The sequence below is a fragment of the Acipenser ruthenus genome, chromosome 37 (genome assembly GCF_902713425.1).
Source record: "Acipenser ruthenus chromosome 37, fAciRut3.2 maternal haplotype, whole genome shotgun sequence".
Classification (NCBI taxonomy): domain Eukaryota; kingdom Metazoa; phylum Chordata; class Actinopteri; order Acipenseriformes; family Acipenseridae; genus Acipenser; species Acipenser ruthenus.
In genome coordinates, this window is record NC_081225.1 from 4297771 (window position 1) to 4369859 (window position 72089).

Below are 72089 nucleotides of genomic sequence, written 5' to 3' on the forward strand. Positions count from 1 at the left end.
CACCAGCAGAGGAGTACCTGCTGTCCCCATCTCCACCAGCAGAGGGTGAGTACCTGCTGTCCCCATCTCCACCAGCAGAGGGTGAATGCCTGCTGGTTTTGCCTTCACAGCCCAAGCGGGAGGCAGAGACGGATAAAGAGGTGAAGGACAGGGAGGAGGAGTGCCGCCTAAGGGCCAGGCATCCACGGCGATGTAACAAGCCATCGCCGGGGTGCCTCCTCTGCAACCAGGATCACCTGTTCGCCCACTGTCCCTTCCGCAGCTATGGGGAGGAGCCTGAGCGTCCACAGCCCAAGCGGGAGGAGCCTGAGCGTCCACAGCCCAAATGGGAGGAGCCTGAACGTCCTACGCCTGAGTGGAAGGAGCCCGAACATCCTACGCCTGAGTGGGAGGAGCCCGAACATCCTACGCCTGAGTGGGAGGAGCCCGAACGTCCTACGCCTGAGTGGGAGGAGCCCGAACGTCCTACGCCCGAGTGGGGGGAGCCCGAACGTCCACAGCCCAAAAGGGAGGAGTCGGTGCGTCCACAGCCCAAAAGGGAGGAGTCTGTGCGTCCACAGCCCAAAAGGGAGGAGTTGGTGCGTCCACAGCCCAAAAGGGAGGAGTCGGTGTGTCCACAGCCCAAAGGGAGGCAAGTCGGGGCTTCCACAGCCCTGGACCCAAGCCACCAGCAGAGGGAAAATGCCTGCTGGTTCAGCCCCAAGAGCCGGAAGGGGAGGGGTTACAGGCTCAACCCCCTGAAAATTTTTTGGGGGGAGAAGGGCAGGATGCTGGTGTCCCCCAGCAGCCTCTCGCTATGCTGCTGAAGGCAGCACGGCGCGCACATGCCCAGCCGCCACAGCAGAGAGAGCCAGCACCGCCAGGAGCAGAGGAGCTGGAGCTGCCTCTGCCTCCACCACCACCAGGAGCAGAGGAGCTGGAGCTGCCTCTGCCTCCACCACCGCCAGGAGCAGAGGAGCTGGAGCTGCCTCTGCCTCCACCACCGCCAGGAGCAGAGGAGCTGGAGCTGCCTCTGCCTCCACCACCGCCAGGAGCAGAGGAGCTGGAGCTGCCTCTGCCTCCACCACCGCCAGGAGCAGAGGAGCTGGAGCTGCCTCTGCCACCGCCCGGAGCAGAGGAGCAGGAGCTGCCTCTGCTGCCCGTACCTCCGCAGGGAGTACGGTGGCCGGAGCCCCAGAAAGGGGAGCTGCCGGCCACGAAGAAGGGGGAGGAGGTCTGGAGACCACTTTCCCCAGCAGCAGTTTCGCTGCAGGAGTTCTTGTGGCCGGAGCCCCACAGGAGGGAGCTGCCGGCTACGAAGAAGGGGGAGGTCGGGGGACCACCCGCCCCCGCAGCTTTTTCGCTGCAGGACGGGACCAGCATGCTGTCAGCCGTGCCACTACCGGCAGGGGAGCTGACAGCATTGCCAGCCATGGGCCTACTGAAGCCTCCCTTCCCAGCCCGAGACTTTGTCCTGGACTGCTGGATTTTTAAGGGGGGAGGTGGCCGTTGAGGCCATGTGTGCTGCGCACAAGGGGGGGTATATGTGGCAAAGTGCCCCGCCCCTGTGTGCATTTGTGTGTTCTATGTTGTATGTATGCGTGCGTATGTTAATGTTGGTGTATAGATTGGTACACGGGATATAAACAGGTCTGTGTTTCACGTGTGTTTAAATTGTATATTTGTATTTAGGCACGGGATTGCACATCACGCACGTGCATTTAAAATATAATATGCGAGCACGGGGTTGCACAGAATTAATTCACATGCTGGGATTCAAGTGAATAATTAATTAGTAATTGAATCCCAGCACAATAGTATATATAGACGCACATTTCTTGCAGTCGGGGTTGGTGTTCGGTGAGTGGAGAACGGGTGTGGAGAGGTAAAAGTAATAACAAGAAGAAGAAGAATAATAATAATATTAGTTGGATCTGCTCACCGTGTTTTGTTTGTCTGTCCGTGCACCGTTTGTTTAGTGTTAGTCCGTTTTGTATGTCTGTTTATTTTGGCGCAAGTGCCGTGTCCTGTTTTTGTGCTGTTTACAACCCTTTTATTTGTTAATAAACGCTGAGTGCAGCCATTGCACTCAGCTCATCACCATCACCATCTGTCTGTGTTTGAATTCCTTCCTGCTTCCGGTCTGACGCCACCCACTCTGGCCGTCTTTGTGACACCATCTCAGTTCCTTCACAATGTAAGTTTAAATCCCGGATCCAACAGAATAGAGCCTTTGCAGTTACTTTTATCCACCTTCTTTCGCCTTCCCACACAGCCAACCAACACCCCACAATAATATGTGAGAGCGACAAACGCACTCCAATCCCTGCAGAACACACTTTTCCCACACCAGGCGACCAACCATCGCCACACATCTGCAAGCCCCAAACCTCAACCTGCAATGCACGCTGATGATTGGACTAAAGCCAGACCCAGTCTCTAACACAGTTCCAACACACAGACATAGACTGTTCTACACAAACGCATAGGCAACTGTTTACAATTATAAATATCCAAAGTCTCTGTCTTTTGACTGGGCCGCTATAATATTTTCTAGATTACAACAGAAATGTTTGTGTATATTAATCATGTTGATTATTAAAGGGTACCCATCCCATAAGCAATATGTGGAGTTGATAGCATCGCTAGTGACACATTTCCCATTTCTTCGAGAAAAAACTGGATCAGGCTATAAGTCAATTTATTTACTTTCCTACCCTTTTCCCACTGCCTTCAGAAGATGCTAACTAATGCATTTAAGTTAAATATTATTGCATAACATAACATTTGACAACAAGCGATCATCAATCAAAAGGATACGTATTAGAACATAAGAAAGTTTACAAACGAGAGGAGGCCATGCAGCCCATCTGGCTTGTTTGGTTGTTAGTAGCTTATTGATCCCAGAATCTCATCAAGCAGCTTCTTGAAGGATCCCAGAGTGTCAGCTTCAACAACATTACTGGGGAGTAGGTTCCAGACCCTCACAATTCTCTGTGTAAAAATGTGCCTCCTATTTTCTGTTCTGAATGCCCCTTTCATCTAATCTCCATTTGTGACCCCTGGTCCTTGTTTCTTTTTTTCAGGTCAAAGAAGTCCCCTTTGTTGACATTGTCTATACCTTTTAGGATTTTGAATGTTTGAATCAGATCGCCGCGTAGTCTTCTTTATTCAAGACTGAATAGATTCAATTCTTTTAGCCTGTCTGCATACGACATGCCTTTTAAACCAGGGATAATCGTGGTTGCTCTTCTTTGCACACTTTCTAGAGCAGCAATATCCTTTTTGTAACAAACTGACCAGAACTGACCACAATATTTGATTTAAATTCAACACTTTTCACAATATAGCCAAGCATCTTGTTGGCCTTTTTTTTTTTTATAACTTCCCCACATTGTCTAGTTGAAGACATTTCCGAATCAACATAAACTCCTAGGTCTTTTTCATAGTTCCCTTCTTCAATTTAATTATCTCCCATATGATCTTTATAATGCACATTTTTATTGCCTGCATGCAATACTTTACATTTTTCTCTATTAAATTTCATTTGCCATGTGTCTGCCCAGTTCTGAATGCTGTCTAGATCATTTTGAATGACCTTTGCTGCTGCAACAGTGTTTGCCACTCCTCTGTCGTCTACAAATTTAACGAGTTTGCTTACTATACCAGAATCTAAATCACTAATGTAGATTAAGAATAGCAGAGGACCTAATACTGATCCCTGTGATACACCACTGGTTACCTCGCTCCATTTTGAAGTTTCTCCTCTACTCAGTAATCAGTACCATGCTGACTGTCTCCTAGGATATTGTTACCATATAGGTAATTTTCCATTTTGGATCTTATTATAGTTTCCATAATTCTATATATAATAGAAGTCAGGCTTATTGGTCTGTAGTTACTTGGTTCTGCTTTGTCTCACTTTTTGTGGATCGGTATTACGTTTGCTATTTTCCAGTCTGTCGGTACAACCTCTGTGTCAAGAGACTGTTGCATGAACTTGGTTAGCGGTTTGTAAATAACTTCTTTCATTTCTTTGAGTACTATTGGGAGGATCTCATCAGGCCCAAGGGATTTGTTTATTTTAAGAGCTCCTAGTCCCTTTAACAATTCTGCCTCTGTTATGCTAAAGTTATTTAAAATTGGATAGGAACAGGTCAACATGCCGGGCATGTTGTCCGTGTCCTCCTTTGTAAAAACCTGTGAAAAGTAATCATTTAATATATTTGCTATTTTTTTTTTCTTCATCTATGATGTTGCCATTTGTGTCTCTTAGACATTTAACCTCCTCTTTAAATTTTCTCTTGCTGTTATAATATTGGAAAAACATTTTGGAATTGGTTTTAGCCCCTTTAGCAATATTGATTTCTATCTCTCTTTTGGCCTATCTAACTTATTTTTGACTTGTTTGCAGTTCCAAGTACTCTTTCTGTGTACTTTGTTTTTTGTCCCTTTTAAATGCCCTGTAATGTGCCTTTTTTCGCTGAATATTTTTTTAATTGATCTATTAAACCATTTTGGCCATTTTGTTTTAGATTTAGATTCGTCTACTTTTGGGATGTAATTGTTTTGTGCCTCTAGTACTTCATTTTTTTAAAAAAACAGCCATCCTTTTCTGTGGATGTTTTCTCTATTTTACTCCAATCTACGTCTGTTAGTCTCTGTTTCAGACCTTCATAGTTTGCTTTATTAAAATTGTAAACCTTAGCTTTAGTCATTACTTTTGGGGTTTTAAAAAATACTTCAGATTAGACCATGTTGTGGTCTGAGTTTGCCAATGGCGCTCTGACCTGTTTTAGTTTTTCTGTCTTCATCATTATTTGAAAAGGCTAAATCAAGGCATGCCTCCCCTCTAGTCGGTGCCTTGACAAATTGCGTTAGGAAGCAGTCATTTGTCATTTCCACCATTTCAATTTCATCCGTCGTGCCCCCCATCGGGTTTTCCCATTTTATATGGGGGAACTTGAAATCCCCTGTTAGGGTGTCAGCTTCAACAACATTACTGGGGAGTTGATTCCAGACCCTCAATTCTCTGTATAGAAAAGTGCATCCTATTTTCTGAACTGAATGCCCCTTTTATCTAATCTCCATTTGTAACCACTGGTCCTTGTTTCTTTTTGCAGGTCAGAAAAAGTCCCCTTGCTAGGTCATGTAGCATGACTCAAACACCAATCATGATAAAGTCGTTATATGTTTGACCGCCTTGCCATAGTAACCAAATGCACAGCGCTGATAAAAGTATGAATTCATAGTGTGAAGTATTGTAAGAAATAAAATGCCTATTTTTCACGGTAAATTTCAAGAAGCTGAAAGCAACTTTAATTCGCCAATGCCTGCCATTGCTGCAGTACACATTCAAAACACTCATTTTTCAGTTCCCAAAATATTTAAGATGGAAAACTGTCTACGGAACACTCCCAACCACTATATACCTCGCATGTAAACCGGTTAAATGTTTTAAGTATACAGAAAATAAATATACTTGCATATATTCGCAGTGAATGTATTTTAAAAAGTCAAATAGGCAGCGTCACCGAACCAGCGAGAACACAATCTTACATTTTAAGCATTACTAAATACAATGAAAGTCCGTCAGTTACTTACCATTGGCTACTTAGTATCCTCTCATCTCCTCTTCACCTTACACAGGATAAAGCGTCAGGGCTTGCAGTTATATAGTCAAGACACTCCAGAAACTCGCACGTCTCTTCAAACCACTACGATTTTAAACTATTGGTCAGCATTCGGCTAGCTGTCTTAATTCTGTTCACTCGAGCCTTTCTACTAAACTAAACTCTTAAACCTGTGTGCATATTTATTTTGCCATTTTGACCTAGGGTGACCAGATAGCAAGAGTGAAAAATCTGAACACTTTTTCAGTTGGTGAGGGGAGGAAAGTGTGAACTTCTGCACAACGCAAGCGACGCAAACTACGCATCTTTCGTTTGTAGATGGGCGTTTTTGTATTTCTAAGCACTTAGGCAAAAAAAACCTCAGTGAAATATCATTTTAAAAATAAATAATGCATACTCTAAAGCGGTTTTAATCAGCCTATCAGTGCGTCTGTACTGGCTTTTCTGTGACCTGCTGTACTGAGCGTAGCAGGTGGGAGAAAGTCAGTGCTGCATTGTTTTTGGTTGCTAAAATCTAGTTTTCAGCATTAGACATTAAATACCAGAAATGAACTACAAATCAAGCAAATTATGGTGAAGCACAGAGAGGTCTAGTAAAGCACAGGGAATCATTGTAAAGCACAGGGATACATTGTAAAGCACAGACAGGTATGGTAAAGCACCGGGAAGCATTTTAAAGCAGAGAGAGGTCAGGCAAAGCATTGGAAAGCACAACGAATTATGGTAAAGCACAGGGATACATTTTTGAGGATGCAACATCGACAATGGATAATTGCAAAGCATATGACATGGCTTATTTAGATTTCGAAAAAGTTTTTGACAAAGTTTTGCATAAGATTTCTCAAACTGAACACAGCAGGGATTCAAGGAAATGCATGCACATGGATTAGGGAGTGGTTAATATGTAGAAAACAAAGTACTGATTAGAGGAGAAACCTCAAAATGGAGCGGGGTAACCAGTGGTGTACCACAGGGATCAGTATTAGGTCCTCTGCTATTTCTAATTTACATTAATGATTTAGATTCTGGTATAGTAAGCAAACTTGTTTCATTTGCAGACGACACAACAATAGGAGGAGTGGCAAAGACTGCTGCAGCAGCAAAGGTCATTCAAAATGATCTAGAGGCTGTGTGGTCCAATGGTTAAAGAAAAGGGCTTGTAACCAGGAGGTCCCCGGTTCAAATCCCAACTCAACCACTGAGTCATTGTGTGACCCTGAGCAAGTCACTTAACCTCCTTGTGCTCCGTCTTTCGGGTGGGACGTAATTAAGTGACTCTGCAGCTGATGCATAGTTTACACACCCTAGTCTCTGTAAGTCGCCTTCGATAAAGGCGCCTGCTAAATAAATTAATAATAATAATGACAGCATTCAGAACTGGGCAGACACATGGCAAATTACAGTTAATGGAGAAAAGTGTAAGGTACTGCACACAGACAATAGAAATGTGCATTATAAATATCATATGACAGATACTGAAATTTGAAAAAGGAATCTATGAAAAAGAACTAAGAGTTTATGTTGACTTGGAAATGTCTTCATCAAGACAATGTGGGGAAGGTATATAAAAAAGGCCAAAAAGATGCTTGGCTATATTGTGAAGTGTTGAATTTAAATTAAATAGTGTGTTCAGTTCTGGTCACTTTGTTACAAAAAGGATATTGCTGCTGTAGAAAGAGTGCAAAGAAGAGCAACCAGAATTATCCCGGGTTTAAAAGGCATGTTGTATGCAGACAGGCTCAAAGAATTGAATCTGTTCAGTCTTGAACAAAGAAGACTGCGGTGTGATCTGATTCAAGTTCAGAATTCTAAAAGGTATTGACAAAGTTGACCCAGGGGACTTTTTCGACCTGAAAAAAAAACCAAGGTCCAGGGGTCACAAATGGAGATTAGATAACGGGGCATTCAGAACACGAAAGAGGAAGCACTTAAAAGCCGGAACGAGCCGGAATGGTACTTTAATGAATTCAATTGCTTTAAAAAAACAGCATAAAACGTGAGACATATGAGGAGAATATTTTAACAATCATAACCGATTAATAACGCGCTGTCATCAACCCGTTCTGGGCCAGAACCCTTTTTATCACCAAAAAACTTCCGGGAACACTGAGTTCCGAAGGTGCAAAGGCGACCAAAATTATACACACAATACAACTAAGTGGGAACAACATAACATTATTGAAAAAACCCACCAAACTGACCTTTAACTGCTCATTCCGTGCAATAAACAGATGAATAGACAAAACCGTCCTGAGCACGGGGTTCCGAAGCTGCAAAGAGTATGGCAATGATACACACAATACAACTAAGTGAGAACAACATAACACTATTGAAAGAACCCGCCTTTAACTGCCCATTCCGGATAATAAAACTATTTCTTTTGTTTTTATATTATCTATCTATTTAATATTATTTTAGCAGAACCATATTGGTTAACATACTTTTTCTCTTTTTCTTTATAGTGGAATATAGTGAGGCTTTCTTTCTACTTTGCAGGGAAGGAGGTGATAAAGTAACAGTATTTGCACAAGTAGAACCATTGCAAAGGTGTAGAATTGCTGGTAGCCCCTATCTGTAACAGTTAGTATATGTGTGTGTGTAACAGGGCGAGCAGCCCTGTACATTGATTTGTTTGTTTTATTTTAGAACAGGGTCCCCCTCCACCCCTGTGTTATTTTGTATTTGTTTATTATGATTTAGTATTTAAATGTATGACGCCGAGCGTCGTATGTTTGATTATTATGTTTAGATGACGCCGTGGCCGTTTTGTTTATTATTTGGTAACGTGGATGGGAAGCCCCATCCACATAGTAATTAATAAACTCGTGCAGAAGGTGGCCATCTCCCGAATTAAGTGATTAATTTTGTTGCTAATCGGGAGATGGTCACCTGAATATAAAAAGCCTGCAGCTCTCCAGCTCGGGGTGGGTGTTGGAAGGAGAGAGACGGCGATTGAAGAGCATAAACGAAACGAAACTTAAAACTCCAGGAACAGTGAAGGCATTTGCTCAGCCTGACCTGGGTTTTGTTATTTATGTTGTGTTCGTGATTTTGTTTTGTTTAACCCTTTTATTTTGCTCTGTGAGCACGTGTTCTTTTTGTTTAAATATTTATTTTATTTTTGTTTTGCAAATAAAAACGGCAGCCAGCCGATTCTTTACTTTACCTGCAGTACTCTCTGGTGTCAGTTTATTTTCCCTTCCTGCTTCTGCTGTGACGTCAGACCACTCATCCAGCCTGTCACAATGTGATTTAAAAAATAACACGTATATATAGCTGCAACAGTTTCACAACTTTTTTGCACAACGTCTTTGTTCTTGCTTACAATAATAAGGTTTAAATGTATTTAACATATTCATATAAACATATATTTCATACAAAATGGATACAATGCAATTTCAGTGCAAAGGCAAGCAAACACACAATTATGTAGTTTACAACAAGTAAGGAAAAAACGAGCAAAAAACAGATTAGATTTTAATATTATGCAGGATGACTTCAAATACAGAAACCTTGATGCATTTCCCATTTTCTTCAAAAAAATGAATTCATTTTTACATTGTGTGTCATATGCATAAATAAAATAAACAGAATAAACATTTTCATAAATCGTTTTTATGTCTAATTTGGGAACCTCCTGTCTTGTCTAGTTCTGTGTGTCTGAATACGAGAGAAATGAAACAATGTATTCTTGCTCTAAAGGAGATGCTGCTATAGTAAACTATGTAACAGTGTAATGCCTGAGAGAACGACTAAACCCCTGAAACAATGTATCGAATTGAAGTATTTGGCTGTAACTAACATACAGCACTAGTTTGTGCAATATGAGAATTGAAACGAAATTGTGTTTTAAATAAATTTGACTATTTTACATCTCTGCCATTTTTATTGTGTTTGTGTTGTATTTGGTCAAGACCTTATCCCCTGGCCCAAATAAAATAACCTGGTGATAACAACCTAAAATATTTAACTTAATTTTAAGGTAGTGCCTTCAGTGGCATAGGCGGATACCATAAATTATATTTTAAACTCAGTTTAGCCCTCACAGTGTGACCTTTAGTGCTAATAAGTAGCGGAATATTTAGTCACCAACGCGGTATTTACTGCTGAAGTCTAATTGAATAAATGGCTTTCAAATGTGGAGCCATGCACAAAATCTGTGTGTTTTAGTCAATTTGCATGGCTTTTTTAGTATTAGAAGGCTCTATAGATCAGAACCCCTGTGGGTTCTTTGGGTGTTTTAGGGTTTCTTATTAATCCTTCGAGATTCCAACGTTTATTTATGGTTGATTAGCCTGCTGTTTAAAAAGGTTCTTTGTATACTATTTGGAACCCTGAAATACGGTTTCTTGGAATACTTTTTCAATAGTGTAAGATTTTGAAACCTCACAAATGTTTTAGAATATTCCTGGAAGGTGTTAGTAATAAATCAGACACTTGATGTAAGTGTAGCCCATCAATCAAAAAAACCTTTATTTAACTTCCAGTACAGTACCAAACAATATTAAGCCATAGCAGTCAAAATGAATGGTTATTACCCATTCTCAATGGGAATTTGGGTGTGGTCTGGAGTTTCTGCATCAAGCAGTTTTGCCTCTTAATAATTCATTATTATTATTAATTAGTCATTTTAGCAGATGCTTCTATCCAAAGCGACTTCCAGAGACTAGGGGTAAACTATGCATCACAGTCACCTCCAATGGGACCTCTGTTTTACATCTCAAGGACGGAGCACAAGGAGACAAAGTGATTTGCTCTGGAAACAGGCCCTAATGCCTTGAAGGGGGTCCCTGATGAAGGGGGATTTTTTTTGAATATATATATATATATATATATTATATTTATCAATTAACTAAATGCAAAAATCTACATCAAATCCATATTTGGTGTGACCACCCTTTGCCTTCAAAACGGCATCAATTCTAGGTACACTTGCACAGTCAGGGATTTTGTAGGCATATAGTCAGGTGTATGATTAAACAATTATACAAAACAGGTGCTAATGATCATCAATTCAATATGTAGGTTGAAACACAATCATTAACTGAAACAGAAACAGCTGTGTAGGAGGAATAAAACTGGGTGAGGAACAGCCAAACTCAGCTAACAAGGTGAGGTTGCTGAAGACAGTTTACTGTCAAAAGTCATACACCATGGCAAGACTGAGCACAGCAACAAGACACAAGGTAGTTATACTGCATCAGCAAGGTTTCTCCCAGGCAGAAATTTCAAGGCAGACAGGGGTTTCCAGATGTGCTGTCCAAACTCATTTGATGAAGCACAAAGAAACAGGCAACGTTGAGGACCGTAGACGCAGTGGTTGGCCAAGGAAACTTACTGCAGCAGATGAAAGACAAATCATGCTTACTTCCCTTCGCAATCGGAAGATGTCCAGCAGTGCCATCAGCTCAGAATTGGCAGAAAACAGTGGGACCCTGGTACACCCATCTACTGTCCGGAGAAGTCTGGTCAGAAGTGGCCTTCATGGAAGACTTGCGGCCAAAAAGCCATACCTCCGACGTGGAAACAAGGCCAAGCGACTCAACTATGCACGAAAACACAGGAACTGGGGTGCAGAAAAATGGCAGCAGGTGCTCTGGACTGAGGAGTCAAAATTTGAAATATTTGGCTGTAGCAGAAGGCAGTTTGTTCGCCGAAGGGCTGGAGAGCGATACACAAATGAGTGTCTGCAGGCAACAGTGAAGCATGGTGGAGGTTCCTTGCAAGTTTGGGGCTGCATTTCTGCAAATGGAGTTGGGGATTTGGTCAGAATTAATGGTCTCCTTAATGCTGAGAGGTACAGGCAGATACTTATCTATCATGCAATACCATCAGGGAGGCATCTGATCGGCCCCAAATTTATTCTGCAGCATGACAATGACCCCAAACATACAGCGAAAGTCATTAAGAACGATCTTCAACATAAAGAAGAACAAGGAGTCCTGGAAGTGATGGTATGGCCCCCACAGAGCCCTGATCTCAACATCATCGAGTCTGTCTGGGATTACATGAAGAGAGAGAAGCAACTGAGGCTGCCTAAATCCACAGAAGAACTGTTGTTAGTTCTCCGATATGTTTGGGCCAACCTACCTGCCGAGTTCCTTCAAAAACTGTGTGCAAGTGTACATAGAAGAATTGATGCTGTTTTGAAGGCAAAGGGTGGTCACACCAAATATTGATTTGATGTAGATTTTTCTTCTGTTCACTCACTTTGCATTTTGTTAATTGATAAATATAAACTATTAACATGTCTATTTTTGAAAGCATTCTTACTTTACAGCATTTTTCACACATGCCTAAAACTTTTGCACAGTATATATATATATATATATATATATATATATATATATATATATATATATATATATTCCTATAAAATATTTTAAAACTAGCCCTGGGTTTGTTCCCACCACCTCATTAAAAAGAAAAACTGCCGTACTGTACACCGAGCCAATGTGCTTCTTTTGTGTAATGATTGTGTATCCAGGCACTGTCAAACACTTCCTTTCACACAATAATTTGAACTTTTGCATTTCATATTTTACTACACCAAAAAGCTGAAAAAAGGCATAGCAATATTGTGTTTTTTAAGACTTTGAAAAACTTTAAAAGAACCCTAAAGTTGAATTATTCTATTAAGATCTATAATTTGCGCAAAACAACGTGATGCAGTAGTTTGTTAGAAAAATGGTATTGTGTAAACTAAAGAACTTTCTTCAGCTGGTGGTAAACACAATTAGAGAATGATCTAGAGAATGTTTAAAATACAAATTTACCAATACAGGCTATTGGTTAAGAGCTGAGATGAGTGGTTTATTTTTGCACGGGATAAATAAAGCAGTGTATAGCAACACCATTAAAATGTAGTTTATGCTAAAAACGTATGTTATTTGATGTTAAGTAAGCTTCCGATTAGTGACTATTACACGTGGAGTTTGTACAAAAATATTTATTCACTTGCCTAAAAAAAAAAGTTTTAATACTGTAAATAACTTAAACAATTACTTTGAGAAAGTAAACTATCCTGCTGCAGATTTTAATTGAGATATTGAAACTTCTAGGCATCATTGACAGTTTCCTTCAAACCCTTTATCAAAATAATGTATCGGTTGGAATGATCTTCCTCAGACACTGCTAAGATTGCAAGTATCATTGCTTTGTTTAGAAGCTTGGTTTAGACTACAGTATACTACAAAGTCGGATGAATGTAGCACCATGGAGGGGGGGGGGCAGCGGGACATACCAATCCTTCCCCGTGGCCCATGACGGCTCTCGGCGGTCCTCGGAATGAAGCCTTTGTCTTTAACCACTGGGACCTTACCCAAGCTTCATCGAATACCTAGCTAATTCACATATTTAACTCTCGAATCTCGCTCTTTTCTTATGTCATTCTTAGCCAAGTGCATGACAGTTAGTCTAATAATTACACTATAGCCTATAATAATCTAACAGGAGGAGGAGGTGTTTTGGGCAGGGTTGTGTTGGGGGCTATTGTTGGTTGTTCAGCCAGGGAGGGAGTGAGCAATTACTGAATGGCTGGACATTGTGAGCAAGGGTGTGGAGAGTGATTGTGGGGTTATCTGGGGGGGTTTATTATTGGGCTTTGTCGTGGCCACCAGGGTTTACAAATAACTTCAGTCGTTTATTTGCTCTGAGTTCCCGTTACCTTTTTCTTATTAATTTAATAAACACTGGCTTGTATTGTAAAAAATAAATAAATAAATCATAAATGCTCTGCCTCATTCGTACCCACAGGGGTTGTATCTTACATTAAAGGCTAATGAAACCCCAATCTCATCATGCCCAACACATAGACCTACCACGTTAAAAATGAGATCCAGTTTAACAATCCGACCGACATCTCACTCATTTACATTGCAATCTTAATAGCACACATTTACTACTGCCGCTTTTGCATCTCACTCTAAAAACAGTCTCATCAACAACACCAGCTTGTTAAAGTGAACAATCAACAATTTATATGTGGTTACACTGTCAACATCTTTAAAAGTACACACACATGTTTCTTATGACTCTTAAAATATGTATATCTAGTAATATGGTCAAATTATCTCTCATTAGTGATGCATGGACCAAGAAGAAGCACATGGGAACCCAGGAGCAAGCTGATGTTCTCTAACCCCTATATTCTCATCATTCAGTCTACAACAACATCCAGTGTACCACAAACTTACCAACACAAGCTCGAATGGTTGTCAACGCTAAGCACATTCAGCAGAGAAATGAGTACAGACTTCCCAGCATACTGCATGGACTATTAAACTGATTGATTATTAAAAAGTACAAATACAGAATCTTACATGTGGTTTCAAACAGCACCAGATAAATGGTTCCACATCTAAGACATAGAACCGTTTTTGCTCCATTTTGTTTTCCTGAAAGTATACAGACGTGCTCAAATTTGTTGGTACCCCTCCACAAAAAACAAAGAATGCACCATTTTCTCTGAAATAACTTGAAACTGACAAAAGTAATTGGCATCCACCATTGTTTATTCCATATTTAATAGAAATCAGACTTTGCTTTTGATTTTTGATTCAACATAATATTGCAAATAATAAAACAAATGAAAATGGCATGGACAAAAATGATGGGACCGCTAACCTAATGTTTTGTTGCACAACCTTTAGAGGCAATCACTGCAATCAAACGTTTTCTGTAGCTCTCAATGAGACTTCTGCACCTGTTAACAGGTAGTTTAGCCCACTCTTCCTGAGCAAACTGCTCCAGCTGTCTCAGGTTTGATGGGTGCCTTCTCCAGACTCCAAGTTTCAGCTCTTTCCATAGATGTTCGATAGGATTCAGATCAGGACTCATAGAAGGCCACTTCAGAATAGTCCAATGTTTTGTTCTTATCCATTCTTGGGTGCTTTTCGTCTGTGAACATAGAGCTGATGTGACTTGCCAAAAAGCTCCAGTTTTGACTCATCTGTCCAAAGGATATTCTCCCAGAAGGATTGTGGCTTGTCAATATGCATTTTAGCAAATTCCAGTCTGGCTTTTTTATGTTTTTCTGTCAAAAGTGGAGTCCTCCTGGGTCTTCTTCCATGGAGCCCACTTTTGCTCAAAAAGCGACGGATGGTGCGATCAGAAACTGACGTACCTTCACCTTGGAGTTCAGCTTGTATCTCTTTGGCAGTTATCCTTGGTTCTTTTTCTACCATTCGCACTATCCTTCTGTTCAATCTGGGGTCGATTTTCCTCTTGCGGCCGCGCCCAGGGAGGTTGCCTACAGTTCCATGGACCTTAAACTTCTTAATAATATTTGCAACTGTTGTCACAGGAACATCAAGCTGCTTGGAGATGGTCTTGTAGCCTTTACCTTTACCATGCTTGTCTATTATTTTCTTTCTGATCTCCTCAGACAACTCTCTCCTTTGCTTTCTCTGGTCCATGTTCAGTGTGGTGCACACAATGATACCAAAGAGCACAGCGACTACTTTTCTCCATTTAAATAGGCTGAATGACTGATTACAAGATTGGAGACATGTGTGATACTAATTAAAGAAACTAATTAGTTTGAAATATCACTATAATCCAATTATTTATTATCTTTTCTAAGGGGTACCAACAAATGTGTCCAGGCCATTTTAGAATATCTTTGTAGAATAAGCAATAATTCATCTCTTTTCACAGCTTCTTTGCTTTATTCTATGACATACCAAAGGCATGCAAGTATACATGATAAAATAGCTTTTAATTTCATCACTTTTCAGGAGGAATGAAGCAAACACACTGTGTGCAATAACTGCAAAATCCGTTTCATTTGACAAAGTGCAAACAGAAACAAAAAAAAATCCCCAAACAAAACTGTATTGCTTTTTTTTTTTGCTGTATTGTAATCTCTTTCCTATATTGTGATAACTTGTTACCCAAGTCGCCCTGCATAAGGGCATCTGTCAAGCAAAAATTAAAAATCATGCTAAGCTCCTGCTGCCTTCAAACCAAAATTTAAAATCTTAGCTGTGCTGAGAATACCTTGTTTCCCGCTAAATATGGCTGCTTTTGTTTTCACTGCATTCTCTCAGGTACAGCTAAACAAAGATCATGCTGGCTGCAAAAAACGTAACAAGCAGACAAAAAGTTTTTTTTTTTTTTAAACAGCCTTAAGTGACACATTCAGCAACATTTTTCAAGTTTTATAAACCTTTTTAAATTGTTGACACGCTAATGAAAAGGACCGTGCATTTCCATATTTGCTGCCCTTTAAAATTAACTCTTACATATGGGAGAAGTTAACAGCAAACCTTACCTTCAAATTATTAATACATTGTAACATAATGCATGCCACTGACTTAAGAACATAAGAAAGTTTACAAACGAAAGGAGGCCATTCAGCCCATCTTGCTCGTTTGGTTGTTAGTAGCTTATTCATCTCAGAATCTCATCAAGCAGCTTCTTGAAGGATAGTAACCAAATGCACAGCGCTGATAAAAGTATGAATTCATAGTGTGAAATACGGTAAGAAATAATATGTCTATTTTTTTCACGGTAAATTGCAAGAAGCTGAAAGCAACTTTAATTTGCCAATGCCTGCCATTGCTGCAGTACACATTCAAAACACTCATTTTTCAGTTCCCAAAATAATTAAGATGGAAAACATAAGAACATAAGAAAGTTTACAAACGAGAGGAGGCCATTCAGCCCATCTTGCTCGTTTCGTTATTAGTAGCTTATTGATCCCAGAATCTCATCAAGCAGCTTCTTGAAGGATCCCAGGGTGTCAGCTTCAACAACATTACTGGGAAGTTGGTTCCAGACCCTCACAATTCTTTGTGTAAAAAAGTGCCTCCTATTTTCTGTTCTGAATGCTCCTTTATCTAATCTCCATTTGTGACCCCTGGTCCTTCTTTACTTTTTCAGGTCAAAGAAGTCCCCTGGGTTGACAATGTCTATACCTTTTAGGATTTTGAATGTTTGAAACAGATCACCGCGTAGTCTTCTTTGTTCAAGACTGAATAGATTCAGTTCTTTTAGCCTGTCTGCATACAACATGCCTTTTAAACCTGGGATAATTCTGGTTGCTCTTCTTTGCACTCTTTCTAGAACAGCAATATCCTTTTTGTAACGAGGTGACCAGAACTGAACACAGTATTCTAGGTGAGGTCTTACTAATGCATTGTAGAGTTTTAACATTACTTCCCTAGATTTAAATTCAACACTTCTCACAATGTATCCGAGCATCTTGTTAGCTTTTTTTTTATACCTTCCCCACATTGTCTAGATGAAGACATTTCCGAGTCAACATAAACTCCTAGTTCTTTTTCATAGATTCCTTCTTCAAATTTCAGTATCTGCCATATGATATTTATAATGCACATTTCTATTAACTGTGTACTTTTCACCATTAAATGTAATTTGCCATGTGTCTGCCCAGTTTTGAATGAAGTCATTATTATTATTTGTTTATTTAGCAGGCGCCTTTATCCAAGGCGACTTACAGAGACTAGGGTTTGTGAACTATGCATCAGCTGCAGAGTCACAAAATTACATCCCACTCAAAGACGGAGCACAAGGAGGTTAAGTGACTTGCTCAGGGTCACACAATGAGTCAGTGGTTGAGGTGGGATTTGAACAAGGGACCTCCTGGTTACAATCCCTTTTCTTTAACCACTGGACCACACAGCCTCTAGATCAGTGCTTTACCAGACCTCTCTGTGCTTCACCATAATTTGCTTGATTTGTCGTCCATTTCTGGTATTTTATATCTAACGTTGAAAACTAGATTTTAGCAACTCAAAACAATGCAGCACTGACTTTGTCCCATCTGCTACGCTCAGTACAGCAGGTCACAGAAAAGCCAGTACAGACGCACTGATAGGCTGATTAAAACCGCTTTAGAGTATGCATTATATATTTTTAAAATTATATTTCACTGAGGGTTTTTTTTTGCCTAAGTGCTTAGAAATACAAAAACGCCCATCTACAAACGAAAGATGCGTAGTTTGCGTTGCTTGCGTTGTGCAGAAGTTCACAAGGTTTCTTCCCCCCCCTCACCAACTGAAAAAATGTCCCGATTTTTCACTCTTGCTATCTGGTCACCCTAGGTCAAAATGGCAAAATAAATATGCACACAGGTTTAAGAGTTTAGTTTAGTAGAAAGGCTCGAGTGAACAGAATTAAGACAGCTAGCCGAATGCTGACACATAGCTTAAAATCGTAGTGGTCTGAAGAGACATGTGAAAGTTTCTGGAGTGTCATGACTATATAACTGCAAGCCCCGACGCTTTTATCCTGTGTAAGGTGAAGAGGAGATGAGAGGATACTAAGTAGCCAATTGTAAGTCACTGACGGACTTTCATTGTATTTAGTAATGCGTAAAATGTAAGATTGTGTTCTCGCTGGTTCGGTGACGCTGCCTATTTGACTTTTAAAAATACATTCACAGCGAATATATGCAAGTATATTTATTTTCTGTATACTTAAAACATTTAAACAGTTTACATGCAAGGTATATAGTGGTTGGGAGTGTTCCGTAGACAGTTTTCCATCTTAAATATTTTGGGAACTGAAAAATGAGTGTTTTGAATGTGTACTGTAGCAATGGCGGGCATTGGCGAATTAAAGTTGCTTTCAGCTTCTTGCAATTTACAGTGAAAAAAATAGGCATTTTATTTCTTACAGTACTTCACACTATGAATTCATACTTTTATCAGCGCTGTGCATTTGGTTACTATGACAAGGCAGTCAAACATATAACGACTTTATCATGATTGGTGTTCGAGTCATGCTACATGACCTAGCAAGGGGACTTTTTTTGACCTGCAAAAAGAAACAAGGACCAGTGTTACAAATGGAGATTAGATAAAGGGCATTCAGAACAGAAAATAGGATGCACTTTTTTACACAGAGAATTGTGAGGGTCTGGAACCAACTCCCCAGTAATGTTGTCGAAGCTGACACCCTGGGATCCTTCAAGAAGCTGCTTGATGAGATTCTGGGATCAATAAGCTACAAACAATCAAACAAGCAAGATGGGCTGAATAGCCTCCTTTCGTTTGTAAACTTTCTTATGTTCTTAAGTCAGTGGCATGTATCATGTTACAATGTATTAATAATTTGAAGGTAAGGTTTGCTGTTAACTTCTCCCGTATATGAGATTTAATTTTAAAGGGCAGCAAATATGGAAATTACACGTTCCTTTTCATTAGCGTGTCAACAATTTAAAAAGGTTTATAAAACTTGAAAAATGTTGCTGAATGTGTCACTTAAGGTTGTTTTTAAAAAAAATCTTTTTGTCTGCTTGTTACGTTTTTTGCAGCCAGCACAATCTTTGTTTAGCTGTACCTGAGAGAATGCAGTGAAAACGAAAGCAGCCATATTTAGCGGGAAACAAGGTATTCTCAGCACAGCTAAGATTTTAATTTTGGTGTGAAGGCAGCAGGAGCTTAGCATGATTAATTTTTGCTTGACAGACGCCCTCATGCAGGGCGACTTGGGTAACAAGTTATCACAATATAGCAAAGATTACAATACAGCAAAGAAAAACAAACAATACAGTTTTGTTTTGCACAGTGTGTTTGTTTTTGTAGGTTGTATGCATGTGTGCTTTGTATTTGTAGTGTATATGTGCAACTACTGTTACAAATTGCAAAAGATATTCGCCTTGCTTCACTCGGCACCATACATTTTCAGTCTTGGCTACTTTGCTCTGTTTTAATAGTTTTAATTCATTTAAATCATGTTTGTAATGTAAACTATTTCCAGTGACGTCAGACCTAAGATACCTCTTGACTGTAATAAACAAATACATTCTCAACTTCACAATGTGTCCAGAAGTGTTCAACAGTCCAGACCTACAGTTTCCAGTCGCAAGCAAGCAAAGAAAATAAGTGACAATACATAAACGTATCCAGTGTTTAAATGTTCTGCACGTCCATGGCATTCTAATGTTCAGTTAATACACTAAATATTTGTGTAGTATAATATACTTACAGCTCTCCTGCAAGTTCTCTTCAGAGTTGCTGGTTCTTGGATTGTCAATTTCCCCTTTCACTCTGATCCTGACACAATCTTTCTTTTATTCTTTGGACTTCAGAGACTCATGCAGTGCATCCTACAAGGAAGGAACAAATACGTCAAATGCAATAGAGTATAAAACCAGTATGTTCAGATGTGCAAATAATAGAACTTTATAGGAGGTATGCTACTCAAAATTGAAAAGTATGCATTGTGACAATGCATTTCTGATAAAAATGTTGTTCTTCATTTCTGTTTAAAAACTTTTATGAACTGAATTGAAATAGAAATGTATTGCAAATGAAGTACCTGTGGCACAATAACCCTCTCTGGCCTGGGCGATTTTGAACGTATCACAGTCTGCTGCAAACAGATTATCTAGGTCCAAGGAGATGACAAAACAAAAAATAGGAGTGGAGTTCGACTCCTACCCCCACCCTCCAGGCCAGATAGGGGTTAAGATATTGCTCTACCCCATTTTTTGGAAGAAATCTGCATAATTTGAATAGGTTTTGGAGAGGTGTTGACTAGAAATTAGGATATCAGTGTTTTATTTTTAAATAACTGACTATAACCGATAGGTGTTACAGAAACTTGGTTGTCTAAGAGTGATGGAGACGAATATAATATTAGTGGGTACACACTGTATAGGAAAGACAAGCAGGACAGAAGAGGCGGAGGGATAGCGCCATATATAAGAAATAGCCTTGAAGCCCAGGAGTTAAATCAGGACAAAGATAATGCAGAATCAATATGGGTCAGAATAATGGACACAAATTCAAAGGGCAGAATAATAATACGAGCATGCTATAGACCGCCAAATTCAGACGCTGAGAAAAATAATCTGTTATACAATGACATTCGAAATGCGTGTAGAAAAGGAGAAACCATACTAACGGGATTTCAAGTTCCCCCATATAAAATGGGAAAACCCGATGGGGGGCACAACGGACGAAATTGAAATGGTGGGAATGACAAATGACTGCTTCCTAACGCAATTTGTCAAGGCACCGACTAGAGGGGAGGCATGCCTTGATTTAGTCTTTTCAAATAATGATGAAGACAGAAAAACTAAAACAGAGGTCAGAGCGCCATTGGCAAACTCAGACCACAACATGGTCTCATTTGAAGTATTTTTTAAAACCCCAAAAGTAATGACTAAAGCTAAGGTTTACAATTTTAGAAAAGCAAACTATGAAGGTATGAAACAGATACTAACAGATGTAGATTGAAGTAAAATAGAGAAAACATCCACAGAAAAAGGATGGCTGTTTTTTTTAAAAATGAAGTACTAGAGGCGCAAAACAATTACATCCCAAAAGTAGACGAACCTAAATCTAAAACAGAATGGCCAAAATGGTTTAATAGATCAATTAAAAAAAATATTCAGCGAAAAAAGGCACATTACAGAGCGTTTAAAAGGGACCAAAAACAAAGTACACAGAAAGAGTACTTGGAACTGCAAACACAAGTCAGAAATAAGTTAAAAAGGCCAAAAGAGCGATAGAAATCAATATTTCTAAAGGGGCTAAAACCAATTCCAAAATGTTTTTCCAATATTATAACAGCAAGAGAACATTCAAAGAGGAGGTTAAATGTCTAAGAGACAAATGGCAAAATCATAGATGAAGAAAAAAAAAATAGCAAATATATTAAATGATTACTTTTCACAGGTTTTTACAAAGGAGGACACGGACAACATGCCCGGCATGTTGACCTGTTCCTATCCAATTTTAAATAACTTTAGCATAACAGAGGTAGAAGTGTTAAAGGGACTAGGAGCTCTTAAAATAAACAAATCCCTTGGGCCTGATGAGATCCTCCCAATAGTACTCAAAGAAATAAAATAATGTATTTACAAACCGCTAACCAAGTTCATGCAACAGTCTCTTGACACAGAGGTTGTACTGACAGAGTGGAAAATAGCAAACGTAATACCGATCCACAAAAAGGGAGACAAAGCCGAACCAGGTAACTACAGACCAATAAGCCTGACTTCTATTATATATAGAATTATGGAAACTATAATAAGATCCAAAATGGAAAATTACCTATATGGTAACAATATCCTAGGAGACAGTCAGCATGGTACGGATTACTGATTAGAGGAGAAACCTCAAAATGGAGCGAGGTAACTAGTGGTGTACCACAGGGATCAGTATTAGGTCCTCTGCTATTCCTAATCTACATTAATGATTTAGATTCTGGTATAGTAAGCAAACTTGTTAAATTTGCAGACGACAGAGGAGTGGCAAACACTGTTGCAGCAGCAAAGGTCATTCAAAATGATCTAGACAGCATTCAGAACTGGGCAGACACATGACAAATGAAATTTAATAGAGAAAAATGTAAAGTATTGCATGCAGGCAATAAAAATGTGCATTATAAATATCATATGGGAGATAATTAAATTGAAGAAGGGAACTATGAAAAAGACCTAGGAGTTTATGTTGACTCGGAAATGTCTTCATCTAGACAATGTGGGGAAGCTATAAAAAAAAAAAAAAAAAAAAAAAAAAAAAAGGCCAACAAGATGCTTGGCTATATTGTGAAAAGTGTTGAATTTAAATCAAATATTGTGTTAAGTTCTGGTCACTTTGTTACAAAAAGGATATTGCTGCTCTAGAAAGAGTGCAAAGAAGAGCAACCAGAATTATCCCGGGTTTAAAAGGCATGTCATATGCAGACAGGCTAAAAGAATTGAATCTATTCAGTCTTGAATAAAGAAGACTACGCAGCGATCTGATTCAAACATTCAAAATCCTAAAAGGTATAGACAATGTCAACCAAGGGGACTTCTTTGACTTGAAAAAAAGAAACAAGGCCAAGGGGTCACAAATGGAGATTAGATAAAGGGGCATTCAGAACAGAAAATAGGAGGCACATTTTTACACAGAGAATTGTGAGGGTCTGGAACCAACTCCCCAGTAATGTTGTTGAAGCTGACACCCTGGGATCCTTCAAGAAGCTGCTTGATGAGATTCTGGGATCAATAAGCTACTAACAACCAAACAAGCCAGATGGGCTGCATGGCCTCCTCTCATTTGTAAACTTTCTTATGTTCCAATACGTATCATTTTGATTGATGATCGCTTGTTGTCAAACGTTATGTTATGCAATAATATTTAACTTAAATGCATTAGTTAGCATCTTCTGAAGGCAGTGGGAAAAGGGTAGGAAAGTAAATAAATTGACTTATAGCCTGATCCAGTTTTTTCTCGAAGAAATGGGAAATGTGACACTAGCGATGCTAACAACTACACATATTGCTTATGGGATGGGTACCCTTTAATAATCAACATGATTAATATACACAAACATTTCTGTTGTAATCTAGAAAATATTATAGCGGCCCAGTCAAAAGACAGAGACTTTGGATATTTATAACTGTAAACAGTTGCCTATGCGTTTTTGTAGAACAGTCTATGTCTGTGTGTTGGAACTGTGTTAGAGACTGGGTCTGGCTTTAGTCCAATCATCAGCGTGCATTGCAGGTTGAGGTTTGGGGCTTGCAGATGTGTGGCGATGGTTGGTCGCCTGGTGTGGGAAAAGTGTGTTCTGCAGGGATTGGAGTGCGTTTTGCAGGGATTGGAGTGCGTTTGTCGCTCTCACATATTATTGTGGGGTGTTGGTTGGCTGTGTGGGAGGGTGAAAGAGGGTGGATAAAAGTAACTGCAAAAGCTCTATTCTGTTGGATCCGGGATTTAAACTTACATTGTGAAGGAACTGAGATGGTCAAACAGCACTTGGAGCAAGGCTGTTTATCTTTGTCCTTTTTGCAGATTTAAGTTATCATGCTGATTTTGCAGGGCTGTCCTCATCATAGGTGGAAACATGGGCAAAGCTCCTACAACTCAAGACTGCAAGACAAAAAAAAAGAATAAATAAATGGAGTCACAAATTTTATAAATGTATAATAACTAAAGCATTTAAAATGTGTCAGAAATGGGTTTGATTACATTGTTTCAAAGTCACACTTAAAATGTGTACCACAACAAAATGCATAGGTCACAATAAATTGTTAAAAAGGAGAGGAGAAAAGTCATTGAAAACCAAAAGCACCAATTAAAATGTATTTACAGGTCAATGTGTGACGCGTTTGGCTTTTAACTTATTTTAATTAGCGGTTCTCATAACGGGGGCACGGAATGTAGGCTATGGGTGGACATGAAAAGCTTCAGGAAAAAATAGTCAAACATATTATGTACTGTAACTGTATATACGAATGGCTGTGTTTGAATGAAATCCTTACAGTTCTTATTTAAGGAGTTTAACTTAGTTTTTGGTACTTGGGGGTGGGTGTTGTGACGTAATTACCCAGACACCATAAATTGAGTCGCGCCCAAATATCCTTCCCTCTTTGCAGTCACCCTCCTTTCAAAAGCACATTCTGTCGCTCTCCACTCCAGAGCTGCGGACTCCGTCCACTTGTCACCCGTTGGCGCCTCGATCACCGTTATGTGGGCGACGTCACTCGCACACAGACACTCACGTAGGCAGGCAGGCAAGTCTGCCAGTGAAACATACATTCATTCACGCACGCAGCAGTACACGAAACAGGTTCGATTGATATGGTGTCAGACACGCGTAACTTACTGTTTCATTTCGTACAGTCATATATATATATATATATATATATATATATATATATATATATATATATATATATATATATATATATTGTTTTTGCTCACATAATCAATTACTAAATCCTATAAACACTTGTATCTGCCTCATAGGCAGTAACCTGATGTTATCGAGTTTCGTATTAACTTGAAGGGAGGGAAGGCGGTCAGAATTCTCAATTTGAAAATCACAACATTCTTCTCAGGCGCCGCTTGATTTTCTTGGCCCGCTAAACTCCACCTATGACGTTTTTTCGATTTTTTCATCTGCGCTTTAGGGCTTTTAGTGTCAATCTTACCTTTTCTGATTTGCGTGAACTATTTACACTTATTCAATTTAAATATATTTGCTAGCAATTCTTTCGAATATACAATATTCAATTTTTGTTTTTATATAGCGGCTAAACATGAAGTTTCCTCAAAGCGCTGTACAGGAGAACAATAAATACAAATAAAACAGAATCTTAATTCTTAAAAGGAACACAAGAAATGAATACATTGGTATAAATACATTAATAAAGAGTGGAAAAACTTAGGCTAACAATAGGTAACGTTATTATTTCTAGCAGCAAATTAAAATATTGGCTATATATAAAGTGTAAAGGGATTTAATTACCAACCGCTTTCCTCCAAGTCTGGAACGCCTCTGACAATTATATTGAGATTTTCTCGAGGCAGAGACTCACGAGACATGAACTGCCTGTTTTAAAATGGTTCTTTAAAAGAACCCTTTGACTTGACAATGAAAACGGTTCTATGTGAAACCATTGAATGCTGTAAAGAACCCTTAAAGGGAGCAAAGAACCATTTTCTCTATGGTGAAGCTACGCCCCTGGACTGATGATAGGTGTACCGACGCAAAAAAAAAAAAAACCCACACACCACAGCTGAAGAGAAGCAGACTTAATTACAGTAATACAGTATTAGGGGATGAGGTAAAAGCCGGAACGAGGCGGAACGGTACTTTAATGAATTCAATTGCTTAAAAAAAACAGCATAAAACGTTAGACATATGATGAGAATATTTTAACAAATCAGAACCGATTAATAACGCGCTGTTATTTATCACCAAAAAGCTCCCGTAACACTGGGTTCTCAAGGTGCAAAGACGACGAAAATTACACACACAATACAACTAAGTGGGAACAACATAACACTTGAAAAAACCCACCGAACCGACCTTTAACTGCTGCCCATTCCGTGCAATAAACAGCCGTATAGACAAAACCGTCCTGAACACGGGGTTCCGAAGGAATACAGAGCATGAAAATGATACACACAATACAACTAGGACATCATAACACGATTGAAAAAAAAAAAAAACATCTTTCATTTCCCATTGCGTGCAATAAACAGCTTGATTAATAAAGACAAAAATAAGATGCACATAATACAGTGAGTAACATACTTACAAAAACTGTCCGAAGTGTTAACCGACCTTTAATTGCCGATTCACTGCATGAAATGGGTTAATATGACATGATCTACTGCAAATTCAAATAATGGGTACTCAGCGAAAAATGGCACTTTACAGAGCGTTTAAAAGGGACTAAAAACAAAGTACACAGAAAGAGTACTTGGAACTGCAAACACAAGTCAAAAAGGAAGTTAGAAAGGCCAAGAGAGAGATAGAAATCAATATTGCTAACGGGGCTAAAACCAATTCGAAAATGTTTTTCCAATATTATAACAGCAAGAGAACATTCAAAGAGGAGGTTAAATGTCTAAGAAACACAAATGGCAAAATCATAGATGAAGAAAAAAAAATAAAAATTTTCAGGTTTTTACAAAGGAGGACACGGACAACATGCCCGGCATGTTGACCTGTTCCTATCCAATTTTAAATAACTTTAGCATAACAGAGGAAGAAGTGTTAAAGGGACTAGGAGCTCTTAAAATAAACAAATCCCTTGGGCCTGATGAGATCCTCCCAATAGTACTCAAAGAAATGAAAAGTTATTTACAAACCGCTAACCAAGTTCATGCAACAGTCTCTTGACACAGAGGTTGTACCGACAGACTGGAAAATAGCAAACGTAATACCGATCCACAAAAAGGAGACAAAACCAAACCAGGTAACTACAGACCAATAAGCCTGACTTCTATTATATGTAAACTTATGGAAACTATAATAAGCTATAAAATGGAAAATTACCTATATGGTAACAATATCCTGGGAGACAGTCAGCATGGTTTTAGTTAAGGGAGATTGTGTCTAACTAACCTACTTGACTTTTTTGAGGATGCAACATTGAAAATGGATAATTGATGGTTTATTTAGATTTCCAGAAAGCTTTTGACAAAGTCCCGCATAAAAGATTAATTCTCAAACTGAACGCAGTACGGATTCAAGGAAATGCATGCACATGGATTAGGGAGTGGTTAACAAGTAGAAAACAGAAAGTATTGATAAGAGGAGAAACCTCAAAATGTACCACAGGGATCAGTATTAGGTCCTCTGCTATCCCTAATCTACATTAATGATTTTGATTCTGGTATAGCAAGCAAACTTGTTAAATTTGCAGACGACACAAAAATAGGAGGAGTGGCAAACACTGTTGCGCAGCAAAGGTCATTTAAAATGATGTAGACAGCATTCAGAACTGGGCAGACACATGGCAAATGAAATTTAATAGATTAAAGTGCAAAGTATTGCATGTAGGAAATAAAAAATGTGCATTATAAATATCATATGGGAGATAATGAAATTGAAGAAGGGAACTATGAAAAAGACCTAGGAGTTTATGTTGACTCAGAAATGTCTTCTCTAGACAATGTGGGGAAGCTATAAAAAAGGCCAACAAGATGCTCGGATATATTGTGAAAAGTGTTGAATTTAAATCAAGGGAAGTAATGTTAAAACTCTACAATGCATTAGTAAGACCTCACCTAGAATATTGTGTTCAGTTCTGGTCACCTCGTTACATAAAGGATATTGTTGCTCTAGAAAGAGTGCAAAGAAGAGCAACCAGAATTATCCCGGGCTTAAAAGGCATGTCGTATGCAGACAGGCTAAAACAATTGAATCTATTCAGTCTTTAACAAAGACGACTACTCGCTGATCTGATTCAAACAGTCAAAATTCTAAAAGGTATACAGAATGTCGACCCAGGGGACTTCTTTGACCTGAAAAAAATAGACATTTCATTTCTTACAGTATTTCACACTATGAATTCATACTTTTATCAGCGCTGTTCATTTGGTTACTATGGCAACGCGGTCAAAAATATAACGTCTTCATCATGATTGGTGTTCCGAGTCATAATACAAATGACTTTTTTTGACCTGCAAAAAGAAACAAGGACCAGGGGTCACAAATGGAGATTAGATTAAAGAGGCATTCAGAACAGAAAATAGGAGGCACTTTTTTTACACAGAGAATTGTGAGGGTCTGGAACCAACTCCCCAGTAATGTTGTTGAAGCTGACACCCTGGGATCCTTCAAGAAGCTGCTCAATAAGCTACTAACAACCAAACGAGCAAGATGGGCTGAATGGCCTCCACTCGTTTGTAAACTTTATGTTCTTATGCTAGTTGATTACAAACTGTACTTTTCAGCCTTGATAGAACACCTGCAAAGAGCCACTGATTAGTATGTTAATATTGTACTGGATCATAACACTACATTTGCCTACAAATTCAGTGACAACAGAGAATATCATGTTATTGACCAGATCTTGTTTTTAGTAATTAAGCACTAGAAGCAAATTTCAGCTATGCGTTATACTTTCAGGAAAACAAAATGGAGCAAAAACTGTTCTATGTCTTAGATGTGGAACCGTTTATCTGGTGCTGTTTGAAACCACATGTAAGATTCTGTATTTGTACTTTTTAATAATCAATCAGTTTAATAGTCCATGCAGTATGCTGGGAACTCTGTACTCATTTCTCTGCTGAATGTGCTTAGCGTTGACAATCATTCAAGCTTGTGTTGGTAAGTTTGTGGTACAATGGATGTTGTTGTAGACTGAATGATGAGAATATATGGGTTAGAGAACATCAGCTTGCTCCTCAGTTCCCATGTGCTTCTTCTTGGTCCATGCATCACTAATGATAGAGAATTTGTCCATATTACTAGATGTACATATTTTAAAAGAGTCATAAGAAACATGTGTGTGTACTTTTAAAAATGTTGACGGTGTAACCACATATAAATTGTTGATTGTTCACTTTAACAAGCTATTGTTGATGAGACTGTTTTTAGAGTGAGATGCAAAAGCAGCAGTAAATGTGTGCTATTAAGATTGCAATGTAAACAAGTGAAATGTCGGTCGGATTGTTAAACTGGATCTCATTTTTAACGTGGTAGGCCTATGTGTTGGGCATGATGAGATTGGGGTTTCATTAGCCTTTAATGTAAGATACAACCCCTGTGGGTACGAATGAGCCAGAGCATTTATGATTTATTTATTTTTTACAACACAACACAAGCCAGTGTTTATTAAATTAATAAGAATAAGGTAACGGGAACTCGGAGCAAATAAAAGACTGAAGTTATTTGTAAATTCCAGCGGCCATGACAAAGCCCAATAATAAACCCCCCCAGATAACCCCACAATCACTCTCCACACCCTTGCTCAATGTCCAGCAATTCAGTAAATTCCCCTTCATCAGGGACCCGCTTCGAGGCGTTGGACCCCGGGGAAATTTCCCTATCCTCTCGGTGGGCCTGTTCATACCAGGTGGTTCCTGGTTCAAATCCCAACTCGCACTGTGTGTGACCCAGAGCAAATCACTTTGTCTCCTTGTGCTCCGTCCTTGAGACGTAAAACCGAGGTCCTATTGGAGGCGACTGTGATGCATAGTTTACCCCTAGTCTCTGGAAATCGCTTTGGATACAAGCGTCTGCTAAAATGACTAATTAATAATAATAATAATAATAATAATAATAATAATAATAATAATAATAATGAATTATTAAGAGGCAAAACTGCTTGATGCAGAAACTCCAGACCGCACCCAAATTCCCATTGAGAATGGGTAATAACCATTTGTTTTGACTGCTATGGCTTAATATTGTTTGGTACTGTACTGGGAGTTAAATAAAGGTTTTGTTGATTGATGGGCTACACTTGCATCAGGTGTCTGATTTATTACTAACACCTTCCAGGAATATTCTAAAACATTTGTGAGGTTTAAAAATCTTACACTCTTGAAAAAGTATTCCAAGAAACCGTATTTCAGGGGTTCCAAATAGTATACAAATAACCTTTTTAAACAGCAGGCTAATCAACCATAAATAAAACGTTGAACTCTTGAAGGATTAATAAGAAACCCTAAAACACCCAAAGAACCCACAGGGGTTCTGATCTATAGAACCTTCTAATACTAAAAAAGCCATGCAAATTGACTAAAACGCACAGATTTTGTGCATGGCTGCACATTTGAAAGCCATATATTCAATTAGACTTCAGCAGTAAATACCGCGTTGGTGACTAAACATTCCGCTACTTATTAGCAATAGAGGTCACACTGTAGCGAGGGCTAAACCGAGTTTAAAATATAATTTATGGTAGCCGCCTATGCCACTGAAGGCACTACCTTAAAATTAAGTTAAATATTTTAGGTTGTTATCACCAGGTTATTTTATTTGGGCCAGGGGATAAGGTCTTGACCAAATACAACACAAACACAATAAAAATGGCAGGGATGTAAAATAGTCAAATTTATTTAAAACACAATTTCGTTTCAATTCTCATATTGCACAAACTAGTGCTGTCTATTAGTTACAGCCAAATACTTCAATTCGATACATTGTTTCAGGGGTTCAGTCGTTCTCTCTGGCATTACACTGTTACATAGTTTACTATAGCAGCAACTCATTTAGAGCAAGAATACATTGTTTCATTTCTCTCGTATTCAGACACACACAACTAGACAAGGCAGGAGGTTCCCAAATTAGACATAAAAACGGTTTATGAAAATGTTTGTGTTTATTTTATTTATGCATATGACACACAATGTAAAAACAAATTCATTTTTTGAATTAAATGGGAAATGCATCAAGGTTTCTGTATTTGAAGTCATCCTGCATAATATTAAAATCTAAACTGTTTCTTTGTTTGCTCGTTTTTCCTTACATGTTGTAAACTACATAATTGTGTGTTTGCTTGCCTTTGCACTGAAATTGCATTGTATACATTTTGTATGAAATATATGTATATATGAATATGTTAAATACATTTAAACTATCATTGTAAGCAAGAACAAAAACGTTGTGAAATTGTTGCAGCTATATATACATGTTATTTTTTAAATCACATATATACTAACTGTTACAGTTAGGGGCTACCAGCAATTCTAGACCTTTGCAATAAAGAAAAAGATAGAAACTATGTTAATCAATATGGTTCTGCTAAAATAATATTAAATAGATAGATAATATAAAAACAAAATAAACAGTTTTATTACCCGGAATGGGCAGTTAAAGGCGGGTTCTTTCAATAGTGTTATGTTGTTCTCACTTAGTTGTATTATGTGTATCATTGTCATACTCTTTGCAGCTTCGGAACCCCGTGCTCAGGACGGTTTTGTCTATTCATCTGTTTATTGCACGGAATGAGCAGTTAACGGTCGGTTCGGTGGGTTTTTTCCAATAATGTTATGTTGTTCCCACTTAGTTGTATTGTGTGTATATTGTTCGTCGTCTTTGCACCTTCGGAACCCAGTGTTCCCAGGACCTTTTTGGTGATAAAAAGGGTTTTGGCCCAGAACAGGAGGCTGTGTGGTCCAGTGGTTAAGAAAAGGACTTGAAACCAGGACGTTCCCGGTTCAACTCCCACCTCAGCCACTGACTCATTGTGTGACCCTGAGCAAGTCACTTAACCTCCTTGTGCTCCGACTTTCAGGTGAGACGTAATTGTATGTGACTCCGCAGCTGATGCATTGTTCACACACCCTAGTCTCTGTAAGTCGCCTTGGATAAAGGCGTCTGCTAAATAAACAAATAATGTAATGAGGTTAAATGACAGTGCGTTATTAATCGGTTCTGATTGTTAAAATATTCTCCCCATATGTCTAACTTTTTATGCTGTTTTTAAAAGCAATTGAATTCATTCAAGTTCCGTTCAGGCTTTTACCCCATCCCCAGTATTAGACTTGAGTCGAAAACAAAATAATCGGTTATAAATGAGTACTATCATTTTCCATAAACGACCAGCTTACATTTTCGTCCTCACTGTCAGACTGAATATTACCAAAGGTGTTTTCAATCATTGTGTTTCTCACTGATGACTTCCATTTTCAAACCATTTTAGGTTGTTGAAAAACTAAAAGAAAAAAAATGCTCTGAAGCACCTAAGGAGATTCCTTGGACGCTCTTTCAGTGTCAGATTGAGTTTATGAACACACCCTATATCTTTCTAGGAAATTTGAATCAAAGGATTCTTTTCCTTTTTGTGAAAATAATTCTGTAAACGTGCCTGTAACAGGGAGAGATCTGGACTGGCCGTCTGACGCAGGCACGATGCTGCAGGGAGGGGGCGGCAGTCCCGTGGGGTCGGCCTGTCAGTCATGGCGGTGAACTGTGTGGCATCCATGATTTACTTCGGGGGTTGATTTATTTTGTGCACTGCCTTTATGGGCAATGCCAGTGAATCCCACTTCTGACACCACGTGTGGGAGGGGGTGGGTGATTCACTGACACACACGAAACAGCAGGTGTATTTGAAGCACCGCACAGGTGCCCAGTTTTATTGTGCTGGGTGTACTTTCGATGTTTAGCCCGCAGAGGGCGCTGTTCACCGTGGTCTGCGTACCAACTATGGTAACACAGAACCACGGGACATACCAGTACGGTACGGATCAAGTGCGGGCGCACTTACAAGTGCTCAAACAATATTTCCAAAACCAAAGGTGAAAGAAAACAGGAAAATAAAACACAATAACAAAACTACAAAAGAAAAGGTGCTGCACCTCGGCAGCGTTACCCCAGCCGTCGCTAGCCGCACGGCCCGGGTCTCCGTCCTACTCTGGCCGTCTCCTCAGTCTACCCTCACACTACACAAGGGGTCTGCCCACGGGTTCCCCACTACAGTTAGGTTTTTCCGTTCTTTATCTTTCTTTTCTTTGTTTTCCTCGTTTTCTTTTTGGTCCCGGTTCTCTCTCGGTCCCGGCTCCCGTACTTCCCAGTACGTCTTTTGGTTTTTTTCTTTAAAAGGGCAGACCTGAGGAAACAGCAGAGTTATTTTTATAGGGCACACAATCCCATTAGAGCCCGCCTACCAGCCACTCAGAGAGGGGGAAAGCGCACACACCCTCCTCCCCACCTCTCCGTGTCACCGCCATGACTGACAGGCCGACCCCACGGGACTGCCGCCCCCTCCCTGCAGCATCGTGCCTGCGTCAGATGGCCAGTCCAGATCTCTCCCTGTTACAGTGCCTGAGAAGTAATTAGGCTATTGTATTTAGCTGTATCAATTTACTGTAAAAGAACTGCTTCATTGACACTTCAATAGAAAAAGCGGGCATTCCAGGTTTCCCAGGATGCTTAGAACACATTAATGTGATCTGGCAAGAAATTCAAATCGGCTAAAAAGGAGAGGAAGGAGCTCCATGTGACATTCCTGGATTTGGCTAATGCACCATTTCTCCACTGGCTTTTACCATGGCAATGGAAGTAATCATTAGGGCATCAAATTGGGTAAAGGTGAGGCAATACCAACAATGTCTGAGAAGCCAGTGAAGAGTCTTGGGAGATGGTACGACGAGGATCTAAAGGACACAGTTTGTGTGGGAGAAGTTAGACAACAAGCAGTGGAAGGGTTGAAGAGCATAGACAGCAGTGCTTAACCAGGCAAACTAAAACTCTGGTGCTTTCAGTTTGGTCTACTGTCGAGGTTGCTGTGGCCACTGACTGTGTACGAGGTTTCTTTGACAACAATAGAGAAGCTGGAAGCTTTAATCAGTTCATACATCAGGAAATGGTTGGGAGTTCCACGCTGCCTCAGCAGAGTGGGACTTTATGGTAAAAGAATACTGCAGCTACCAGTCTCCGCTCTAACCGAGGAGTTTAAGTGCGCCAAGGTCAGACTGGAAATGACATTAGTAGATCACGCGACAAATGCGTAAGGGAGGCAGCACCTGTGTTGAAAACTGGAAGAAAGTTGACAGCAAAGAAAGCTGTGGAGGATGTAAAGGCTGCCCTTCGAATTGGTGATATCATGGGGCAAGTTCAGCATGGAAGAGGGGGTCTTGGTCTCAGTTCAGCTCCTTGGCCAAGAGTTGCGTCGCACAGTGAAGAACTTATCTGAAGTTATCTGACTGGCACAGAGGATGGAAGGTGCCCACTTGAAGACCCCAGAGATGTACCCTACTTAGCTCAATCCAGACGGTTGTCGTCATGCTGATGTGCTGGGGAGACCGCACTGCGGTTGATCCCCGGAACCAGCATCGCAGCCGTTGTGTGTGCTGATGCGCTAGGGAGGCAATAAGCCGGTCCCTGGAGCCAGCATTACACTTCAGCCATCAACACCAGACAGAAGGATATCTACATCATCATATGGAAGGAAGCGCAAATGGATGGAGACACAGATGGATAACATTAGTTTACTGTAAAGCTACGTCTTAGTTGGTGCTTATCTTGGCGAGAGCCGAGTTCAAATCAGCATGAAGTTTTAACATCTACTCTCGTGTAATGGAACTCATGTGTTTAAGCAACTTTTTAAAATTGACGTGTTGCAACCATTAAAAGGTAAAGTTGCTTATCTGAAAACCGGTTTTATTTCTTTCTTTCTTTTTGCTTTGAACACCTTTTTAATAATGAAAATTTCAAATCAAAACATTTTGATGGCAGAGGCGCTTAACATAAAGTTAAAAATATCAATAAAACGGTACAAGCCATAGAAACAGCAGAATAGTAAGACTCACATAAGAATGGAAACGATAGATCATAAATTCATTTTCAATAGAGCCAGGGACAGCGTTCCACAGTACAAGGGCCCTACAACTGAATGCTCTACCTGTGTTTTACTTCAAAGCCCTTGGGAACGTAAGGGCCCTTCAGGGCTTCATAGGTTAGCAGCAGGACCTTGAAACCACTTGTAGACCACACCGGGAACCCATTTAGGGCTGTTAGCACAGGGGAGATATGTTGACGTGTTTTTGTTCTGTTGGAACCCTGGCCGCAGATAAATAAACATGGATATTAACTTGTGATATGGTTGGTAGAGTAATTAACAAAACAGAGTTATTTTTTTTAAAAAAAGGTCAGGTTCTCTATTTTATTCAACATAGCAACATCTGATGCATTTAAATCATTTGTTTCAGATATGGGATAGTTTACAGAGTGTCTCGGATTGAAGTTTTTTTTAACAAGTTGTTACTACCTAGGCAACTGCCTAAACTTGTGCAAAACTACAATTGGGGTAAGAAATAGCAATAGTGGCCAAACTGGGGGAAAACAAGCAACACACAAAATCAGTATAAATATACACTATCAAAACCAAACACAAATGAAACACAGCCACATTATCAACACCAAGCAAATCAAATTATATTGTAACAAGAAAGCACAAGCAGCATGCAACAAACATATTCCTTAATCTAATTCATAGCACACAGTTTTAAAAAGATTTAAAACCTTTTCAAACAGTTAAAGCACATGGCTTACCTGAGGTATCCTTCCAAACAAAGCTTCCCCAATGCCACAGGTGTTCTCAGTTTATACAAATAAAATCCAGGGTGCGTCCACCAGAGGGAACTCTAACTTAACCCATTTTCTGCCAAACTGGCCACATGAGTTTGAACTTTTAGTTTCCTTTTTGGATTCTTGGCTCACCTCTTATTCTCATTTGTTTCATTTCATTTTTTATAATGATCAAAAAGATGACATACCAAAATGTTATAGTGTCTTATGAACACCTCCTGTGTCTGCTGGCTTTCATTCCAGCTTAACTCCCAGTTAACTAGACCCTTCATTTCACGGATCATTTTTAATAGCCAGTTTAACATGCCCTTCATTTCACAGATCATTTTTAATTGCCAGTTTATACTTGTTTTCAGCTTTAAAGTAGGAGATTTCAAGTTAGTTATAACATTTTATCAGTCCACTACCTTTAACTCTGCAACTGTTTAGAGCTGAAAAACAATTTAAGGGTCTAATTAAGCCAATTATCAGGTCAGTTGTTAATATTAAAGGTTTTCTGACCATCGGGGATCGCTTTTGTGGCGGGATTTTAACTTTCCGACTTGTTCTGAGCAAAAATCCCTGATTCACACAGTATGAAGGGTGTTATGCAAATTAAGCGGGTACCTAATTAACATTTGCTCTCAAATGTAATTATTTACGGTTTATCTTCTCTATTTGATTTTGCTGTTACTACTAACTTTATTGTAATTTTAACTGCTTTTATATGTAATGTGATATTTTGTAACAACTGTAAGCCGCCCTGGCTAAGGGCATCTAAGAAATACATTTTTTAAAAAGGCTACAGTAAAATAGGAGCTCTCTAAAAATTTACTTTTTTTCCTCTTTGTCCTGATGTACTTGATTTATTATTAAATGTCTCCTCTCTGCATCTCCTGAAACACGCGTCTGTTTTATTTTTCTCCGCCTTAATTATTATTATTATGATTTATTTCTTAGCAGACGCCCTTAAGGCACCGACGAGAGTGGAGGTATGCCTTGATTTAGTCTTTTCAAATAACGAAGACAGAATAACTAAAACAGAGGTCAGAGAGCCATTGGCAAACTCAGACCACAACATGGTCTCATTTGAAGTGTTTTTTAAAACCCCAAAAGTAATGACTAAAGCGAAGGTTTACAATTTTAGAAAAGCAAACTATGAAGGTATGAAACAGAGACTACCAGACGTAGATTGGAGTAAAATAGAGAATAGGGATAGGGATCATTCAAGAAGCTGCTTGATGAGTTTCTGAGATCAATAAGCTATTAACAACCAAACGAGCAAGATGGGCTGAATGGCCTCTTCTTCTTATGTTCTTATCCAGGGCGACTTACAGTTGTATACAAAAAATACATCAATCGTGATAGTGCAAATCAGACCTGTCCATTGATTGAAATCCTGAAATGAAGAATAAACTGTAATTTGAATGACCTTTGCTGCTGCAGCAGCAGTCTTTGCCACTCCTCCTATTTTTGTGTCGTCTGCAAATTTAACAAGTTTGCTTACTATACCAGAATCGAAATCATTAACCACTGGTTACCTCGCTCCATTTTGAGGCTTCTCCTCTAATCAGTACTTTGTTTTCTACATATTAACCACTCCCTAATCCATGTGCATGCATTTCCTTGAATCCCTGCTGCATTCAGTTTGAGAATTAATCTTATGCAAAACTTTGTCAAAAGCTTTTTGGAAATCTAAATAAGCAATGTCATATGCTTTGCAATTATCCATTGTCGATGTTGCATCCTCAAAAATGTATCCCTCTGCTTTACCATAATTTGTTGTGCTTTCCAAAGCTTTACTTGACCTCTCTGTGCTTTAAAATGCTTCCAGGTGCTTTACCATACCTGCCTGTGCTTTACAATGTATCTCTGTGCTTTATAATGTTTCCCTGTGCTTTGCCAGACCTCTCTGTGCTTCACCATAATTTGCTTGATTTGTCGTCCATTTCTGGTATTATATGTCTAATGCTGAAAACTAGATTTTAGCAACTCAAAACAATGCAGCACTGACTTTGTCCCATCTGCTTCGCTCAGTACAGCAGGTCACAGAAAAGCCAGTACAGATGCACCGATAGGCTGATTAAAACCGCTTTAGAATATGTATTTTTTTTTTTTTTTTGCATGCAGGCAGGCAATAAAAATGTGCATTATAAATATCATATGGGAGATTGTGAAATTGAAGAAGGGAACTGTGAAAAAGACCTAGGAGTTTATGTTGACTCTGAAATGTCTTCATCTAGACAATGTGGGGAAGGTATAAAAAAAGCTAACAAGATGCTCGGATACATTGTGAGAAGTGTTGAATTTAAATCAAGGGAAGTAATGTTAAAACTCTACAATGCATTAGTAAGACCTCACCTAGAATATTGTGTTCAGTTCTGGTCACCTCGTTACAAAAAGGATATTGCTGCTCTAGAAAGAGTGCAAAGATGAGCAACCAGAATTATCCCAGGTTCAAAAGGCATGTTGTATGCAGACAGGCTAAAAGAACTGAATCTATTCAGTCTTGAACAAAGAAGACTACGCGGTGATCTGTTTCATACATTAAAAATCCTAAAAGGTATAGACATTGTCAACCCAGGGGACTTCTTTGACCTGAAAAAGTAAAGAAGGACCAGGGGTCACAAATGGAGATTAGATAAAGGGACATTCAGAACAGAAAATAGGAGGCACTTTTTTACACAAAGAATTGTGAGGGTCTGGAACTCCCCAGTAATGTTGTTGAAGCTGACACCCTGGGATCCTTCAAGAAGCTGCTTGATGAGATTCTAGGATCAATAAGCTACTAATAACCAAACGAGCAAGATGGGCTGAATAGCCTCCTCTTGTTTGTAAACTTTCTTATGTTCTTAAGTCAGTGGCATGCATCATGTTACAATGTATTAATAATTTGAAGGTAAGGTTTGCTGTTAACTTCTCCCATATGTAAGAGTTAATTTTAAAGGGCAGCAAATATGGAAATGCACTTCATTAGTGTGTCAACAATTTAAAATGATTTATAAAAATTGAAAAATGTTGCTGAATGTGTCATTTAAGGTTGTTTTTTTTTTAAAAAAACTTTTTGTCTGCTTGTTACGTTTTTTGCAGCCAGCATGATCTTTGTTTAGCTGTACCTGAGAGAATGTAGTGAAAACAAAAGCAAAACATATTTAGCGGAATACAAGGTATTCTCAGCGCAGCTAAGATTTTAAATTTTGGTTTGAAGGCAGCAGGAGCTGATTTTTAAGTTTTGCTTGACAGATGCCCTTATGCAGGGCGACTTGGGTAACAAGTTATCACAATATAGGAAAGAGATTACAATACAGCAAAGAGAAAAAAAAGCAATACAGTTTTGTTTGGGGATTTTTTTTGTTTCTGTTTGCACTTTGTCAAATGAAACGGTTTTTGCAGTTATTGTACAGTGTGTTTGTTTTTGTAGGTTGTATGCATGTGTACTTTGTATTTGTAGTGTATATGTGCAACTACTGTTACAAACTGCAAAAGATATTTGTCTTGCTTCACTCAGCACCATACATTTTCAGTCTTGGCTACTTTGCTCTGTTTTAATAGTTTTAATTGATTTAAATCATGTTTGTAATGTAAACTATTTCCTGTGACGTCAGACCTTAGGTACCTCTTGACTGTAATAAACGAATACATTCTCAACTTCACAATGTGTCCACAAGTGTTCAACAGTCCAGACCTACAGTTTCCAGTCGCAAGCAAGCAAAGAAAATAAGTGACACTACATAAACGTATCCAGTGTTTAAACGTTCTGCACGTCCATGGCATTCTAATGTTCAGTTAATAAACTGTAAATATTTGTGTAGTATAATATACTTACAGCTGTCCTGCAAGTTCTCTTCAGAGTTGCTGGTTCTTGGATTGGCAATTTCCCCTTTCACCCTGATCCTGACACAATCTTTCTTTTATTCTTTGGACTTCAGAGACTTATGCAGTGCATCCTACAAGGAAGGAACAAATACGTCAAATGCAATAGAGTATAAAACCAGTATGTTCAGATGTGCAAATATTAGAACTTTATAGGAGGTATGCTACTCAAAATTGAAAAGTATTCATTGTCACAATGCATTTCTGATAAAAAATGTTGTTCTTCATTTCTGTTTAAAAACTTTTATGAACTGAATTGAAATAGAAATGTATTGCAAATGAAGTACCTGTGGCACAATAACCCTCTCTGGCCTGGGCGATTTTGAACGTATCACAGTCTGAGGCAAACAGATTATCTAGGTCCAAGGAGATGACAAAACAAAAAATAGGAGTGGAGTTCGACTCCTACCCCCACCCTTCAGGCCAGATAGGGGTTAAGATATTGCTCTACCCCATTTTTTGGAAGAAATCTGCATAATTTGAATAGGTTTTGGAGAGGTGTTGACTAGAAATTAGGATATCAGAGTTTTATTTTTAAATAACTGACTATAACTGATAGGTGTTACAGAAACTTGGTTGTCTAAGAGTGATGGAGACGAATATAATATTCGTGGGTACAAACTGTTAATGAAAGACACGCAGGACAGAAGAGGCAGAGGGGTAGCGCCATATATAAGAAATAGCCTTGAAGCCCAGGAGTTAAATCAGGACAAAGAAAACAATGCAGAATCAATATGGGTCAGAATAATGGACACAAATTCAAAGGGCAGAATAATAATACGAGTATGCTATAGACCACCAAATTCCGACACTGAGAAAAATAATCTGTTATACAATGACATTCGAAATGCGTGTAGAAAAGGAGAAGCCATACTAACGGGGGATTTCAAGTTCCCCCATATAAAATGGGAAAACCCGATGGGGGGGCACGACGGACGAAATTGAAATGGTGGAAATGACAAATGACTGCTTCCTAACGCAATTTGTCAAGGCACCGACTAGAGGGGAGGCATGCCTTGATTTAGTCTTTTCAAAAAATGATGAAGACAGAAAAACTAAAACAGAGGTCAGAGCGCCATTGGCAAACTCAGACCACAACATGGTCTCATTTGAAGTATTTTTTAAAACCCCAAAAGTAATGACTAAAGCTAAGGTTTACAATTTTAGAAAAGGAAACTATGAAGGTATGAAACAGAGACTAACAGACGTAGATTGGAGTAAAACAGAGAAAACATCCACAGAAAAAGGATGGCTGTTTTTTAAAAATGAAGTACTAGAGGCGCAAAACAATTACATCCCAAAAGTAGACGAATCTAAATCTAAAACAAAATGGCCAAAATGGTTTAATAGATCAATTAAAAAAAAAAAGGGACCAAAAACAAAGTACACAGAGAGAGTACTTGGAACTGCAAACACAAGTCAAAAATAAGTTAGAAAGGCCAAAAGAGAGATAAAAATCAATATTGCTAAAGGGGCTAAAACCAATTCCAAAATGTTTTTCCAATATTATAACAGCAAGAGAACATTCAAAGAGGAGGTTAAATGTCTAAGGAGACACAAATGGCAAAATCATAGATGAAGAGAAAAAAAAATAGCAAATATATTAAATGATTACTTTTCACAGGTTTTTACAAAGGAGGACACGGACAACATGCCCGGCATGTTGACCTGTTCCTATCCAGTTTTAAATAACTTTAGCATAACAGAGGCAGAAGTGTTAAAGGGACTAAAAGCTCTTAAAATAAACAAATCCCTTGGGCCTGATGAGATCCTCCCAATAGTACTCAAAGAAATGAAAAGTTATTTACAAACCGCTAACCAAGTTCATGCAACAGTCTCTTGACACAGAGGTTGTACCGACAGACTGGAAAATAGCAAACGTAATACCGATCCACAAAAAGGGAGACAAAGCCGAACCAGGTAACTACAGACCAATAAGCCTGACTTCTATTATATATAGAATTATGGAAACTATAATAAGATCCAAAATGGAAAATTACCTATATGGTAACAATATCCTAGGAGACAGTCAGCATGGTACTGATTACTGATTAGAGGAGAAACCTCAAAATGGAGCGAGGTAACCAGTGGTGTATCACAGGGATCAGTATTAGGTCCTCTGCTATTCCTAATCTACATTAATGATTTAGATTCTGGTATAGTAAGCAAACTTGTTAAATTTGCAGACGACAGAGGAGTGGCAAACACTGTTGCAGCAGCAAAGGTCATTCAAAATGATCTAGACAGCATTCAGAACTGGGCAGACACATGGCAAATGAAATTTAATAGAGAAAAATGTAAAGTATTGCATGCAGGCAATAAAATGTGCATTATAAATATCATATGGGAGATAATTAAATTGAAGAAGGGAACTATGAAAAAGACCTAGGAGTTTATGTTGACTCGGAAATGTCTTCAACTAGACAATGTGGGGAAGTTATATAAAAAAAAAAAAAAAAAAAAAAAAAGCCCAACAAGATGCTTGGCTATATTGTGAAAAGTGTTGAATTTAAATCAAATATTGTGTTCAGTTCTGGTCACTTTGTTACAAAAAGGATATTGCTGCTCTAGAAAGAGTGCAAAGAAGAGCAACCAGAATTATCCCGGGTTTAAAAGGCATGTCATATGCAGACAGGCTAAAAGAATTGAATCTATTCAGTCTTGAATAAAGAAGACTACGCAGCGATCTGATTCAAACATTCAAAATCCTAAAAGGTATAGACAATGTCAACCAAGGGGACTTCTTTGACTTGAAAAAAAGAAACAAGGATCATGGGTCACAAATGGAGATTAGATAAAGGGGCATTCAGAACAGAAAATAGGAGGCGCTTTTTTACGCAGAGAATTGTGAGGGTCTGGAACCAACTCCCCAGTAATGTTGTTGAAGCTGACACCCTGGGATCCTTCAAGAAGCTGCTTGATGAGATTCTGGGATCAATAAGCTACTAACAACCAAACAAGCAAGCCAGATGGGCTGCATGGCCTCCTCTCATTTGCAAACTTTCTTATGTTCTAATACGTATCCTTTTGATTGATGATCGCTTGTTGTCAAACGTTATGTTATGCAATAATATTTAACTTAAATGCATTAGTTAGCATCTTCTGAAGGCAGTGGGAAAAGGGTAGGAAAGTAAATAAATTGACTTATAGCCTGATCCAGTTTTTTCTCGAAAGAAATGGGAAATGTGTCACTAGCGATGCTAACTACACATATTGCTTATGGGATGGGTACCCTTTAATCAACATGATTAATATACACAAACATTTATGTTGTAATCTAGAAAATATTATAGCGGCCCAGTCAAAAGACAGAGACTTTGGATATTTATAACTGTAAACAGTTGCCTATGCGTTTGTGTAGAACAGTCTATGTCTGTGTATTGGAACTGTGTTAGAGACTGGGTCTGGCTTTAGTCCAATCATCAGCGTGCATTGCAGGTTGAGGTTTGGGGCTTGCAGATGTGTGGCGATGGTTGGTCGCCTGGTGTGGGAAAAGTGTGTTCTGCAGGGATTGGAGTGCGTTTTGCAGGGATTGGAGTGCGTTTGTCGCTCTCACATATTATTGTGGGGTGTTGGTTGGCTGTGTGGGAGGGTGAAAGAGGGTGGATAAAAATAACTGCAAAAGCTCTATTCTGTTGGATCCGGGATTTAAACTTACATTGTGAAGGAACTGAGATGGTCAAACAGCACTTGGAGCAAGGCTGTTTATCTTTGTCCTTTTTGCAGATTTAAGTTATCATGCTGATTTTGCAGGGCTGTCCTCATCATAGGTGGAAACATGGGCAAAGCTCCTACAACTCAAGACTGCAAGACTCTGAAAAAAAGAATAAATAAATGGAGTCACAAATTTTATAAATGTATAATAACTAAAGCATTTAAAATGTGTCAGAAATGGGTTTGATTACATTGTTTCAAAGTCACACTTAAAATGTGTACCACAACAAAATGCATAGGTCACAATAAATTGTTAAAAAGGAGAGGAGAAAAGTCGTTGAAAACCAAAAGCACCAATTAAAATGTATTTACAGGTCAATGTGTGACGCGTTTGGCTTTTAACTTATTTTAATTAGCGGTTCTCATAACGGGGGCACGGAATGTAGGCTATGGGTGGACATGAAAAGCTTCAGGAAAAAATAGTCAAACATATTATGTACTGTAACTGTATATACGAATGGCTGTGTTTGAATGAAATCCTTACAGTTCGTATTTAAGGAGTTTAACTTAGTTTTTGGTACTTGGGGGTAGGTGTTGTGACGTAATTACCCAGACACCATAAATTGAGTCCCGCCCAAATATCCTTCCCTCTTTGCAGTCACCCTCCTTTCAAAAGCACATTCTGTCGCTCTCCACTCCAGAGCTGCGGACTCCGTCCACTTGTCACCCGTTGGCGCCTCGATCACCGTTATGTGGGTGACGTCACTCGCACACAGACACTCACGTAGGCAGGCAGGCAAGTCTGCCAGTGAAACATACATTCATTCACGCACGCAGCAGTACACGAAACAGGTTCGATTGATATGGTGTCAGACACGCGTAACTTACTGTTTCATTTCGTACAGTCATATATATATATATATATATATATATATATATATATATATATATATATATATTGTTTTTGCTCACATAATCAATTACTAAATCCTATAAACACTTGTATCTGCCTCATAGGCAGTAACCTGATGTTATCGAGTTTCGTATTAACTTGAAGGGAGGGAAGGCGGTCAGAATTCTCAATTTGAAAATCACAACATTCTTCTCAGGCGCCGCTTGATTTTCTTGGCCCGCTAAACTCCACCTATGACGTTTTTTCGATTTTTTCATCTGCGCTTTAGGGCTTTTAGTGTCAATCTTACCTTTTCTGATTTGCGTGAACTATTTACACTTATTCAATTTAAATATATTTGCTAGCAATTCTTTCGAATATACAATATTCAATTTTTGTTTTTATATAGCGGCTAAACATTAAGTTTCCTCAAAGCGCTGTACAGGAGAACAATAAATACAAATAAAACAGAATCTTAATTCTTAAAAGGAACACAAGAAATGAATACATTGGTATAAATACATTAATAAAGAGTGGTAAAAACTTAGGCTAACAATAGGTAACGTTATTATTTCTAGCAGCAAATTAAAATATTGGCTATATATAAAGTGTAAAGGGATTTAATTACCAACCGCTTTCCTCCAAGTCTGGAACGCCTCTGACAATTATATTGAGATTTTCTCGAGGCAGAGACTCACGAGACATGAACTGCCTGTTTTAAAATGGTTCTTTAAAAGAACCCTTTGACTTGACAATGAAAACGGTTCTATATGAAACCATTGAATGCTGTAAAGAACCCTTAAAGGGTGCAAAGAACCATTTTCTCTATGGTGAAGCTACGCCCCTGGACTGATGATAGGTGTACCGACGCAAAAAAAAAAAAACCCCACACACCACAGCTGAAGAGAAGCAGACTTAATTACAGTAATACAGTATTAGGGGATGAGGTAAAAGCCGGAACGAGGCGGAACGGTACTTTAATGAATTCAATTGCTTAAAAAAAACAGCATAAAACGTTAGACATATGATGAGAATATTTTAACAAATCAGAACCGATTAATAACGCGCTGTTATTTATCACCAAAAAGCTCCCGTAACACTGGGTTCTCAAGGTGCAAAGACGACGAAAATTACACACACAATACAACTAAGTGGGAACAACATAACACTTGAAAAAACCCACCGAACCGACCTTTAACTGCTGCCCATTCCGTGCAATAAACAGCCGTATAGACAAAACCGTCCGGAACACGGGGTTCCGAAGGAATACAGAGCATGAAAATGATACACACAATACAACTAGGACATCATAACACGATTGAAAAAAAAAAACATCTTTCATTTCCCATTGCGTGCAATAAACAGCTTGATTAATAAAGACAAAAATAAGATGCACATAATACAGTGAGTAACATACTTACAAAAACTGTACGAAGTGTTAACCGACCTTTAATTGCCGATTCACTGCATGAAATGGGTTAATATGACATGATCTACTGCAAATTCAAATAATGGGTATTCAGCGAAAAATGGCACTTTACAGAGCGTTTAAAAGGGACTAAAAACAAAGTACACAGAAAGAGTACTTGGAACTGCAAACACAAGTCAAAAAGGAAGTTAGAAAGGCCAAGAGAGAGATAGAAATCAATATTGCTAACAGGGCTAAAACCAATTCCAAAATGTTTTTCCAATATTATAACAGCAAGAGAACATTCAAAGAGGAGGTTAAATGTCTAAGAAACACAAATGGCAAAATCATAGATGAAGAAAAAAAAAAAAAAAAATTCAGGTTTTTACAAAGGAGGACACGGACAACATGCCCGGCATGTTGACCTGTTCCTATCCAATTTTAAATAACTTTAGCATAACAGAGGAAGAAGTGTTAAAGGGACTAGGAGCTCTTAAAATAAACAAATCCCTTGGGCCTGATGAGATCCTCCCAATAGTACTCAAAGAAATGAAAAGTTATTTACAAACCGCTAACCAAGTTCATGCAACAGTCTCTTGACACAGAGGTTGTACCGACAGACTGGAAAATAGCAAACGTAATACCGATCCACAAAAAGGGAGACAAAACCGAACCAGGTAACTACAGACCAATAAGCCTGACTTCTATTATATATAGAATTATGGAAACTATAATAAGCTATAAAATGGAAAATTACCTATATGGTAACAATATCCTGGGAGACAGTCAGCATGGTTTTAGTTAAGGGAGATCATGTCTAACTAACCTGCTTGACTTTTTTGAGGATGCAACATTGAAAATGGATAATTGATGGTTTATTTAGATTTCCAGAAAGCTTTTGACAAAGTCCCGCATAAAAGGTTAATTCTCAAACTGAACGCAGTAGGGATTCAAGGAAATGCATGCACATGGATTAGGGAGTGGTTAACAAGTAGAAAACAGAAAGTATTGATTAGAGGAGAAACCTCAAAATGTACCACAGGGATCAGTATTAGGTCCTCTGCTATTCCTAATCTACATTAATGATTTTGATTCTGGTATAAGAACATAAGAAAGTTTACAAACGAGAGGAGGCCATTCAGCCCATCTTGCTCGTTTGTTTTTTAGTAGCTTATTGATCCCAGAATCTCATCAAGCACTTCTTGAAGGATCCCAGGGTGTCAGCTTCAACAACATTACTGGGGAGTTGGTTCCAGACCCTCACAATTCTCTGTGTAAAAAAAGTGCCTCCTATTTTCTGTTCTGAATGCCCCTTTATCTAATCTCCATTTATGACCCCTGGTCCTTTTTTCTTTTTTCAAGTCAAAGAAGTCCCCCGGGTTGACATTGTCTATACCTTTTAGGATTTTGAATGTTTGAATCAGATCGCCGCGTAGTCTTCTTTGTTTAAGACTGAATAGATTCAATTCTTTTAGCCTGTCTGCATACGACATGCCTTTTAAACCCGGGATAATTCTGGTTGCTCTTCTTTGCACTCTTTCTAGAGCAGCAATATCCTTTTTGTAACGAGGTGACCAGAACTGAACACAATATTCTAGGTGAGGTCTTACTAATGCATTGTAGAGTTTTAACATTACTTCCCTTGATTTAAATTCAACACTTCTCACAATATATCCAAGCATCTTGTTAGCCTTTTTTATAGCTTCCCCACATTGTCTAGATGAAGACATTTCTGAGTCAACATAAACTCCTAGGTCTTTTTCATAGTTCCCTTCTTCAATTTCAGTATATCCCATATGATATTTATAATGCACATTTTTATTGCCCGCATGCAATACTTTAAACTTTTCTCTATTAAATTTCATTTGCCATGTGTCTGCCCAATTTTGAATGCGGTCTAGATCATTTTGAATGACCTTTGCTGCTTCAACAGTGTCTGCCACTCCTCCTATTTTTGTGTCGTCTGCAAATTTAACGAGTTTGCTTACTATATCAGAGTCTAAATCATTGATGTAGATTAGGAATAGCAGAGGACCTAATACTGATCCCTGTGGTACACCACTGGTTACCTCACTCCATTTCGAGGTTTCTCCTCTAATCAGTACTTTCTGTTTTCTACATGTTAACCACTCCCTAATCCATGTGCATGCATTTCCTTGAATCCCTACTGCATTCAGTTTGAGAATTAATCTTTTATGCGGGACTTTGTCAAAAGCTTTCTGGAAATCTAAACAGACCATGTCGTATGCTTTGCAGTTGTCCATTTTCAATGTTGCATCCTCAAAAAAGTCAAGTAGGTTAGTTAGACATGATCTCCCTTTCCTAAAACCATGCTGGCTGTCTCCCAGGATATTGTTACCATATAGGTAATTTTCCATTTTGGATCTTATTATAGTTTCCATAAGTTTACATATAATGAGTACACAGAAAGAGTACTTGGAACTGCAAACACGAGTCAAAAAGGAAGTTAGAAAGGCCAAGAGAGAGATAGAAATCAATATTGCTAAGGGGGTTAAAACCAATTCCAAAATGTTTTTCCAATATTATAACAGCAAGAGAACATTCAAAGAGGAGGTTAAATGTCTAAGAGACACAAATGGCAAAATCATAGATCAAGAAAAAAAAATAGCAAATATATTAAATGATTACTTTTCACAGGTTTTTACAAAGGAGGACACGGACAACATGCCCCACATGTCGACCTGTTCCTATCCAGTTTTAAATAACTTTAGCATAACAGAGGCAGAAGTGTTAAAGGGACTAGGAGCTCTTAAAATAAACAAATCCCCTGGGCCGGATGAGATCCTCCCAATAGTACTCAAAGAAATGAAAGAAGTTACAGTGCCTTGCAAAAGTATTCGGCCCCCTTGAACTTTGCGACCTTTTGCCACATTTCAGGCTTCAAACATAAAGATATGAAACTGTAATTTTTTGTGAAGAATCAACAACAAGTGGGACACAATCATGAAGTGGAACGAAATTTATTGGATATGTCAAACTTTTTTAACAAATAAAAAACTGAAAAATTGGGCGTGCAAAATTATTCAGCCCCTTTACTTTCAGTGCAGCAAACTCTCTCCAGAAGTTCAGTGAGGATCTCTGAATGATCCAATGTTGACCTAAATGACTAATGATGATAAATAGAATCCACCTGTGTGTAATCAAGTCTCCGTATAAATGCACCTGCACTGTGATAGTCTCAGAGGTCCGTTTAAAGCGCAGAGAGCATCATGAAGAACAAGGAACACACCAGGCAGGTCCGAGATACTGTTGTGGAGAAGTTTAAAGCCGGATTTGGATACAAAAAGATTTCCCAAGCTTTAAACATCCCAAGGAGCACTGTGCAAGCGATAATATTGAAATGGAAGGAGTATCAGACCACTACAAATCTACCAAGACCTGGCCGTCCCTCTAAACTTTCAGCTCATACAAGGAGAAGACTGATCAGAGATGCAGCCAAGAGGCCCATGATCACTCTGGATGAACTGCAGAGATCTACAGCTGAGGTGGGAGACTCTGTCCATAGGACAACAATCAGTCGTATACTGCACAAATCTGGCCTTTATGGAAGAGTGGCAAGAAGAAAGCCATTTCTTAAAGATATCCATAAAAAGTGTCGTTTACAGTTTGCCACAAGCCACCTGGGAGACACACCAAACATGTGGAAGAAGGTGCTCTGGTCAGATGAAACCAAAATCGAACTTTTTGGCAACAATGCAAAACGTTATGTTTGGCGTAAAAGCAACACAGCTCATCACCCTGAACACACCATCCCCACTGTCAAACATGGTGGTGGCAGCATCATGGTTTGAGCCTGCTTTTCTTCAGCAGGGACAGGGAAGATGGTTAAAATTGATGGGAAGATGGATGGAGCCAAATACAGGACCATTCTGGAAGAAAACCTGATGGAGTCTGCAAAAGACCTGAGACTGAGACGGAGATTTGTCTTCCAACAAGACAATGATCCAAAACATAAAGCAAAATCTACAATGGAATGGTTCACAAATAAACATATCCAGGTGTTAGAATGGCCAAGTCAAAGTCCAGACCTGAATCCAATCGAGAATCTGTGGAAAGAACTGAAAACTGCTGTTCACAAATGCTCTCCATCCAACCTCACTGAGCTCGAGCTGTTTTGCAAGGAGGAATGGGCAAAAATTTCAGTCTCTCGATGTGCAAAACTGATAGAGACATACCCCAAGCGACTTACAGCTGTAATCGCAGCAAAAGGTGGCGCTACAAAGTATTAACTTAAGGGGGCTGAATAATTTTGCACGCCCAATTTTTCAGTTTTTTATTTGTTAAAAAAGTTTGAAATATCCAATAAATTTCATTCCACTTCATGATTGTGTCCCACTTGTTGTTGATTCTTCACAAAAAATTACAGTTTCATATCTTTATGTTTGAAGCCTGAAATGTGGCAAAAGGTCGCAAAGTTCAAGGGGGCCGAATACTTTCGCAAGGCACTGTATTTACAAGCCGCTAACCAAGATCATGCAACAGTCTCTTGACACAGCGGTTGTACCGACAGACTGGAAAATAGCAAACGTAATACCGATCCACAAAAAGGGAAACAAAACTGAACCAGGTAACTACAGACCAATAAGCCTGACTTCTATTATATGTAAACTTATGGAAACTATAATAAGCTATAAAATGGAAAATTACCTTTATGGTAACAATATCCTGGGAGACAGTCAGCATGGTTTTAGGAAAGGGAGATCGTGTCTAACTAACCTACTTGACTTTTTTGAGGATGCAACATTGACAATGGATAAGCATACGACGTGGCTTATTTAGATTTCCAGAAAGCTTTGGACAAAGTCCCGCATAAAAGATTAATTCTCAAACTGAAAGCAGTAGGGATTCAAGGAAATGCATGCACATGGATTAGGGAGTGGTTAACATGTAGAAAACAGAAAGTACTGATTAGAGGAGAAACCTCAGAATGGAGCGAGGTAACCAGTGGTGTACCACAGGGATCAGTATTAGTTCCTCTGCTATTCCTAATCTACATCAATGATTTAGATTCTGGTATAGGAAGCAAACTTGTTAAATTTGCAGATGACACAAAAATTGGAGCAGTGGCAAAAACACTGTTGCGCAGCAAAGGCCATTCAAAATGATGTAGCAGCATTCAGAACTGGGCAGACACATGGCAAATGAAATTTAATAGAGAAAAGTGTAAAGTATTGCATGCAGGCAATAACAATGTGCCTTATAAATATCATATGGGATATACTGAAATTGAAGAAGGGAACTATGAAAAATACCTAGGAGTTTATGTTGACTCAGAAATGTCTTCATCTAGACAATGTCGGGATGCTACAAAAAAGGCTAACAAGATGCTTGGATATATTGTGAGAAGTGTTGAATTTAAATCAAGGGAAGTAATGTTAAAACTTTACAGTGCATTAGTAAGACCTCACCTAGAATATTGTGTTCAGTTCTGGTCACCTCGTTACAAAAAAGGATTTTGCTGCTCTAGAAAGAGTACAAAGAAGAGCAACAAGAATTATTCTGGGTTTAAAAGGCATGTCGTATGCAGACAGGCTAAAATAATTTAATCTATTCAATCTTGAATAAAGAAGACTACGAGGTGATCTGATTCAACCATTCAGAATCCTAAAGTATAGACAATGTCGATCCTGGTGACTTTTTTGACTAGAAAAAAGAAACAAGGACCATGGGTCAGAAATGGAGATTAGATAAAGGGGCATTCAGAATAGAAAATAGGAGGCACTTTTTTACACCGAGAATTGTGAGGGTCTGGAACCAACTTCCCAGTGATGTTGTTGACGCTGACACCCTGGGATCCTTCAAGAAGCTGCTTGATGAGATTCTGGGATCAATAAGCTATTAACAACCAAATGAGCAAGATGGAAACAACGTTCACAATAAGAGTTTCGGAATGTCGGATGACACTGTTGATATTCAGAGACAGTGGGTCCCCAGGACCAGGGTTGGGAATCATTACATAGTATAGAATAAAATAGTTTCTTTTAGTAACCTGGGTAAAATTTCAGAACAAGAAATGCGACACTGCTTCCCTTTTCTGCCACTAGAGGGCAGTAAAGTCAAAGAAAAAAAGACAGACTTGTCCATAAAATGAGTGTTTATTTTTTATATCCAAAAGCATATGTACGTTTGTGTCTCCAGAAAGCACTCCTTGTTGACAGTTCATTTAGAAGTAGGTACACAAACACGCAATGGCTGAAAATAAAACTAATACATTAATTGAACATTTCTTTTGCATTAATTAATACAGAAATGGTCCAATCTTATGTGGTGCTCATTTTAGTTATTTGGGGGAAGGGGTGGGGGTTAAATTTAAAACCTTGTTTAACTAATTGATATTAAACAGTGCTTTAAAAAAAATGAGTTGAAAAAGTTAAATTGCCCAAGTAATGCCTTGCTATAAGGAGGGCAATTTGATTGTGATTTTATGACATCCATGGAAATGTCTTCTTTCTTGCAATAGTATTTTCACTCACATTATATTACAAATAAGCCATGATATTTTTTTGTCTGTTTTGTACACTGCCGAGCAACTTCCAGGACCGGTATCTAACAACAGACTGGGCTCAGATGACATGACACACACTCCACAAGGTTCTGTAAGGTGTCTCCAGGGATATTCATTCTTTCAGTTACTGGTCTTTGCCTCCTGGCTGTCACTAAGCCACAGCTGCCTCTCTTTGGGCTTCCCTTGATTTTGCTGATCCATTTGGATGCCTCTTGGAGCAGCCTGATCAACAGCACTGTCCTCTCTACTGTGCGCACCCACTATCATACACTGTGGTTTAATATGCTTTACCATACCTCTGTGCTTTACAATGCTTCCCTGTGCTTTAAAATGCATCCCTGTGTTTTACCATACCGCTCTGCTTTACAAGCTTTCCTGTGCTTAACAATAACAGCAAGAGAACATTCAAAGAGGAGGTTAAATGTCTAAGAGACACAAATGGCAAAATCATAGATGAAGAAAAAAAAATAGCAAATATATTAAATGATTACTTTTCACAGGTTTTTACAAAGGAGGACACGGACAACATGCCCCACATGTCGACCTGTTCCTATCCAGTTTTAAATAACTTTAGCATAACAGAGGCAGAAGTGTTAAAGGGACTAGGAGCTCTTAAAATAAACAAATCCCCTGGGCCGGATGAGATCCTCCCAATAGTACTCAAAGAAATGAAAGAAGTTATTTACAAACCGCTAACCAAGATCATGCAACAGTCTCTTGACACAGGGGTTGTACCAACAGACTGGAAAATAGCAAATGTAATACCGATCCACAAAAAGGGAGACAAAACCGAACCAGGTAACTACAGACCAATAAGCCTGACTTCTATTATATGTAAACTTATGGAAACTATAATAAGATCCAAAATGGAAAATTACTTATATGGTAACAATATCCTGGGAGACAGCCAGCATGGTTTTAGGAAAGGGAGATCATGTCTAACTAACCTACTTGACTTTTTTGAGGATGCAACATTGAAAATGGATAACTGCAAAGCATACGACATGGTTTATTTAGATTTCCAGAAAGCTTTTGACAAAGTCCCGCATAAAAGATTAATTCTCAAACTGAATGCAGTAGGGATTCAAGGAAATGCATGCACATGGATTAGGGAGTGGTTAACAGGTAGAAAACAGAAAGTACTGATTAGAGGAGAAACCTCAAAATGGAGTGAGGTAACCAGTGGTGTACCACAGGGATCAGTATTAGGTCCTCTGCTATTCCTAATCTACATTAATGATTTAGACTCTGATATATTAAGCAAACTCGTTAAATTTGCAGACGACACAAAAATAGGAGGAGTGGCAGACACTGTTGAAGCAGCAAAGGTCATTCAAAATGATCTAGACAGCATTCAAAATTGGGCAGACACATGGCAAATGAAATTTAATAGAGAAAAGTGTAAAGTATTGCATGCGGGCAATAAAAATGTGCATTATAAATATCATATGGGAGATACTGAAATTGAAGAAGGGAACTATGAAAAAGACCTAGGAGTTTATGTTGACTCAGAAATGTCTTCATCTAGACAATGTGGGGAAGCTATAAAAAAGGCTAACAAGATGCTTGGATATATTGTGAGAAGTGTTGAATTTAAATCAAGGGAAGTAATGTTAAAACTCTACAATGCATTAGTAAGACCTCACCTAGAATATTGTGTTCAGTTCTGGTCACCTCGTTACAAAAAGGATATTGCTGCTCTAGAAAGAGTGCAAAGAAGAGCAACCAGAATTATCCCGGGTTTAAAAGGCATGTCGTATGCAGACAGGCTAAAAGAATTGAATCTATTCAGTCTTGAACAAAGAAGACTACGCGGCGATCTGATTCAAACATTCAAAATCCTAAAAGGTATAGACAATGTCAACCCGGGGACTTCTTTGACTTGAAAAAAGAAAAAAGGACCAGGGGTCATAAATGGAGATTAGATAAAGGGGCATTCAGAACAGAAAATAGGAGGCACTTTTTTACACAGAGAATTGTGAGGGTCTGGAACCAACTCCCCAGTAATGTTGTTGAAGCTGACACCCTGGGATCCTTCAAGAAGCTGCTTGATGAGATTCTGGGATCAATAAGCTACTAACAACCAAACGAGCAAGATGGGCTGAATGGCCTCCTCTCGTTTGTAAACTTTCTTATGTTCTTATGTTCTTAACTCTCTGATCTTAACAATGTTTTAGTGGGCTTTACCGTACCTATCTCCGCTATACCATACCTATCTGTTCTTTACAATGTTTCCCTGTGCTTTACCAGACCTCTCTGTGCTTTACAATGCTTATCTATGCTTTACCAGACCTCTCTGTGCTTTACAATGCTTATCTATGCTTTACCAGACCTCTCTGTGCTTTACAATGCTTCTCTATGCTTTACCAGACCCCTCTGTGCTTCACCATAAGAACATAAGAAAGTTTACAAGACAAGAGGAGGCTATTCAGCCCATCTTGCTCGTTTCGTTTTTAGTAGCTTATTGATCCCCGAATCTCATCACCAGCTTCTTGAAGGATCCCAGGGTGTCATCTTCAACATCATTACTGGGGAGTTGGTTCCAGACCCTCACAAGTCTCTGTGTAAAAAAAAAAAAGGTGCTTCCTCTTTCGTGTTCTGAATGCCCCTTTATCTAATCCCCATTTGTGTCCCCTGGTCCTTGTTTCTTTTTTTCAGGTCAAAAGGGTCCCCTGGGTCAACATTGTCAATACCTTTTAGAATTTTGAACTTGAAATCAGATCACCGCGCAGTCTTCTTTGTTCAAGACTGAACAGATTCAATTCTTTGAGCCTGTCTGCATACAACATGCCTTTTAAACCCAGAATAATTCTGGTTGCTCTTCTTTGCACTCTTTCTAGAGCAGCAATATCCTTTTTGTAACGAGGTGACCAGAACTGAACCCAATATTTGATTTAAATTCAACAGTTTTCACAATATAGCCTAGCATCTTGTTGGCCTTTTTTTTTTATAGCTTCCCCACATTGTCTAGATGAAGACATTTCCGAGTCAACATAAACTCCTAGGTCTTTTTCATGGATTCCTTCTTCAAATTTCAGTATCTGCCATATGATATTTATAATGCACATTTCTATTGCCTGTGTACTTTTCACCATTAAATGTAATTTGCCATGTGTCTGCCCAGTTTTGAATGCTGTCATTATTATTATTATTTGTTTATTTAGCAGGCGCCTTTATCCAAGGCGACTTACAGAGACTAGGGTTTGTGAACTATGCATCAGCTGCAGAGTCACTTAATTACATCCCACTCGAAAGACGGTGCACAAGGAGGTTAAGTGACTTGCTCAGGGTCACACAATGAGTCAGTGGTTGTGGTGGGATTTGAACAAGGGACCTCCTGGTTACAAGCCCTTTTCTTTAACCACTGGACCACACAGCCTCTAAATCATTTTGAATGACCTTTGCTGCTGCAGCAGTCTTTGCCACTCCTCCTATTTTTGTACAGATGCACTGATAGGCTGATAAAAACCGTTTTAGAGTATGTATTATTTATTTTTTAAATTATATTTCACTGAGTTTTTTTTGCCTAATGCTTAGAAATACAAAAAAACGCCCATCTACAAAAGAAAGATGTGTCGCTTGCGTTGTGCAGTAGTTCACGAGGTTTCTTTCCTCCCCTCACCAACTGAAAAAGTGTCCCGATTTTTCACTCTTGCTATCTGGTCTCCCTAGGTCAGCATGGCTAAATAAATATGCACACACGTTTAAGAGTTTAGTTTAGAAGAAATGCTCGCGTGAACAGAATTAAGACAGCTAGCCGAATGCTGACAAATAGCTTAAAATCGCTGTGGTTTGAAGAGATATGTGCGAGTTTCTGGAGTGTCATGACTATATAACTGCAAGCCCCGACGCTTTATCCTGTGTAATGTGAAGAGGAGACGAGAGGATAGTAACTGGGCAATGGTAAGTAACTGACGGACTTTCATTGTATTTAGTAATGCTTAAAATGTAAGATTGTGTTCTCGCTGGTTCGGTGACGCTGCCTATTTGACTTTTTAAAATGCATTCATTGCGAATATATGCAAGTATATTTATTTTCTGTATACTTAAAACATTTTAAATGGTTTACATGCAAGGTATATAGTGGTTGGGAGTGTTCCGTTGACAGTTTTCCATCTTAAATATTCTGAATGTGTACTGTAGCAATGGCGGGCATTGGTGAATTATAATTGCTTTCACCCTCTTGCAATTTACCATGAAAAAAATAGGCATTTTATGTATTTATTTATTTATTTATTTATTTATTTATTTATTTATTTATTATAAATTTAGTTGTTGCCAATTAGTTTTTTTTTTTTATTATTTTCTCCCCAATTTATTTTATTACCACCCCTGCGCTGACTTGGGAGGGGTGAAGATGAACACACGCTGTCCTCCGAAGCGTGTGCCGTCAGCCACCCGCTTCTTTACACACTGCGAACTCACCGTGCAGCCGCCTCAGAGCTACAGCGTCGGAGGACAACTCAGCTCTGGGCAGCTAACAGGCAAGCTCGCAGGCGCCCGGCCAGACTACAGGGGTCGCTGGTGCGCGGTGAGCTGAGGACACCCTGGCCGACCTAACCCTCCCTCCCCCCGGGTGATGCTCGGCCAATTGAGCGCCGCCCCCTGGAAGCTCCCGTCCACGGTCGGCTGTGGAATAAGGCATTTTATTTCTTAGTGTGAAATACTTTATGAATTCTACTTTTATCAGCGCTGTGCATTTGGTTACTATGTGTTGTGTTTGACAAACAACTCAGACACTACGTTTTGATGTTGTGCTGTTTATTAACACTCCACACACTCAAACCGAACTCCTACCTACTGTCGTAACCCTTCATGCAAAAAACCATCTCACGTAACATCCAGTTGTAACACCTCCCTGTCTATGTCAATATTCTCTTATCATTAACCTATAATGACATCAGGTGTGTTATTCTATTTATTCTTTATTACCTTAACCCCGTTACTTTGATTATTAAGTGGCTTACTTAATAATAAATCAAGGAGTTAACGCCAAATAAACAATTTATTTGTCTGTGTGTGTGTTGGTTCAGAGCAGAAACTGGGAGTCACAGGTTTACACTTAGTTACATTCCATGAGACATTAACCCCATAAAATCCCACTAACCTATTCAGTGCACTGATATCCCCAGTAAGCCTTATCATTGAAAGAGAAATTACATTCAGAGTTTCACTTGTTTAGACTGTTTCCTACTTGCAGCTGCCCCTGATAATTATTTCTTAATTTTATTTAGAACTTTACAGCAAAACTGCCCTTTTAATAATTCTAAAATAAATTAAACAAAAAGACACTGCTTCTTAAAATCAGTCTATGTTTCCTATGCTTTACACAACACCACAAAATGTTTGCAAATAAGCATATAACTTTAAATAAAATCAGTTTAGTCTCTGTAATTTCACTAAGTCCAGATTTAGTCTTCTTCACGTGGTTAATTCGCAGTCACAACAGTCCATGACCTCATTGAACGTTTTAGTTTAGGCCTTCTTAAATAAAGCAAACTGTCTTTCTCAACTCCTGGTTTATTTAGTTACCCGTCTCCTTAAGCAGTGGCTCCTGGACTTCCCTGCCGGCTAACACTGTCACTGGAACCTTCCTAGCTTCCTTTTGGGGTGTTTGATAAACTTTAGCTGAGTTGGTTTGTTTCCCCTGGTCTCTGTGACTAGCTCTCCTGCACTGCTCTGCACTACTTGTCTGCTGAATCAGGAAGAGAGAGTGCACTCACACACACATTCCTTTTGTGCTGGTAAGATGACCTCTGCACTCTAGGGAGTGGAGCCGGGAGGATCCTTAAAGGCGCAGTCCCTTTCATTTTAAACACATAGTAATGCAGCTAATCTTTTAGCTACCGCTACACAGTTCCTTCACGCTTTACGGTACCTATCCCAAGTTCCCTTGTTTTTTAAACCAGAATGCAATATTAACTGTCGTAATGAACTATAACCCATACATAACACTATGGCAATGCAGTCAAACATATTACGACTTTATCATGATTGGTGTTTGAGTCATGCTACATGACCTAGCAAAGGGACTTTTTCTGACCTGTAAAAAGAAACAAGGACCAGAGGTCACAAATGCAGATTAGATAAAGGGGGCATTCAGAACAGGAAATAGGAGGCACTTTTCTACACAGAGAATTGAGGGTCTGGAACCAACTCCCCAGTAATGTTGTTGAAGCTGACACCCTGGGATCCTTCAAGAAGCTGCTTGATGAGATTCTGGGATCAATAAGCTACAAACAACCAAACGAGCAAGATGGGCTGAATAACTTTCTTATGTTTTTAAGTCAGTGGCATGTATCATGTTACAATATTAATAATTTGAAGGTAAGGTTTGCTGTTAACTTCTCCCGTATGCAAGAGTTAATTTTAAAGGGCAGCAAATATGGAAATTACAAGTTCCTTTTCATTAGCGTGTCAACAATTTAAAAAGGTTTATAAAACTTGAAAAACGTTGCTGAATGTGTCACTGAAGGCTGTTTAAAAAAAAAAAAAAAAAAAATCTATTTTTGTCTGCTTATCGTGCTGGCTGCAAAAAACGTCTGTTTAGCTGTACCTGAGAGAATGCAGTGAAAACGAAAGCAGACATGTTTAGCGGGAAACAAGGTATTCTCAGCACAGCTAAGATTTTAGTTTTGGTTGGAAGGCAGCAGGATCTTAGCATGATTTTTAATTTTTGCTTGACAGACGCCCTTAGGCAGGGTGACTTAAGTAACAAGATATCACAATATAGGAAAGATTACAATACAGCAAAAAAAAAAAAAAAAAAAAGCAATACAGTTCTGTTTGGGGATTTTTTTTTGTTTCTGTTTGCACTTTGTCAAATGAAACGGTTTTTGCAGTTATTGTGCACAGTGTGTTTGTTTTTGTAGGTTGTATGCATGTGTGCTTTGTATTTGTAGTGTATATGTGCAACTACTGTTACAAACTGCAAAAGATATTCGCCTTGCTTCACTCGGCACCATACATTTTCAGTCTTGGCTACTTTGCTTTGTTTTAATAGTTTTAATTGATTTAAATCATGTTTGTAATGTAAACTATTTCCTGTGACGTCAGACCTTAGGTACCTCTTGACTGTAATAAACAAATACATTCTCATCTTCACAACGTGTCCACAAGTGTTCCAACAGTCCAGACCTACAGTTTAGCCTCCTGACCTCCCCTACCTTCTTCGTGGCCGGCAGCTCCCCTTGGTGGGGTTCCAGCCACAGTATTTCCTGCTGCGATGCGGCGCGGCAGGCAACCCCAGGCGATGCGGCGTGGCAGGCAACCCCAGGCGATGCGGCGCGACAGGCAGCCCCAGGTGATGCGGAGCGGCTGGCAACCCCAGGCGATGCGGAGCGACAGGCATCCTTGGGCGAAGCGAGCCCGACATCCTTGGGCGAAGCGAGGCAGGGAGTCAGGACATGCTGGGGTGCGGGTGTTGGCCCCCTTCTCGGCCTCTGCGGCCGGGCGGTTCTTCCCCATGCTTCCCTCAGCAGCCTATGCAAGGGCTGCTGAGGGCCGCCAGCTTCACGTCCTGGTCCTTCTGGTGAAGGGAGAGGCAGCTCCTGCTCCTCTCCCCCTGATGGTGGCGGAGGCAGAGGCAGCTCCTGCTGCTCTGCTCCTGCCGGTGGAGGTGGCGGAGGTAGAGGCAGCTCCTGCTGCTCTGCTCCTGCCGGTGTAGGTGGCGGAGGTAGAGGCAGCTCCGGCTGCTCTGCTCCTGCCGGTGTAGGTGGCGGAGGTAGAGGCAGCTCCGGCTGCTCTGCTCCTGCCGGTGAAGGTGGGAGCAGCGTGTAGTCTCCTGCCGATGGAGGTGGGAGCAGTGTGTAGTCTCCCCCTTTTTCAGGGGACTGGTGCTGCTCTGCCTCTCTTGCAGGGAACTGGTGCGGCTCCGCCTTTGAAGGGGAAACCAGCAGGCATTCTTCCTCTGCTGGTTGTGATGGGGAAACCAGCAGGCATTCTCCCTCTGCTGGTGGAGGTGGAACCAGCAGGCATTCTCCCTCTGCTGGCAGCTTGGGTTCTAGGGCTGTGGACGCACCGACTCCTCCCTTTTGGGCTGTGGACGCACCGACTCCTCCCTTTTGGGCTGTGGACGCACCGACTCCTCCCTTTTGGGCTGTGGACGCACCGACTCCCCCCACTTGGGCTGTGGACGTTCGGGCTCCCCCCACTCAGGCGTAAGACGTTCGGGCTCCTCCCACTCAGGCGTAGGACGTTCGGGCTCCTCCCACTCAGGCGTAGGATGTTCGGGCTCCTCCCACTCAGGCGTAGGACGTTCGGGCTCCTCCCACTCAGGCGTAGGACGTTCGGGCTCCTCCCGCTTGGGCTGTGGACACTCAGGCTCCTCCCACTTGGGCTGTGGAGGCAAAACCAGCAGGCCTTCTTCCTCTGCTGGTGGAGACGGGGACAGCAGGTACTCCACTGCTGGTGGACCTGCTACCTGGGCTGTTGTTGTGGTTATGACCGCCTCCAGGTAGCTGAGGACCAACTCCACACCTTCCTCCCAGGTGCTTAGGGTCTGTTCCCTCTCGTAAGCCTCCCATCGCTCCCTGTCCATCGACCGCAGGAACCGGATGGCTAGTGGCATAGACTGGGTCTCTAGCCCAGCATTTTCCAGGATCCAGTCCCGCAGTTTGATGGCGTCTTCTGACATTTATTTTTTTTAATCCAAAAATGCGGTTCCTGCTCTGGCCTGAGTCCTGGAGGCGCTGTAGATCCCACGCAGGACACCACGTGTCACAAAGACGGCCGGAGTGGGTGGCATCAGACCAGAAGCAGGAAATAAACAGACAGAGACTTGTGGTTTGGTGGAGCTGGGCGCGTGATCGCGCTCAGCATTTAATAAACAGAACAGAAAATAAAAGGTTTTAAACACAAAAACACAAGCACAAAACAGGACACGGCACTTGCGCCAAAATAAATAGACAAACAAAATGTACTAAACACTTAACAAACGGTGCACGGAGAGACAAACAAACACGGTGAGTACAACACTTATCAACGCTTTCTTTCACTATTTAGTTTCTCCTTCTCCACACCCGTTCTCCACTCTCGAACACCCAACAACCCCGAGTGAAAGAAAATGTGTCTATATATACTGTTGTGCTGGGATTCAATTACTAATTAATTATTCACTTGAATACCAGCACGTGAATTAATTCTGTGCAACCCCGTGCTCACATACTATTACTTTTTACTTGCACGTGATGCAATCCCGTGCCTAAATATAATTATACAATTTAAATACTCGTGCTGCACACACCCATTTATATCCCGTGTACCAATGACTATACACCAACATTAACACACGCACGCAACACATAACACACAAATGCACACAGGGGCGGGGCACATTGCCACAATGTGCAACTACTGTTACAAACTGCAAAAGATATTCGCCTTGCTTCACTCAGCACCATACATTTTCAGTCTTGGCTACTTTGCTCTGTTTTAATAGTTTTAATTGATTTAAATCATGTTTGTAATGTAAACTATTTCCTGTGACGTCAGACCTTAGGTACCTCTTGACTGTAATAAACAAATACATTCTCAACTTCACAATGTGTCTACAAATGTTCAACAGTCCAGACCTACAGTTTCCAGTTGCAAGCAAGCAAAGAAAATAAGTGACAATACATAAACGTATCCAGTGTTTAAACGTTCTGCACGTCCATGGCATTCTAATGTTCCGTTAATACACTGTAAATATTTGTGTAGTATAATATACTTACAGCTGTCCTGCAAGTTCTCTTCAGAGTTGCTGGTTCTTGGATTGGCAATTGCCGCTTTCACCCTGATCCTGACACAATCTTTCTTTCATTCTTTGGACTTCAGAGACTTATGCAGTGCATCCTACAAGGAAGGAACAAATACGTCAAATGCAATAGAGTATAAAACCAGTATGTTCAGATGTGCAAATATTAGAACTTTATAGGAGGTATGCTACTCAAAATTGAAAAGTATGCATTGTGACAATGCATTTCTGATAAAAATGTTGTTCTTCATTTCTGTTTAAAAACTTTTATGAACTGAATTGAAATAGAAATGTATTGCAAATGAAGTACCTGTGGCACAATAACCCTCTCTGGCCTGGGCGATTTTGAACGTATCACAGTCTGCTGCAAACAGATTATCTAGGTCCAAGGAGATGACAAAACAAAAAATAGGAGTGGAGTTTGACTCCTACCCCCACCCTTCAGGCCAGATAGGGGTTAAGATATTGCTCTACCCCATTTTTTGGAAGAAATCTGCATAATTTGAATAGGTTTTGGAGAGGTGTTGACTAGAAATTAGGATATCAGTGTTTTATTTTTAAATAACTGACTATAACCGATAGGTGTTACATAAACTTGGTTGTCTAAGAGTGATGGAGACGAATATAATAGTGGGTACACACTGTATATGAAAGACACGCAGGACAGAAGAGGCGGAGGGGTAACGCCATACATAAGAAATAGCCTTGAAGCCCAGGTGTTAAATCAGGACAAAGAAAACAACGCAGAATCAATATGGGTCAGAATAATGGACACAAATTCAAAGGGCATAATAATAGGAGCATGCTATAGACCGCCAAATTCAGACGCTGAGAAAAATAATCTGTTATACAATGACATTCGAAATGCGTGTAGAAAAGGAGAAGCCATACTAATGGGGGATTTCAAGTTCCCCCATATAAAATGGGAAAACCCGATGGGGGGCACAACGGACGAAATTGAAATGGTGGAAATGACAAATGACTGCTTCCTAACGCAATTTGTCAAGGCACCGACTAGAGGGGAGGCATGCCTTGATTTAGTCTTTTCAAATAATGATGAAGACAGAAAAACTAAAACAGAGGTCAGAGTGCCATTGGCAAACTCAGACCACAACATGGTCTAATTTGAAGTATTTTTTAAAACCCCCAAAGTAATGACTAAAGCTAAGGTTTACAATTTTAGAAAAGCAAACTCTGAAGGTATGAAACAGAGACTAACAGATGTAGATTGGAGTAAAATAGAGAAACATCCACAGAAAAAGGATGGCTGTTTTTTAAAAATGTAGTGCTAGAGGCCCAAAACAATGACATCCCAAAAGTAGACAAATCTAAATCTAAAACAAAATGGCCAAAATGGTTTAATAGATCAATTAAAAAAATATTCAGCGAAAAAAGGCACATTACAGAGCGTTTAAAAGGGACTGTGGCAATGCGCCCTGCCCCTGTGTGCATTTGTGTGTTGTATGTTGCGTGCGTGTGTTAATGTTGGTGTATAGATTGGTACACGGGATATAAACGGGTCTGTGTTTCACGTGTATTTAAAAAGTGTAGATTTATATTTAGGCACGAGGAGGGCACAAATCACTTCACGTGCTGGTTAAATGTAATATGTGAGCACGGGGTTGCACAGAATTAATTCACGTGCTGGGATTCAAGTGAATAATTAATTAGTAATTGAATCCCAGCACAACAGATAAATAGGCACATTTTTAGTCACTCGTGGTTAGGTGTTCGGTGAGTGGAGAACGAGTGTGGAGAAGGAGGTAAAAAGAATAATAATAATAATAATAATAATAATAATAATAATAAGGAAAGAACTGTCTCACTCACCGTGTTTCGTTTGTCTGTCTGTCTGTGTACTGTCTAGTCCGTTTTGTTCGTCTGTTTATTTTGGCTACAAGTGCCGTGTCCCGTGTTTTTGTGTTTAAAACCTTTTATTTTCTGTTTATTAAATGCTGAGCGCGATCACGCGCTCAGCCTAACCAAAATCCAAGTCTCTGTGTGTTACTTCTTGCATCTGGTCTGACGCCACCCACTCCGGCCGTCTTTGTGACAGGGACCAAAAACAAAGTACACAGAAAGAGTACTTGGAACTGTAAACACAAGTCAAAAATAAGTTACAAAGGCCAAGAGAGAGACAGAAATCAGTATTGCTAAGGGGGCTAAAACCAATTCCAAAATGTTTTTCCAATATTATAACAGCAAGAGAACATTCAAAGAGGAGGTTAAATGTCTAAGAGACACAAATGGCAAAATTATAGATGAAGAAAAAAAATAGCAAATATATTAAAGATTACTTTTCACAGGTTTTTACAAAGGAGGACACGGACAACATGCCTCACATGGTGACCTGTTCCAATACAATTTTAAATAACTCTTAAAGCGACTAAGAGCTCTTAAAATAAACAAATCCTCTGTGCCTGATGAGATCCCCCCAATAGTACTCACAGAAATGAAAGAAGTTATTTACAAACCGCTAACCAAGATCATGCAACAGTCTCTTGACACAGAGGTTGTACCGACAGACTGGAAAATAGCAAACGTAATACCGATCCACAAAAAGGGAGACAAAACCAAACCAGGTAACTACAGACCAATAAGCCTGACTTCTATTATATGTAAACTTATGGAAACTATAATAAGATTCAAAATGGAAAATTACCTATATGGTAACAATATCCTGGGAGACAGCCAGCATGGTTTTAGGAAAGGATTGATTGTGTCTAACTAACCTACTTGACTTTTTTGAGGATGCAACATTGAAAATGGATAACTGCAAAGCATACGACATGGTATATTTAGATTTCCAGAAAGCTTTTGACAAAGTCCCGCATAAAAGATTAATTCTCAAACTGAACGCAGTAGGGATTCAAGGAAATGCATGCACATGGATTAGGGAGTGGTTAACAGGTAGAAAACAGAAAGTATTGATTAGAGAAGAAAGCTCAAAATGGAGCGAGGTAACCAGTGATGTACCACAGGGATCAGTATTAGGTCCTCTACTATTCCTAATCTACATTAATGATTTCATTTCTGGTATAGCAAGCAAACTTGTTAAATTTGCAGACGACACAAAAATAGGAGGAGTGGCAAACACTGTTGCAGCAGCAAAGGTCATTCAAAATGATGTAGAGAGCATTCAGAACTGGCCAGACACATGGCAAATGAAATTTAATATTATTATTATTATTTGTTTATTTAGCAGACACCTTTATCCAAGGCGACTTACAGAGACTAGGGTGTGTGAACTATGCATCAGCTGCAGAGTCACTTACAGTTACGTCTCACCCGAAAGACAGTGCATAAGGAAGTTAAGTGACTTGCTCAGGGTCACACAATGAGGCAGTCGCTGAGGTGGGATTTGAACCGGGGACCTCCTGGTTACAAGCCCTTTTCTTTAACCACTGGACCACACAGCCTCATAGAAAAGTGTAAAGTATTGCATGCAGGAAATAAAAAATGTGCATTATAAATATATGGGAGAGAATGAAATTGAAGAAGGGAACTATGAAAAATACCTAGGAGTTTATGTTGACTCAGAAATGTCTTCATCTAGACAATGTGGGGAAGCTATAAAAAAAGGCCAACAAGATGTTCGGATATATTGAGAAGTGTTGAATTTTAAATCAAGCTTTATAATGCATTAGTAAGACCTCACCTAGAATATTGTGTTCAGTTCTGGTCACCTCGTTACATAAAGGATTTTGTTGCTCTAGAAAGAGTGCAAAGAAGAGCAACCAGAATTATCCCGGGTTTAAAAGGCATGTCGTATGCAGACAAGCTAAAAGAATTGAATCTATTCAGTCTTGAACAAAGAAGACTACTCGCCGATCTGATTCAAACATTCAAAATTCTAAAAGGTATACACAATGTCGACCCAGGGGACTTCTTTGACCTGAAAAAAATAGACATTTCATTTCTTACAGTATTTCACACTATGAATTCATACTTTTATCAGCGCTGTTCATTTGGTTACTATGGCAACGCGGTCAAACATATAACGTCTTCATCATGATTAGTGTTCAAGTCATAATACAAATGACCTAGCAAGGGGACTTTTTTTGACCTGCAAAAAGAAACAAGGACCAGGGGTCACAAATGGAGATTAGATATAGGGTCATTCAAAACAGAAAATAGGAGGCACTTTTTTACACAGAGAATTGTGAGGGTCTGGAACCAACTCCCCAGTAATGTTGTTGAAGCTGACAACCTGGGATCCTTCAAGAAGCTGCTCAATAAGCTACTTACAACTAAACGAACAAGATGGGCTGAATGGCCTCCTCTCGTTTGTAAACTATGTTCTTATGTCAGTTGATTTTTACTGTCTATACAAACTGTACTTTTCAGCCTTGATAGAACACCTGCAAAGAGCCACTGATTAGTATGTTAATATTGTACTGGATCATAACACTACATTTGCCTACAAATTCAGTGACAACAGAGAATATCATGTTATTGACCAGATCTTGTTTTTAGTAATTAAGCAAATTTCAGCTATGTGTTATACTTTTAGGAAAACAAAATGGAGCAAAAACAGTTCTATGTCTTAGATGTGGAACCATTTATCTGGTGCTGTTTGAAACCACATGTATGCTGGGAAGTCTGTACTCATTTATCTGCTGAATGTGCTTAGCGTTGACAACCATTCAAGCTTGTGTTGGTAAGTTTGTGGTACACTGGATGTTGTTGTAGACTGAATGATGAGAATATAGGGGTTAGAGAACATCAGCTTGCTCCTCAGTTCCCATGTGCTTCTTCTTGGTCCATGCATCACTAATGAGAGATAATTTGACCATATTACTAGCTGTACATATTTTAAGAGTCATAAGAAACATGTGTGTGTACTTTTAAAGATGTTGACAGTGTAACTACATATAAATTGTTGATTGTTCACTTTAACAAGCTGGTGTTGTTGATGAGACTGTTTTTAGAGTGAGATGCAAAAGCGGCAGTAGTAAATGTGTGCTATTAAGATTGCAATGTAAACGAGTGAGATGTCAATTGGATTGTTAAACTGTATCTCATTTTCAACGTGGTAGGCCTATGTGTTGGGCATGATGAGATTGGGGTTTCATTAGCCTTTAATGTAAGATACAACCCCTGTGGGTACGAATGAGGCAGAGCATTTAGGATTTTTTTTTTTTTACAACACAACACAAGTCAGTGTTTATTAAATTAATAAGAAAAAGGTAACGGGAACTCAGAGCAAATAAAAGACTGAAGTTATTTGTAAACTCCGGCGGCCACGACAAAGCCCAGTAATAACCCCCCCCAGATAACCCCACAATCACACCCTTGCTCACAATATCCAGCCATTCAGTAATTGCTCACTCCCTCCCTGGCCGAACAACCAACAATAGCCCCCAACACAACCCTGCCCAAAACACCTCCTCCTCCTGTTACATTAATAAATGTGCTCCCTCTATGCACAGATTATAATAGGCTATAGTGTAATTATTAGACTAACGTCATGCACTTGGCTAAGAATGACATAAGAGCGAGAGTCGAGAGTTAAAAATGTGCATTAGCTAGGTATTCGATGAAGCTTGGGTAAGGTCCCAGTGGTTAAAGACAAAGGCTTTATACCGAGGACCGCCGAGAGCCGTCATGGGCCACGGGGAAGGATTGGTATGTCCCGCTGCCCCCCCCTCCATGGTACTACATTCATCTGACTTTGTAGTATACTGTAGTCTAAACCAAGCTTCTAAACAAAGCAATGATACTTGCAATCTTAGCAGTGTCTGAGGAAGATCATTCCAACCGATACATTATTTTGATAAAGGGTTTGAAGGAAACTGTCAATGATGCCTAGAAGTTTCAATATCTCAATTAAAATCTGCAGCAGGATAGTTTACTTTCTCAAAGTAATTGTTTAAGTTATTTACAGTATTAAAACTTTTTTTTTTTAGGCAAGTGAATAAATATTTTTTGTACAAACTCCACGTGTAATAGTCACTAATCGGAAGCTTACTTAACATCAAAAAACATACGTTTTTAGCATAAACTACATTTTAATGGTGTTGCTATACACAATTTTATTTATCCCGTGCAAAAATAAACCACTCATCTCAGCTCTTAACCAATAGCCTGTATTGGTAAATTTGTATTTTAAACATTCTCTAGATCATTCTCTAATTGTGTTTACTACCAGCTGAAGAAAGTTCTTTAGTTTACACAATACCATTTTTCTAACAAACTACTGCATCACGTTGTTTTGTGCAAATTATAGATCTTAATAGAATAATTCAACTTTAGGGTTCTTTTAAAGTTTTTTAAAGTCTTAAAAAACACAATATTGCTATGCCTTTTTTCAGCTTTTTGGTGTAGTAAAATATGAAATGCAAAAGTTCAAATTATTGTGTGAAAGGAAGTGTTTGACAGTGCCTGGATACACAATCATTACACAAAAGAAGCACATTGGCTCGGTGTACAGTACGGCAGTTTTTCTTTTTAATGAGGTGGTGGGAACAAACCCAGGGCTAGTTTTAAAATATTTTATAGGAATATATATATATATATATATATATATATATATATATATATATATATATATATATATATATATATATATATATATATATATATATATATATACTGTGCAAAAGTTTTAGGCATGTGTGAAAAATGCTGTAAAGTAAGAATGCTTTCAAAAATAGACATGTTAATAGTTTATATTTATCAATTAACAAAATGCAAAGTGAGTGAACAGAAGAAAAATCTACATCAAATCAATATTTGGTGTGACCACCCTTTGCCTTCAAAACAGCATCAATTTTTCTAGGTACACTTGCACACATTTTTTGAAGGAACTCGGCAGGTAGGTTGGCCCAAACATCTTGGAGAACTAACCACAGTTCTTCTGTGGATTTAGGCAGCCTCAGTTGCTTCTCTCTCTTCATGTAATCCCAGACAGACTCGATGATGTTGAGATCAGGGCTCTGTGGGGGCCATACCATCACTTCCAGGACTCCTTGTTCTTCTTTATGTTGAAGATCGTTCTTAATGACTTTTGCTGTATGTTTGGGGTCATTGTCATGCTGCAGAATAAATTTTGGGCCGATCAGATGCCTCCCTGATGGTATTGCATGATAGATAAGTATCTGCCTGTACCTCTCAGCATTAAGGAGACCATTAATTCTGACCAAATCCCCAACTCCATTTGCAGAAATGCAGCCCCAAACTTGCAAGGAACCTCCACCATGCTTCACTGTTGCCTGCAGACACTCATTCGTGTATCGCTCTCCAGCCCTTCGGCGAACAAACTGCCTTCTGCTAGCCAAATATTTCAAATTTTGACTCATCAGTCCAGAGCACCTGCTGCCATTTTTCTGCACCCCAGTTCCTGTGTTTTCGTGCATAGTTGAGTCGCTTGGCCTTGTTTCCACGTCGGAGGTATGGCTTTTTGGCTGCAAGTCTTCCATGAAGGCCACTTCTGACCAGACTTCTCTGGACAGTAGATGGGTGTACCAGGGTCCCAATGTTTTCTGCCAATTCTGAGCTGATGGCACTGCTGGACATCTTCCGATTGCGAAGGGAAGTAAGCATGATTTGTCTTTCATCTGCTGCAGTAAGTTTCCTTGGCCAACCTCTGCATCTACGGTCCTCAACGTTGCCCGTTTCTTTGTGCTTCTTCAAAAGAGCTTGGACAGCACATCTGGAAACCCCTGTCTGCCTTGAAATTTCTGCCTGGGAGAAACCTTGCTGATGCAGTATAACTACCTGGTGTCTTGTTGCTGTGCTCAGTCTTGCTATGGTGTATGACTTTTGACAGTAAACTGTCTTCAGCAACCTCACCTTCTTAGCTGGATTTGGCTGTTCCTCACCCAGTTTTATTCCTCCTACACAGCTGTTTCTGTTTCAGTTAATGATTGTGTTTCAACCTACATATTGAATTGATGATCATTAGCACCTGTTTGGTATAATTGTTTAATCATACACCTGACTATATGCCTACAAAATCCCTGACTTTGTGCAAGTGTACCTAGAAGAATTGATGCCGTTTTGAAGGCAAAGGGTGGTGTGACAGTCTGGCTCGCAGTGGTGAAGTGGATGACGTCTCGGACCAGGGTGAAGCTGAATGCTATTGCACTCAGCGTATTTAATAACAAACAAAACAAAAGATTTAAACAAAACAACAAAACACAAAACAAAAGGGCACGAGGGCCAAACGAATAAACAAACAAACAAGTAAGTGTCGTGCTGGATACTCCAGCACGTTTTAGCAATTGTTTTTAACTTTCCTTCTTTCTCTCCACTCCCCGTACTCTCCTCTCTACACCCAACATCAAGTGCAGAGAGCTGCAGGTTTATATACTCTGGCCGAGGGATTAACTAGTTGTTAATTATCTTATTATCCCTCGGCCAGAGTCTGCACGCGTTTGGTAAGGATGCATGACTGTCAGCTAGTTAAATAATCAGTAGCTGATCAGCCATGCATCCTCACGGGGTTTTTAAATATATAATAAAAGATGCGGCGCTTTTACCCGCGCCGTAAACAAAAATACAAATAATAATACATAGGGTTAAGAGAGGGTGAGGTGTGGAGGTTGCTCCATGCCAGGTTACCTGGTAAGTGCGGTTGGAGAGGTAGGAGGAGAACCAGGCCAGAGCAGTGCCAGAGATCCCCAGGTCAGCAAGAGATGATAGTGGAATAGAGTGATCAACAGTGTCAAAGGCAGCAGAGAGGTCGAGGAGAATTAGGACAGAGGAGAGAGAGGCAGCTCGGGCACATTTAAGTGAGTTGGTGACAGACAGGAGGGCGGTTTCAGTAGAGTGAGCAGAGCGGAAGCCAGATTGGAGAGGGTCCAGCAGAGAGTGGTTGGACAGGAAAGCAGAGAGCTGGCGGTGTACAGTCCGCTCGAGGGTTTTGGAGAGGAAGGGTAGGAGGGAGACAGGACGGTAGCTCTGGAGGGAGGTGGGGTCGAGGGTAGGTTTTTTGAGGAGGGGAGTGATCGAGGCTTTTTTGAAGGCAGAGGGGAAGATACCAGAAAGTAGAGAGGTGTTGAGGAGGGAGGAGATGAAGGGGAGTAGAGCAGGAGCAGCAGCTTGAAAGAGGTGAGTGGGGAGGGGGTCCAAGGCACACGTGGTGGGTTTGTGACCCTGGAGCAGGGAGGAGAGGTCAGAGTCTGAGAGGGGCAAGAAGGTGGAGAAGGAGGGTGAGTTAGTAGGGGTTGCAGTGGGTGTAGGAGTTGGAGCGGGAGGGGGTGCGGGGGAGGGAGAGGTGTTAAAGAGTTTGCGGATATCTGAAATTTTAGAAGAGAAGAAGGAGGCAAAGTCATCAGGGGAGATAGAGGAGGGAGGAGGAGGGGGGAGGGTTTAGGAGGGAGGAGAAGGTAGAGAATAGTTTACGTGGGTTGTTAGTGGAGGCTTGGATTACAGATTGGAAATAAGCACATTTAGCAGAGGAGAGAGTAGAGGAGAAGGAGGAGAGGAGAGTGCGGTAAAGGTCTAGGGCAGCAGGGAGTTTGGTTCTCTTCCATTTCTTTTCAGCAGATCGCAGTGTGATTCTTGCCGAGCGGAGCGCAGAGGAGAGCCAGGGATGGGGATGGGAGGGGCGAGCAGGACGGGAGGTGAGGGGACAGAGGGAGTCGAGGGAGGAGGTGAGTGAGGAGAAGAGGGTGGAGGTAGCAGAGTCTACGGAGAGTTGTGAGAAGGAGTCGATAGGAGGGAGGTGAGAGAGAGCAGTGGAGGCAAGGACAGAGGGGGAGAGAGAGCGGAGGTTACGGCGAGAGGTGACAGTGGGGGTAGGAGGAGTAGGGAGAGGGGGGAGAGACAGAGAAAAAGAGATGAAATAGTGATCAGAGAGGTCCAGGGGGGTGACAGAGAGGGTGGAGGGGCAGCAGGCCCTGGAGAAGGTGAGGTCCAGTTGACGGCCAGCTTTGTGGGTAGGAGGGGACGGAGAGAGACAGAAGTCGAAGGAGTGCAGGAGAGGGAGGAATCCAGCAGAGTGGCTGGGGTTGGAGAGGTGGATGTTGAAGTCACCCAACAGGACAGTCGGGGTAGACAGGGAGGGGAGGGAGGAGAGTAGATAGTCGAGTTCATCCAGAAAGTGAGTGAGAGGCCCAGGGGGGCGGTACAGAACAATGAGCAGGAGTTGACAGGGAAAGGTTAGTTGGACTGCATGAAATTCAAAGGTACTGACAGAGAGTGAGATGAGATCGGAGGGGACAGAAAAGAGTAAGGAGGGAGAGAGGAGAAGACCCGTCCCACCTCCCCGTCCAGTGAGACGCGGAGTATGGGACAGGACGTAGAGAGAGGACAGGGCAGCAGGAGTAACAGTGTTACCAGGGGACAGCCAGGTTTCAGTGAGAGCAAGGAAATCGAGCGAGAGGTGGGAGGCAAAGGCAGAGATGAAATCAGCTTTGTTAGCAGAAGAGTGACAGTTCCAGAGTGCACCAGAGAGTGTGTGGGAGGGGGGGAGAGGCAGAGAAATGAGGTTAGAGGGGTTGGAGGAGCAGTAGCGGAGGGAGGGCAGAGGACGAGGACGGGAGGACAGAACAGGGATGTGAGAGACAGTCATAGCAGGACAAAAGGCACAGTGGGAGCAGTAGGGTGGAGGTTACAGGCCTGACTAGTAGATAGCTTCTTCTAGAGCCCCGTTAGGTTTGGATCTATTGGAACAGCGTCTCAGTGCAGGCCTCCCCTGGCTGGACTCCCACAGCTAGACTCCCGGCTCTTTTGTTGAGGCTCTTCTGTTGGCTGGCGCTTCTGGCTGGCACTAAAATAGGCTATCTTGCCTCAGACTTCTGGTTCCCTGTAGACTCCCACAGCTAGACTCCCGGCTCTTTTGTTGAGGCTCTTCTGTTGGCTGGCGCTTCTGGCTGGCGCTAAAATAGGCTGCTAATATATAAAAAACAACTGCGTGGAAACCAATCAGATAGCAAAACATCTTCTATTCAATTAAACCACTCACCTGGTACTAATCACACACCAACTCAGCTAATTCAAACACCACCTTACAGAGTTACCAAATGTAGTTAATTAAAGATTAAGCCTCATATATATATTCTAAAAAAAATCCCCCTTCATCAGGGACCCCCTTCAAGGCATTAGGGCCCTGTTCCCAGAGCAAATCACTTTGTCTCCTTGTGCTCCGTCCTTGAGATGTAAAACAGAGGTCCCATTGGAGGTGACTGTGATGCATAGTTTACCCCTAGTCT

At 39.9% G+C, this 72089-nt stretch overlaps 1 long non-coding RNA gene across 1 annotated transcript; it reads right to left on the minus strand.

The window, feature by feature from the left end:
* Window positions 1–19577: 19577 nt before the first annotated feature.
* On the minus strand, window positions 19578–44124 carry LOC131706847 (uncharacterized). The gene is made up of 5 exons (XR_009310841.1): window positions 43893–44124; window positions 42373–42528; window positions 38668–38788; window positions 23307–23452; window positions 19578–19689 (listed from the first exon to the last, which is right to left on the minus strand). It is a non-coding gene; the product is annotated as an uncharacterized LOC131706847 (long non-coding RNA).
* Between the last annotated feature and the right edge of the window lie 27965 nt (window positions 44125–72089).